This window comes from Lutra lutra, chromosome 8 (assembly GCF_902655055.1).
Source record: "Lutra lutra chromosome 8, mLutLut1.2, whole genome shotgun sequence".
In the NCBI taxonomy this organism is placed as follows: Eukaryota; Metazoa; Chordata; class Mammalia; order Carnivora; family Mustelidae; genus Lutra; species Lutra lutra.
This window is the reverse complement of record NC_062285.1, coordinates 64,694,289-64,766,377: the sequence shown is the minus strand read 5'-3', so window position 1 is coordinate 64,766,377 and position 72,089 is coordinate 64,694,289.

Here is a 72,089-nt window from a genome sequence, read left to right as displayed (position 1 = left end):
ACAGAAAGCTCACACCAGCATCGACTGTAGAGCTTTTAAAAAATGCAGTAATTATCCCCAACCCAGACCTTCTAATTTATCACTCCAAGATATCTTTCAGTAAGTCTTCAAAACTGATCCAGTGTTCACTGCTGTTGGAGAATGTACAGTCTGTTTCCTTAGAAAATCCTTCAGCATCCTTTTGTCACCCCATTACTGAAGGACATAGACAGAAATCCCCTCACACTCTATATTTAACTTGATGTGAGAGATGTTGATAGAAAACGAGGGGGAGTCACATTGATTGAGCACCCCTTCTGTGCCTGGCACTGTCCTGGTTGTTTACACAGGTGTTATCCTATCTGATCTTCACAGTGACCTGCAGAATTGGGGCTTTTATGCTGATTTTCTTCATTTAAAGATGGGAAACTTGGGCCTTCATATTTCAGGTTACATGTTAACGGCTCGTGTCATTCCACTGATGCCTACATCCATTCAATATTGAGTGCAAATATATTTCGTTTTTACTTTTGCTATCTTATGAAGGTTCTTAATTCAGCCACACCGTTGTCCTTTATTTAGTAAATATTCGGTTTCAGTCTACACAATGCTGGGTCTCATCCTTCCCCTTTGGATTAAAAGCTGTGCAGAGGTTGAGCTTCTCTCTTTCTTTCCTCCATTGTTCTCTCTCTCTCCCTTCTTCCCTCCCCTCTCTTTTTTCTTTCCCTCTCCTCATCCTTCTCCTTCATCTTTGTCATCTCATTCTTCTTTTCTTTCTCTGTTTTAAAGTATAGGTTTCTGGTGTGCGCGCCCAGCAGACTGGGGAGACAATTGTCCTTGAATAGACAGTTTGTTACAGTTTCCAGGGGCGTGAACATGTGGTTCAGAAGGCAGAAGGAGCAAGGGGAACACCCAGACAAAGCCTTTATTATGGTTTCTACAGGAACAGGAGAAGAAGAGTTAGCAAGTTTAGGACTGGCTGGTTTAAAAAATTTCAATGGACCCTGCACTCTAGGGGGTGGCCTTTTGTTGTCTAGTCCCTGGCTCTGAGGTGATTTAGGGCAAGGGGTTAGTGTTCCAGGTTGTAGGAACCCAGTAAAAGGAGGCAAGGTTAGGTCTGGATTTGAGATTGGTTGTTTTGCATATTAAAGATTTGCTCTAGGGGCACCCTGCCTTTGGCTCAGGTCATGATCCCAGGGTCCTGGGATGGAGCCCCACATTGGGCTCTCTGCTCAGTGGGGAGTCTGCTTCCCTTCCTCTCTCTCTGCCTGCCTCTCTGCCTACTCGTGGTCTCTGTCTGTCAAATAAATAAAAACAAACAAACAAATAAATAAATAAAATAAAGGTTTGCTCTAGGCAAGTAGTTTGTTATCTCTAGGAATTAGCTAACTTTGGGAGGGGCAGTCCCTTTCTGGGGCCACAAGATACCAAGATGTCAAAGTTTCATAAAATATAGGAAACCCTCCCCCCATGATTAATACACACTCTACTTTTCTTCATATTCATATATCAGAGTTATAGTCAGTGTAGAATAGGGCTCAAGGCATTTCTCATTTAAAACTTAAAACAACAAAAGAGAAATGAAGCTGTGACTGTAACTCTAGAACACACATAGTAGATTTCAAACTAAACACTTTCCCGAATTCCTTTTCTTTTTTAAAATAAAATTATAACATAGGCATTAATGATTAAGTTCCAAGAGATTTAAACTTGTATTTCATATGGCAAATGATGTGAAAATGAAGAGAAATGGAACTGAGCTAATGACCCAAAAGGAAGCAAAAAAGGTGCAGAACCCTCAACCTTTGTCCTTCAGGATTAAAGAGATTTCCAGTTCAGTCTCTGAGCGCAGAAAAAAATTTTTTTTGACAAAAAATAGGCATGCTGATGCAAGTGCCCAGGCCCAGTAACTACATTTTAGTTCTATTAATCATCTCCTCATGGGGATGGGGAGTGGGTTATTGGGGTGTTATTGACCCCAATAACAATTGTCTCAGGACAATTTATGACCCAGAAACACATTTTGGGGTAATAAGATAAGGATGTAATTAAACAAAGAAGGATATCCAGGCTTCAGTCTGTTGAAAACCCTTGAATAATGTTCAGACAATATGAGGCAGAATATATCTAAATGTCAGCTTTCTACTCACACACGAAGAAAGTAATAATGAGTAATAAGGAGAAGTTGGATCCACTGAGAACATAAAAATTATTCCATGTTTCTTCTAGCAGGGTAAATCATAAATATGATATACCGGTTGGAATTTCTTTTTCCTTAATACACATTTTCGTTCCAGGTCAGGAAGAATTCAGGAGGCAATATCCATAATTGGAATACCAGCTGCTTATAAAAGAGGATTAAAGATTTTAAAAGTACTCTAAATAAAATGAAGGATTACTGGAGAACAGTGTGGCTAACTTTAAAAAGTCTCCACGTAGCCCCTTTCTCTGAAATCATTAGGAAATCATGCTCATTTAAGCTGCATTCTCAATCAAGCTGTACCTTCCCAATTATGTTCAAGACTGCTCTTGGAGGGGGGAAACCAGTGACTGTAGCTAAAATGGTCATAACTGACATTCCTATGACCTTTTACACATATTCATCTCATTCAAGGCTCAGAACAATCCCATAATCCAGGTCACTGTTCTCATTTTACAGATAATGAAAGGGAGACTCAAAGGTTTACATGACAACCCAAATACTTAAGTAGCCAACAATTGGCTAACCTGGGAGTCAAGTTCAATTCTTGTTTATTATAAGTCTTATACCCTTTAAACCACAACATCCTGCCTTCTTGCCCACCGGAGGTGCCGGACAGACGTGTGTTGAAATATACTGAGCTGACTTCAGATTTTGAAGGAATTCCAAGATTATATAGATACTTCTTTTTGTTAGCACTCTTTTCCTTTTGAAATTTAAGATAGGTGTATGGGTGAAAAATGGATTTGGTTCCACCAAAAGCATGGGTAGTTTGTGACCTGCAATAGAAGAGTAGAGCTTAGATCGTAGGGATCCCACGTTCTAGGGTTTCTAAAAAAAAAAAAAAAAAATCATCCCCTACCTTCAGGTGTACAGTCTGCCTGCTGCTGATTTGGGGGATACATGAGAGCCATTGAATTTTTTCTCCCTTTCTTTCCAATCCAGAGGCTTACTCTAGTCTAGTCATCAGGGAAAGGGAGGTAGGGGAAGGAAAGGAGGGAAAAGAGAAGATCTGACCTGGGTTATGTGTTTTCAAGGATACAGATGCTTTTCACTGCTCTTGGTTTGGGACATGTGCACATCGGGAGCGAAGCCAGGCATGGCTCCTTCTCTGTCCTCACCTATCTCCTAGAGGAAGTTCCCTAAACAATTCAAACCTAATGATGATTCCATTGGTTTCTGCCAGGTAGTACGGACCTCATTCCAGTCTGGCAAAAGCCAATGTCCGATGGCTGCATCACTTTGGCTAAGAAATAACTATTGTGTAGGGGGATGAGAAGGTGTAACGGATATTGAAACTGGAAGACCAGAGAGATTTGTTTTTTTTGTTTTTTTTTTTTCCCAGAAAAAAAATCTCCCAGGCACAAATTATTTCCTTTGTTAGATTACTGCCTTGGTTGGAAGTGGATGTAGCTCAGAAGGCAGTGGTTTATATAATTTTTTCACTGATCCCCTATTGTAAGGGCCGAATCTGACATTGTTGACTTTTTGGTATAGGTTTAGTTTCCTCACAATAATGAGTTCTTGCATCTGCTGCTTTGGAGAGAGATTTATTTATTATTTATTTTTTCAGGAAGGAGTAGATCCTCTTGATGTTCCTTCCGGCTCTTAAATTTGACAGTTCTGTGACTGTAGTATCAGTCTTCTGTCAAAATCTCAGTTGTACAGCTGGGCTAAATGAACCCTATCCTTGATTACATGTGGACTCCCATCCATCTTGCATTTAAGAAAAATGCTTTCTAACATGCTTCAGAGCTACTTTAATAAACCTAATGGTAAATCACTTCTCCCAAAGGTCAAGGGCAGCAGCTTGATTCAAAGGTGGAGCACTATTGGGATTTAATTGGGGTAAATGCCACTAATGCTGCTTAGGGCAAAAATGCTTTGGCACTAAAATGGATGGCCTCTGGGTTTTACACCCTGGGGATGAGATACAGCTTGCTATCTCAAAAAAAAAAAAAAAAATTAAGTAAATTTGTACTGATTGGGCCAAAGGGATGTAGAACTAGTCATAGGAGACTAAAATAAAAAAACTAAATCTATTTTGATGCTATCTAAGTCAGGGGAGGAAAGTGAGTGGAGGGAAGGAGAGAAGGAGTTTCATTTAACATTTGCTGTCCTAGGTAGTAAAAACTAGGTCAAGTGGTAAAAACAGCTTTGTACATCTAATGTATAATTAAATCATACCAAGTAGTTTCAAAAGATGTAGTCTACTTATATAGGAGTCATTGTAATAAAAATTCCAACTTTTGGATTCATGGCCTACAGCACATGCATAATTTCTCACCTGATATCGCTGTTACTGTTGGGTGTTTTCATATTGCACCTGGCACATATAATTGGAAACCTTTTCCTTTAATTATACTAATTGCATAACTTCAGTTTTAAGACTAACACAGTAAAATATCCTAGTTTATCAACTGGAATTTGTAGTGGTTAGACATATGCTGAACTTCATAATTTAAAAAATCGGGACAAGAAAGATGGAGTAGTGGGGGATGGGTAGGAGTGATGTCATCAGATATATCCACATCTGATTGAATCTAGGAGGGCAATACATCAGCAATATTGCCGAACGCAGAACTCCTTGGGAGTCAGGCTGATTTGCTTAGAGCACTAAATGATGAGCAGCGTCTCCTAGGTGAAATGAGATAGCTTAAGATACATGCCCATCAAACTTGTTAAGGGCCATCAGAGGAAATTAATATTGCCGGATCCCACATTTGTAATCTGTCTTCCATGTGCCATCAGACAGACTCAAAAATTTGGAACTTAACATATGTAAGTTATGAAGGAAGGTTAGTCATTATAGGAAATAGTATGTGCAACTGACTTGCAGTTGTTCCTGTGCTATCAGGCAGGGTAAAAACAAAGGATGTGAACACAAACCATATATGGACATTTATATTCAAATCAGTTATGTTGAAATAAAATGTCATTATGCGTAGGGTATTCTTTTTTTTTAAATTTTAATTTTTTTTAATGATTTTTTTTTCTTGAAGATTTTATTTATTTATTTGACAGAGATCACAAGTAGGCAGAGAGAGAGAGAGAGAGGAGGAAGAAGGCTCTCCACTAAGCAGAGAGCCCGATGCGGGACCCTATCCCAGGACCCTGAGATCACGACCCCAGCTGAAGGCAGAGGCCCAACCACCAAGCCACCCAGGCGCCCATGCGTAGGGTATTCTTTATCTCATCGAGAACTTGATACACCTTGCCTAGTGATGTCAGTAGGTAGGAGAGTGGGCTTTCTAGGAGTCCAGTGCTCGGACTTAACCTTTTTGCTTTCCAGTATGGTAGTGATCTGGTATGAATCACACAAGCCAAGAATGGGGACCTTGGATTTCTTCAGGCTCTTGGCTTTTAGGCTAGGTGCCCATGTTTCCCTGAATTAGCAACCCAGGATGAAAGATGAAGGACAATAGCTTCAGTAAGCAAAAAGTCATGGCATATAAAGCAAACTATACTTAGCTAGAAAGGTGGGGCACAGAATACTTTTAAAAACCATAAAATTCTAAATGATTATAGCTCTTTATATCAAAATATTCAGGGCTGAAATTACTGAAACCCACAAGAGCAGGTGTTCTGAATGATAATTTAAGGTATAATTAGAGTTTCTGAAGAACACTATGTGGTGCAGTTAATTGAAAGAGACTATAGAGTTAATCATGGAATGGTTTATTAAAAAACTTTTAAAATAGGCTGGCAAGCTATAAAAAAACAAAGCAAAACAAAAACAACAGCTCCTATTTCCCAAATCTTTATTTTGGCTAAACATAAAGCTGAAATATGTTGCTACTTTGACTAAAAAATGTAAACAATTTAGTTATGTCTGAAAAATAGGATATAATTATCTCACTTTTTATGATATTACACCTCATTATTTACATAATATGTAGGTTGTTTGCAAGGTTCACAAAACCATGCTGAGCAGTCAGATTATAGGGATAAGTGGTAGGGCTGTGCTTCAAGTTCCACTCAGATTAAAGGATTTGAAACTATAGAGTGAAATAGAAGAGGTAATTCTCTCTTCTTGATATTTGTAACCACTCTGGGTACTCTTATTTAAATCACGGTAATCTCTGTGTGTCTATCAATAGTTTCTTAATCACCTCTTTGATTTTTTTTTTTCAGTTCCCCCAAAAAACTGATCTAGAGCTCTATAATTATTGTGAAAAGAATTTTAATGGATGATGGTGGGTGCTGTTGTCACAAGTTAGAACGAGAATCCTTCAGAGATAGGACTTCATTTGAATGCAGTTCTGTGGGGACAGGGATCACACAGTATTGATAAGGAAGGAGTCAAAAGAGTAGAGCTGGAAAGATTATCAGAGGCTTCAAGTTGCCCTCCTTTATAATGCAAATGATAAAACTGAGGCCCAGTGAAATTAAGAGACTTTCCCAAGGGTCCCATAGAGTACTGAATTTGCAGAAGGAAATAATTCGATCAGATGTCTTTAGCTTGGCATAATCTGTGAGAAAGTCACCGACAAAATAATGTGGGGTTCAAGAGAAAAGAGGCACTGCATTCAGTAGCATGAATGAAAAAGGGTAGCATGGAGAGAGTAATTTTTCATATGGCTTTTAAAAACAGGGATTTAGAATTTTCAGTGGTTTAGCTGGAGGTCAAGAGAAATGATAAGGAAGAAATATTCTAAATATTCTACTGTGAAAAATGACCTTGTGGCAGAAAATTTGGGATACCTCAGAGCAACGGTATTCACCTCAACACTATTGACATTTGGGGGCAGATAATGTCTTGTTGTCAGGGGCAACCCTGTGCATTATAGAATTTAGCATCATCCCCAGGCCCTGGCCACTATGCACCAGTACTTGTGCTGTGACAATCAAAACTATTTTCAGACTTTGGCAGATGTCCTTGGTGGGGGGGGGAGGTGGATTACTTCCTAAGCCCTTGTGAGAAACCACTGCATTAAAGCAACAAAGAGTCTTGGAAGAAGGGTGTTGGTCACTGTGTATATATTAAGTCACACCTAAATGTTTGCTAACAAAAAAAAAAAAAAAAAAAAAAAGGAAGGAAAGGATGAGAAGAAAGAAGGGAAAAAAGAAGATGAAAAGATAGAATACTTTTTCCTGAAAACTCGGTCACTAAGTTTAAAAACCATTAAACTGAGACTTAAAAAAGAAGTTTTAATGGGGAAATTATGATGCATTCCATCTCAAATTGAGATATCAAAGCAATTTTCACAGATAGGCAAATATATTACTTTAACTCCTTTTTTTTTTTTAACTCTGTGGCACAAAATTCAGTGTAAGGTAAGGAAGGTTTATTGTACACAACAAAGGTGGAAGATGGCTGTGATAGTGTCTTGATGGTGATGGGGTATGAGGGAGTCATTTGCTGGAAGGTGATAGAGAGTCAGATGGTCCACTCTTACAGGCAGCGTTTTTGTGCCTTGTATCTTGTACTTAAACCACATTTAAAAATGAAGTGATTGCACACACACACACACACACACACAAATTTTCAGGGAGAAATAAAGGTTAAAATTGAGAGTATTTTGGTATGTATGGGAGTAACCCAATGAACACAGGAGAGTGAGGGGGAGTGAGAGTTGCTACCTCTTTTTCTTTATCCCACTCACAGAGTGATATGTTTTGAGTTCATGCAAATATGGTGCATAATTCAAATTTGTTCCCCATGATAGTCTCAGGCCAGAAATCATGGCATCAAGTAAATTGGTAACAGTATTTTTTCCTATAGAATAATATCAAAGTGTCACATCTCAGAGTACAGTTTTGGGGGGTTAAAGTATCATCAAACAAAAATCATAGATATTTTTAAGAGTCTTTACAAAATAAAACAGTTAACTGGGTTAACTGGGGCATCTGTGTGGCTCAGTCAGTTAAGCGCCTGCCTTTGGCTCAGGTCATAATCCCAGAGATCTGGGATTGAGCCCCATGTTGGTGGGCTCCCTGCGCAGCAGGGGTCTGCTTCCCCCTCTCCCTCTGTGCTCTTTCAAGTAAATACATAAAATCTTTTTTAAAAAAATAAAATAGTTAACTGAACAAACACTATGTGATGTAGGTCTGTATATGTCAGGGCTAATGGGAGACAGAGCTCTGTAGGTAGAATGGAGATATAGGATCTAACAAATAGTACTATCAAGTATATGGGACATAGAGATGAAAAAGATGTGGAACCTATCATTTAGGAAAAATTTCTCTAGACATCAGAGAAGCATGAAATTAAGTGTGACTAGCAGACCTGTGAAAGCTTCACAGAAAAGGTCACCATAAGTGAATAAGACTGCAAAAGAAGTGGATGGGGAAAAAGCATGTTCTAGGCTGAGGGAAGGCTAGAGTCTACAAAGATGGATGGGGTCATAGAATAGAATGGAATCTGAGGTCTCCAAACACAGTGTAGATATCAGGTGACATGGATACAGGACCCTAAGCCATATCGTAGAGCTGCTTGCATGTGTTGTGAACAAGTTAAGTTTTGCTATGTAATAAACCACTCCTACACTTCCACCTCAAAGCAATAAACATCTATTTCTCATGATTCTGAGGGTTGGCTGAGTAGTTCATCTGGTTGGGGTAGGACCAACATATTTCTGCAATATACCTTTCAGCAGTGTGGCTGTGTAGGAGTTCTAGAATAGCCTTCTTCAGATGTCTGGTGGTTGGCAGGCTGACTGTTCCAGACTAGGGGTTGCCAAACTTTTATAATGGGTGAGGTACTAAATATTTTAGACCTTGTGGGCCAAAAGACAGAATTAGGGTATTACATAGGTACATTTATAAAAAGAGATTAAAAAAAAAAGAGAGAGTAAACAAATACAGATTTTTTTTTTATTGACAGAATTCAAAATAAAATAATAATTGAGTATAACATTTTTGTGATCTGGGTCTTCTGATGCAAATGGAACATTTGGGAAGGAAGGGATAATATATTTAACTGGGTTTCAAGTTGAAGTTCCTTATTATCAAATCAATTATTAATACTTTTCTATAAACATCATTTTTAAAAAGTTCAGGTTGTACCAAAACAGATGGCAAGCTGCCTCAGTTCTGCAAGCTGGAGTTTGATGATCTCTGTTCTAGGGGGTCTCAGCTGTAGAAGCTCATTCTCTAGAAGGTCTCATTCTCCAGGATGCAAGCTTGGGCTTCTTCACAGGGGCAACTCAGGATTCCAAAGATAAAAGAGAAGGCAAACCCCAATAAACACATACTTTGCAAGTCTCAGATGTGTCACATTTTCTAATGTTCCATTGGCCAAAGTGAGTCATATGGTCAAATCCAGATTCCAAGCAAGAGTAGAGAAATAGACTCTCTCTCTTGATGGGAGGAATGGTGCGGTCATGAGAAAGGGGTGTGTACAAGGATGGAAGGAGTCATAACCATTTTTGCAAACCCTCTAGTGCACATTGTTTAGAGTTTTAAATTTATTTTTGTAGGCAGGGAGACAGTAAAGGTTTTTTTTTTTTGTTTTGTTTTGTTTTTGTGTGTGTGTGTGCAGATGTTGCCATATCTGAAACTGAGCTAAGGAGAACTTACCAGGGAGCCACCTAAGAGAGATGACAACCAGGGGCATGGGGGAGACTAGAGGCAGCTACTATAAGTCAAGCAAGAGGTTTTCAGGGTTATGCTCAGAGGTGTAACAGAAGACATGGAAAGGAGCTCATAAATAGGAGCGCTACTGGACAGGCTTAGGGTGCAGTAGAAAGACTTTGAGTCAGACCTGCCTTTTAAGCCTGACTGTGTCACTTACTGTGTGAATGCCGATTGATGATGTCTCTCTACTTATTAAAACATTAAAAGGGTTTTAAAGTTGTAAAGATTGGGGACAATAAGTATCATTTTGCAATATTTTGAAAAAAAAAAAAAAAAACAAATGTGCCTATCCTTCTTGCCTTTTCTAGCACACGAAGTTCTCTTTAAACAGCTCTTACCATCCATCTCTTGTGTGCGTATCCACGTGTGTGTGTCTGCGTGTTTGCGTGTGCACGCTTGCTATGTGGTTTGTGTATATCCACATGCATAAGGAGGGGTGAACATATAGAAGGGATGAAAAGCAAAAGAAAGTATTACTCTTCAGGATATGGTATCCAAAATAAATTATTTGGTATGATTTTATTTATAGAAGACAAGCTTTAGTGGAGGGGGAAGTTAAAAATTCCATTATTTCCTGCTTTAACAAATGGAGGCAGGTATAGCTGAGCTGGAGTTTTATATAAAGGAGGTCCCATCTGACCAGGAAGAGGAGCAGGGAGAGGACTTGACTTCTTCAGCTCCAGGGCTTTGTGAGAAGAGAAGATGGCGGAGGGAGGAAGGCCAGGAATAGAGATCCTTGACTACCTCTTCCGTTCCCAGAGGGATGACTGACTCAGGGCTCTCCCTGCAGGAGTCTAAGAGCCATCCTCAGTAAAAGCAAGTCCAGGGTTTACATTTTCTGGGCTCTTTTTTCTTTCATTTTCTTATCTTATTTTAATTTGAGAGATTCACAAGCAGGGGGAGAAGGAGAAGGAGGCTCCTGCTGGGCAGGACCTGGGGTCATGTCCTGAGCCAGAGGCAGACGCTTAACCCACTGAGCCACCCGGGAGCCCGTTTTTGATTTCTGTACGCTGTGAACTGGAACATGAACTGGAACCAGCATACCCCGAAGGGGTCACAGAAACCATGGAGTAGAAAGCCCATGATCCTGACACTGGTATAGTTGCAGTAGGGGTGTAGTGACCCACAGAGGGGCTGCAGGGGGATGCTTTAAGCCAGCAGCCAAGGGGAGGAACCGCAAGTATTAGAGTCTTCAGCACCGGCAAGAACGAAGCAGCAGAGTAGGTGAAGGGGCCAGAGTTCTAAATGACAGACGTCAGAAGCAGATGTAACCAGAATTCCCAGAGATGAGACCAGCGCCGGTCCGTTGCCACAGTTCTGGGGACAGCCCGGTGAGCAGTGAGAATACATTGTTCTGTCTGCGGATCCCATCTAGCTCTCTCTCCACGTGGAAGTATCAGCAAGAAGCCATCCGGGAGAGGGGCAGAAGGAGAAAGGCGTATAAATGAGAGACTGAACATTTCTACCCCAAGAGGCTATGTATACTGAAACTGTTTAAATTGTTCCATTGCCTAGATAGGACTAATATTTAGGTTTGTTCCCCCGCGGCCCCCCGCTCCCTTTCTCATAGGGCTTTTGAGGGAAAGTCAGAGCAGTGTTAGAGAACAACAGCAAAAAAGCTTCATTTTTTTTGAAAAACCAGCCTGCAGGGTGAGTAAATGTGACCCAAGACACAGCTTGGTACAGAATAGGAATTCACGAAAATGGTCGCTATTATTGTAGGACTTGATAACTGATTGGATGTAGGAGATTGAGAGAAAAGGAAAAACTACAGAATTTGCCAAGATTTTTGACCTGAATAGTAAGGGAGAAGGAAGGCAAAAATATGGACATGAGCAAGCTGAATTCGTGTAGGGTAAAGACAGGGTGCTGTGAAAACAAGAGGGTTGATGAGCTCTGAAGTGTGGAATAGTTAAGAGTAATGACTACAAAAACATGAAGTGCTGCATATTTATAATGTTAAGCAGCAGGGGGTCCTCAGGATCAGGGAACAGATTATTTATAGGAACTGAATCTTTGCCGTGGAAGGAAGACTAACAAAAGTCTTGGTGGTGAGTCACAGATTTTACTCTTATAATTGTGGACTCCAAAAAGTGGCCTATACATGAATTGATGTCGGAATTTCTGCAAGTGAGCAAATGCAACAAATCTTGTATAGCATGGTTGGGGACTGAGAAAATAGTGAATGTTCAAGTAACGTTGAGAAGATTATTATTATTATTTTCAGTTTAGAAATGAACTAGTTTTCTCATCCTCTTTTGATACTTCTGTTTCAGGAGGAGCAGCTTGGGGAGGGCCCAGAATATTGGGAATGGTAACAAGGTTTCTCTCCTCACGCTGTTTGTTCCCCTTTTCCTCCACACTCACTCTCCCAGCCTTATTGTTTCTTAACACTCCTGGTGAAAGAAAATAGTCTTCTGGAAGTTCTTACCCTCTATTGTGAGAGGTTCAGAAAGTCTAAAATTGGGGCACCTGTGCGGCTCAGTTGGTTAAGCATCTGCCTTTAGCTCACGCCATGATCCCAGGGTCCTAGGATTGAGTCCCATAATAGGCTCCCTGCTCAGCGGGGAGTCTGCTTCTCCCTCTCCCCCTGACCCTGCCCCAGACCCCTGCTCATGCTCACTCTCTCTCAAATGAATACCTAAAATCTTAAAAAAAAAAAAAAAAAAAAGTCTAAACTTTGTAAGGATCTGGATTAACACAACTCAATTCCTCTGTGGGCACTTACTGCTCAAGAGGGCCTTCATAAGAATATGAAAGTATAAAAGATAAAACTTGTAATAGAATGTGGGAGGAAATAAGCTAATGTTATCTGTTGTTTGCAGACTGACTGATTTACCTGGAAGTATGAGCATGTGGGGTGGGGGGCGGCGGGGAGACTCAGGAGAAGTCCTTGCTAGTGAGCTTTTTGACACCAGTGTTATACTCTTTTCCTCCATAAGACATATGACTACTGTATGGCTTTGAGGGTGTAGGGAAAATGAGAATCATTCCTCCAACTGATACTAGGCAGTAGGAGGTGGTGAAAGGAGACTATTGAGAATTCTAGAGGACCACAGAGAAAAATGATATTGGAGGAACCTCAAGAGTAACAGAAAATCTGGTGGTCAAAAGCAGAATTAAGTCAGTGGAGGGGATGAAATGGGAGAAAGGTGAAGAGGAGCTAGAAGGCTTCATGGCATTTAGAGAATGGAGGGAGGGAGAAATTAGGGTGGACAAAATACCATTTTTTATACATGTAAGTATTTTCTTCTAAGTCATGTGTGCAATGAATATAAAAAAGTAGAATTCAATCCAAAAAGAACTTTTGCTAGGTGACTGTGAGTTTAGTATAATGTGTGCTAACTTAATGTAATAAAGCAAAATGATCCAGGAAGGCAAGTATATCTCCTAATTTAAACAGACCTTTTCTTCTTTTCTTCTATTGGCCATGCTGAGGAGAAAACTGAGGAGAAAAACCTTAGGACAGAGTATTTAACAAGCCGCGAAATGTTTCACTACATGAATTTGTGTCCGATAAGTGCCTGCTCCTCAAGGTCACACAATTCATGTGACCAGTGCTCCAGGTGAAAACCCGCCCCCAAGTCTTAAAAACTGAAGATAATGAATGTACCTTTAGATCACATGCCAGCATCTCTGAGATCGTCCTGTTTTGTAATTGAGCTGAATAATTAATTTAATGTATTTCCTCCCTTCCTTCTCACTCTCTCTCTTTTCTTTTCTCTCCTTGTTCTCTCTTTCATCTACAACAAACCTACAGTGTAACCAGGCAACAAAACATTATTAATAATCCCAACATCCTGTTAGACTATGAACATATATATGAAAGGCTCATAAAACAGCAAATTTTTGTTGAATAACACACTTCCTACACATTCCTCAACCCCCTTCCTCCAGCTTCCACCCCCATCATTCCTGAAATAGCTCCTGCTAAGGTCACCAGTCATCCAAATTTAAAAGATACTGTTCAGCCTTCACTTTACTTGACTTCTCAGCCGATTCCACAACAGCGAATCATTCTGTTCTTAAAACAGTCTTTTCCCTTGTCTTCTGGGACAAAGCCATCCTCCTGGGGCTTTATTCCCTCCTCCCCTTTGCAGACTCCTTTTGTCGGCTCATTTTATGCAACCCAATCTTTAAACATTGGAGTTCCTTAAGGCTTGTTTCTAGAATCTTCTCTATGCAGTTTCCCATTGTCAGTGACTCTCAAATGTATATCTCCAGTCTGAATGGGTCTCTTCCGAGACTCAGACTTGTATGCATGACCTACTTGATACCTTCCCCTGATGGTCTCATAAGCACTCCAGATACAACATGTCCCAAAGCCAATGCATGATTTCATCTGCAAACTCCTTCAGTGCTCCCGGCCACAGTGCGTGGTACCATGGCTCACAGAGATTTGAAAGCCAGAAATCGGGACATCATTCTTGACCAGATCTAATCCTGACTCCTCTCCTTTTTACTGTCATGGCTGTGGTCAAAGCTCTCATTATCTCATTATCCAGACATTCATTCTTTGATCTCTGTAATCTGGTGTTTTTATTGCCACCAAGTAATCTCTTCAAGATGGAAACTTTATCCCACTGATACCCCACTCAAGACCCTTGACTGACTTCCCATTTTCATTAGGATAAAGATCTCCTAACACTCCCACCACCTTGCAACCCTTCCTGTGATGTACATATTGACCTTGTTTATGTCTTTGGATGTAACATGTTCTCTTCTCCTAACACCTTTGTGTATATTTCTATCTCTACCTGGAGTGCTTCTAGCCATGCATTTCACTGAAAATTTCCACTCATCCATCAGATTTCATTTCTTCTGTCATGGTTTCATGGAAGCGTCACGCTATTACAGTATTACATGCTCTCACAAATCCCTGTTCTTTACTGTTGTAGAATTTACCAGAGTTTGCAACTCTCTATTTATGGGATCATATGTCTTCCTCACTAGACTTCAAGCTCTATAGGGGCAGAGACCATTTTTGTTCTGCTAATCATTGTATACCTAGTGCTAATCCTAGTGCCTGGCACATAATTGGCATTCAACATTACTTGTTCAATCAATGGAAAGGCTATTTTCTACTTTGGTTTCTGACTCATGCGAAAGAAATAAAGAGTTAATTTTAGTATACCACAAGTCTTTATATACACACACATTTGCAAAACATGAGCTTGTTAGTGAATGTACCAAAATAATTTTACCCCATGAAGAAAGAAGACATTAAACCTAGCTAGCAGTTAGCCTTGAATTTTTTTTTCAGAGACAAGAATACATTTTCCTGGGGTCTTTGGTGGGGAACTGACTGCTATTTAAAACTATTAATGTTTCTTTGCTGTGGTTCTCGAGATCAATGTATGATGCCAAATGGCAATGATACAGTGTGCGTGATAATGAGTTTGGGCAGAGGGGACAATATTCCGTTCCCAGCTCCACTGGCCATCTCAGAAAGGTAATGGTGGGCCCCACGTGTTGGCCATGAGAGACACCCATGCAGAGCCTTTAGTGGTAGGCTTTGGGAAGGAAAGCGTTGGTGCACACAGTCAGTGGGGAGTGCATTGTTGCTGCTAGGGGAAAAGAGCAGGTGGCCTTTTAAGAAAGCACTTCGCAATTATTCCTTCATCCAACCTGAAAAGAAACATATAGAGTGTCCAAACTCTAGTCTGTGGATTACATTGCTGGAAACGTCGAAGATTAAGGGTCAGAGTCTGCAGGTGTTTCCTTTCAGTTTTTTGCCTTCAGGAAAAACGAAAAGTAAATAAAAATTACGGCTATTTCGCTGGCACCAGAATAACATGTATGTATTTTTAGATGGCTGCCTTTTAGGTAAAGCTATAAAAGATGAAAGTAGGAGTGAATATGTTATTTGAGAGCTATCCTTTCTGTAGTTCCTGATTACTTTAATAGGTGTCACCAATGTGGATTTAATATTCAAAATTCTAATTCTTGTAACAGAAACTCAGTAAAGAGACAATGGATTCCAGTCTTTCTGATAGCTTTGGGATAGCTGATCTTGAAATAGTGTCTGTTTTTTTTCCCCCAAAGTAAGGGATCTGTTTTTGTTCTGTTTATTTTGTTTTAGTCATGCCATGAGGAAACGAGGTATATAAGTTAATTATTTTAATCCCAATAAAATGATAACAAACTGTAACTACATGATATCCTCCTCAACTGGTCAACTTATTTAAACAGTATGTAAACTAGATTTTTTTTTTTTTTTTTTTTTTTTTTTTTGTGATTTAGAAACAGGGGGCCTAAATGTTCCTCATGGAAATGGATTACTCTAAAATCACACTATCCTAGAGAAAAATCTGAAATTGAATAAGATACAAAATCTTTTTCTATTCTATCCCAGAAGTCTTGTCTACATTACCATAATTTCAAAAGATTTGAAACAGTTGTTGAGACACATGAGAAACTACGCTAAGTTATTACGGCATTACCATTTTACCCCGGAGGGACAGTTTTCTACATGAGTTGCAGATTTGGTATAAAATCTCGTGAAATTTTGCAAGAACCTCTTATGAAATAATTGTCATCTCCAGGGAACTCAAGTTTTTAAATTAGCATCATGCGTGTATCACAAAGAACTCATAATCATTTACTTTGCCAAGTGTAAAAGTAATCAATCAATCAGAGAAGCAAACAAGCAGTCACCTCCCCTATATATTTCTGTATTGGGTTGAACAGTATCCCCCCAAAATTCATGTCTACCAGAAACTCAGAAGGTGACCTTATTTGGAAAAAGGCTCCTTGCAGACAGACATAATTAGCTAGGTTAAGACGAGCTCATGCTGAATGTGATGGACTGAATATTTGTATCCTCCCCAAATTCATATTTGAAATCTAATGTTCAATGTGCTAAAATTTGGAGGTGGGGCCTTTGGGAGGAAATTAGGTCATGAGGGTAGAGGCCCCATGAATGGGATTAACCCTCGTAAGAAGAGGCCAGAGAGGTAGCTCCTTCTCTCTGCCATGTGAAGATTCAAGGAGATGTTAAGCCACTGCAACTGGGAAGAAGGCTCTCCCCAGAACCGGACCAGTTGGGTACCTGGTTTTAGACTTTCAGTCTTCAAAACTGTAAGAAATAAATTTCTGTTGTTTAAGCCCCCCAGTTTATGGTGTTTTGTTATATAGCAGCCTGAACTGACTAGGATATTGGATTAGGTTGGGCCCTCAACCCAATGACTGGTGTTTTTAGAAGAGAAAGGAGAGGAAGACACAGACAGAGGAACAGACAGGGAGGAGAGAAGGCCATGCAAAGTCAGAGGAGAGATTTCAGTGCTTCAGCTAGACACCAAGGAACGCCGATCCATCTTTGCCAGGAACCCCCTGAAGCTAGAGAGGAAAGAAAGAATTCTTCCCTAGGAGTTTCCGAGGGTCACTGGCCTCGTTGATGCCTTGAATTCCGACTGCTGGCCTCCAGAATTAGGAGAGAATAAATGTCTGTTGTTAGAAACCACGTAGCTGGTAGTAATTTGTTATGACAGTTGTACGAAACACAATTTTCCAAGCTTTTTTCCTATCTTCTCCACTTTGCAGTTGAATTTATTGAAAAAGTTGCCTATGATTGCTTTTTCACTTCATGGCATGACGTTCACGCCTCAGCCACTGCAGTCTGGGGTCGATCCTCATTATTCCACAGAAATTGCTTTGACCAGGTTTACCAATAGCCCCTTGAGGCTGTATTCAGCGTGTACGTCTCAGCCTTTGCCTTATTTCATCTCTTCAATGTTAGGTGCCCTTTACCATTTCCTCCCTGAGTTCTGTGACTGCACCCAGAACTTTTCTTCCCACCTTTCTGCCCACTCTGTCCCAGTGATTGTTCAGGATCCTCTTCCTGTGGTTGTCCCTTAAATGCTGGTATTGTCAGGATTCTGCCATGGATTATTGGATAAAATTGAGAGTGGCCAACAAGGCTCAGCATGACATGCCCTTCTATGCTCAGGCCAAACAGGAACCCCTCCTCTCAATGCTTCAAATATGTCGGGCAGATGTCACTCTTGGGAAACCTCTTTCACCTCCCATGACACTCATCCCACTGTCTTGTAATTCTGTTTTCCCCAGTGGGCCTCTGAATCACGAGAAGCTCATCCATCTTATGTACCACGTATCTCCAGTGCCAACCACAGAGTCTGGAACAGAGAGGTGCAATAAATATTGGCCGGATGAATTACCCTATGTCCGTAAACAAGAAACTGAGGGTCATAATAACTAACTCATTTAGCAAAGCAAGTGCAAACAGGGTCAGATTTTTCTAATGCTTCTCCATCCTATTTATTTCCTTGCAAAAGAAGAGAAGAGAAAAGAAAGAAAACAACTTGTATTATGTAACATTAAATTGCTTAAAAACCTCACTTCTAAAGGACAACATGCAAAATTGTGAACAAATGATAAAAACTCAGGAAGGATTATAAATGCTACACCTTGTTAACAATTAAAAACCAAACAAGTTCTTTCTTGAAACTACTGCTTGGTTTCCTTTGTCTTTTCATCTGTGAAAACAGCCACTTTTGCAGCTTTGAACTTTGCTCCTGCAGCTTGTACTCAGGGGCTGGCTAGTCCACAGGTGTCAAACGCCACATTCTTTCTTCTCTTGGCTCATTCTGAGCACTAGGAGTGCCCTCAAGATGTCTCCTGCACATTTTTAGCTTAATCCACCCATTCGGAAGCTCTGACTCTGCCCTGAACTCCCGCTCACCTTGCCTGCCTCTGAGCTGACTTTGAAGGGGCACGCGTGTCATGGCTCTGAATCTGTCCCAGCTGTTTCTAATTCTTCCATTCTCGAGGCTCTCCTGCCTCATAGGTGGTGCTTGCTTCTCCAAGGAGGGGTCTTACGGGGGCAGGGAGAGGGACTTGGGAGGCTGCAGCTCCGCTCAGCCCAGGAGCCTTCTCCTCTCCCTCTGGGTCTTTAAAACCGCAGACCTAGTCAATGATGCAAATTAATTGTCTTCGTTTGGCTTGTTTTGTTTTGTTTCACCAAAAATAAAATTTTTCCTGTTCATTAAAGAAAAATTTGGCAGTTGAGAATATTAGAAAATAATTCCGCTGAACATATAGTTCCACCAACGAATCACTACTGTCATTAAGATTTTGATGTATTTCCTTTCAGTCTTACTTATGCATAAAACTATGATTTTGACACAATTACTCTCTTATCGTGTGTATAATTTTTAGCTTATTTTCACTGAATGCTGTTGAAGTCTCTTTTGCATGATATTTCATTGGATGGATATGCCAGAAAATAATTATCCTCCTTGGTTACAGATATCAGTTGTTTTTACTTGTCACTGTGAAAAATAACAAAATGAATGTGATTTTAAGCATATAGGAGAACAAAACAGCTCTGAGAAGAATCTCTTCATCCCTAACACCTTGTCTCTATTTAGAATGCTTTCCTTAAGATTTACATTGAGAAGTGAAATTACCGAGTGAAAAGGAATGAATATTGCCAAAGATCCTATTTCATTGGCTCAAATGGCTTTCTAAACACATACCAATTTATAGTGACTCTGGGTGTGTATGAGAGCAGTCATTTCATTCATTCATTAGAGGCTGCAGTTATACATTTTTTTTCTCCCTAATTTCATATCATCAGTCATGGAACCGTTATCTTACTTTAGTTTCAGAGAAGCTAAACATTTTCACAACTGTTAGTTTGTATTAATTTTGTTTTTTTTTTTCTGTGAATTTCCTTTTGTGTCCTTTGATCATTACTATATTGGGGACTTTGTACTTTTCATCTTTCTTATAGGTCTTTATTTGATAAAGACATTACCTCTCATATTTGCTGCAAATGTTTTCTCTTGGTTGTTTATGTTTTGAATGTTTTACCTATAGATTTAAAATTTTTATGTAATCAAATCCATTTATCTTTTTAAGCTTTATTTTTATTAAATTTAAGTTCAAAAGGATACTTTTCATTCCCCGTGTGCTCCCCCACTCCGCCCAAACATTTAATAATATTCACTTTCATATTATATTCAAAGATTTCGTGTTTTAATATATTTTGTGTTTAAGTGTTTTTACATAAACACTTTAGTACATATGGGATTTTATTCCAGTGTATGGAGTAAGTGAGATCCTCTCTTTTTTTTTTTTTTTTGCCTAGAATTTTAACCAAATATCCCCCAGCCTTACCTGGAGCATTCTTTTTCTTGTCCATTGATTTTGGGTTTTTTGTTAATCATATTTTCAGTTCTCAAGTAGTCTGGGATTTGTTGTTAGACAGTCTGTTATGTCTCATTGATCTGTGGCCATTTTTGTGCCAGTAGTCAGTATTTAGTAAATTTCAATTTTATAATATGCTTAAGGTTTGGGGTAAAGTTTATAGTTATTTTACATGGTTTGCAAAAAGTTCTCCTATAGTGTGCCATTGAAATAAATTTATGCATCTACTGGGGATGGGGGAGTTGCCCTGTTTAAAAATATGCTGTCCTTTCTTCCAAAGCACAAAAGATCTTATGGGTTCCATTTCTATTAATGTTATTCTTGGATTTTAGAAACTTCTTTTTGTGGATATTGTTATTGTAGCCTCTTTTTTTTCCATTATATTTAAAATGGTTATTTCAGTTGTATAAAAAGACTATAAAATTTTATATGTTTATTTTGAATTGGCCCCATTTAACAAAATAAATTTTGGAAGTTTTTCCTATTAATTCTTTTTCCAGATATATAAGGACATCACCTGAAAGTAAGTTTGTCTCTCCCTATTAACATTTTAACTTTTCTTTACTTTGCATCTGATAGCATTTTCCAGACCTTTCATATTAAAAATGACGGTAGTTCTTAGTGTTGCTTTGTTTCCGATTTTAGTAAAATGACTGAATTTTTGCCACTAGTATTTTACTTGACTACTGGTTTGAAATAAAATTGCACATCAGTTGAAGGGAATATCCACTTATTCTGATATTTTTAAAATAATTTGTTGGGACGCCTGGGTGGCTCAGTCAGTCGCGCTTCTGTCTTCTGCTCAGGTCACGATCCCAGAGTTCTGGGATCGAGTCCCACATCGGGCTCCTTGCTCGGTGGGGAGCATGCTTCTCTCTCCACCTCTGCCTATTGCGGGTGCTCTCTCTCTGACAAATAAATAAAATCTTCAAAAAAAAAAATAGTTTGCTTCTACTGCCAGACTCCCTCTATACTTCTTAAAAAAAAAAAAACAAAAGTAAAATAATTTGTTTAAAGATTTCATTTATTTATTTGAGTGAGAGAGAGAGAGAAAGAGAGTGTGAGAGAGATCATGAGCAGGGAGAAGGGCAGAGGGAGAAGCAGGCTCCCCGCTGAACCAGGAGCCTGATGTGGGACTAGATTCCAGGACCCGGGGATCATGACTTAAACCTCAGGCAGATGCTTAACTGACTGAGCCACCTAGGTGCCCTAAAAATAATTTTTGATTAGGGATAGATTTGGAGTTTTATCAGATAATTTTTCTAATTCTCTTGTAAATCTTTTCTGTAAGGATGACCCTACAGAAAAATTCAACCTACTGATGTGAAATGACATATCATTTACCCTAATTTTCAACCACTCATGAATGTCTAAAATAAACATTTCTTGGTCACGACTGACTATATTTTTACACTGAACATTTTTTTGGGGGTCTTTCTCATCTCTCTTAATAAGTGCAATTGGTATATAGTTTTATTTGGTGTTTATTTTTGTTAGGTGTAATTTCAGAAGAATGTTTGCTTGTTAAAATTAAGTGGGAAGCATTTTATCTAACATTTTATTTAACATAATAATGTTTCTAGAAAATATTTATGTAGCATAGGATTCATCTCTTTCCTGGCAACTTGAATTAATTTTATCCTTAAACCCACCTAGATATGGAGCCATTTGTGGCAAGTATTTCTTTGATGGTGTTCCCAATTCCTCCCTCAGATACTGTTCATGTTTCTTTTCTGTTTTTGGTTTTCTTTGTGACTTCTATTTCCCTAAAAAAATAATAGTTTAAGTTTTAAAATTCACTTAGTAAAATTAGTGTTTAAGTGCTTTAGTCTGTATGTATTTAAAAATCTTATGTGTTTGTTTTTTTATTTTTCCCATTAGATTTATTAAATACTTTATTTGAAATAAAGCCATTCATTTATTTTGTTTACTTGTTACACATTTCCTCATTTCAATGTAGTTAGCTCTGTTTTATGACTGTCAATTATTTCCATCTGCTTACCTCAGGATTGTTAATCCCAACAGCTTGAGTTATATGCTTATTTCATTTATTTCTTCTTTATCTATTTTAAGAAAAAGCCTATATTTCTATTTTAATTGTGTAAGTTGTGTGTGCTATTCTATATTTCATTTTTTACTTGAATCAATAATTAATTTTTTTCTATAGTTTTGGCTGGCATTTTTGTTATCGTTGACTTGAATTTTTATGATAACATCTACTTTTTCTTATGGTCAGAAAATGTATAGTGCAAATTTTCCTTTTTTTAGAATTATTTTATAGTTTTTCATAAACATAAACTCAATTATAAATGTTGGAGATTAAAAAAGGTTGGAGATGATATATTTCTTTTTTCAATTTATAATATCTAATAGACATTTTATATCATTCTTAGATTAAATAGTTAAATATATTCTGTATCTTTAACTCATTTAGCTTGTCTCTTATTCTACCATAAACTGACTAATAAGACTGAGTTGAACTTTCTACAATTATGTTTTGTCAGTTTCTTCTTACCTTTCAAACTCATTTGAACTATTATCGGTGCTTTAAGGTTCTCCATTGTTATACTCTTTTTGTACATTTTATCTCTATAAAATGATCATACTTATCCTATTTAATGTTTTTCCCCTGTAAACTCTTCCCTGACTAGTATGCAAATATTTCAACATCAAAAGGCTTTCACGACTTCTGCCTACCTCAACCAACTCATCTTGTACCATAGTCCATTTTGTCTACACTAGTCTCCTTTTAGTTTCTTTAATGCTCTGATTCTTGCGTATTGTGCCCTCTGCCTGAAATGTTCTTTCTAGCTCTTTCATGAGGTTGATTCTTTCTTCTCCCTCAGGTCACAGGTCTTCAGAGAGGCCTTTCCCGATTATATAATGTAGAATATGCCTCACATGTCACATCTTTCTTTTCTCTCATACCAACAACTTGCAAATATATATATTTACTCATGTGTTTATTTGTTTAATGGTAGGTAACTTTTAAGATGGCCACCAATGTTTCTTCATCTCCTACTTTCATGCCCTTGTACAATCCCATCCTCGTATGTATGGTTTGGACTAGTGACTTACTTCTAACCAGCACAATATGGCGAAAACACTGAGGGGGTACTTTTGATATTAGATTACTTTGACTTCTGTACTGTTCTCTGGCTGGCTCACTCAGAGAAGCCATCTGCCATGTGAATTTCCCTTTGGAAGGTCCAATGGCAAGAAATTGAGGGAGGCCTCCAGCCAACAGTCAGCAAGGAACTGAGGCCCTCTGTCCAACTCTTCATAAGGAACTGAATCCTGCCAACAGCCACCTGAGCTACTCATCTCTCCCTCAACATGTCAGAAAACAGGCTTGGGAAAAGCTAGTCAGTCTTTGCCAGAATAAGGCTGGCTTACTTACTTCTCCATTCTCATTTTTTCATGACTACTGGCTCTCACAAAAACTATTTTCCAGCCAGTGTACTAGCAGTTCACATTTAATTAATTAATTGATTCCATAAGTACTTACAGAATGCCCACTATGTTCCAGTTATTGAGTTAGGCTTATCCAGTTACTGAGTCAGAATAAAACAATGTACAAAATATCCTAACCCTATCTTGGGGGAGTTTCTGTTGTAGAGAAGTAGAGACAGAACCCCCTCCTTTGAGGTTTCTGTTCATTGTTGACAAAATGTTATTAAATGATTGACTACATGGATATAAGAAATGAAACAACAAGTAATGTAAATAGTAAAACATTTCCAGACATGAACAATGAAACAACATGATGTATTTGGTGAGCTTGAAATGGTTAAAATTTGCCAGAACATGAGTGTACAGCTATGGTGAGTGGGGGAGGGGAGAGTGATGAGGAATCAGTCTGGTGAGCTGAAGGTGGAAAGTCAGGGTGGGGGGCTGTACTCCATGCTAAGTGCTGGGCAAACGGGCTGACCACTAACAGGTTGTAAGCAGAATGCTTCTTGTTCCTTGCACGGCATGTCCTCTACTTTCCCACCAAAACTAGAGCAGGCATTCTACTTGATTTTCTATTTCCTATGAAAATCTAATTTAGAGGAAAGCTTTACCAACTTGTGCTGAAGAATTTGTTTGTTTGCATCATCTTCTTACCTTTCAAACTCATTTGAACTATTATTGGTCTTTTAAGGGCCTTCATTGTTATACTTTTTTTGGTACATTTTATCTCTATAAAATGAGATAAAATGTTTGTTCATTCTTGAATAACGAAGAAGAGTTAGGCTGTGTAGCTGTCTCATGTTTTCTAAGCATCTGCTAGATTGCTGGTGAGATTCAAAAGTCTTTCAACATATTTATTAGTCATTTTTAATTTTTTGTTAACTTTCTAATTCTGTTCAGTTTTTTATTTCCATGCCTTATTGACTATCTAGAGCTCTTTATATATTAAAAAATTAACATTTCAAAAAATTGTTATTAAATATAACTGAATTATTTCTAGAATTTAGCATCCCTGTTAAATTTGCTGTTTCTCATTTCGATCATTATCTACTATCCCCACGAAATCTGTTTCAAGGACAAACATCTCATTTAGGACAATGAGATTTACATTTTATTCTGGTAATACTAGCATTGCAGTTTTTTCTAAAAAGCCAGTGTGTATGCAAATGTAATCATAAGAGCTGAATAATAAAGCCATCCGTGTAGTTCTCTTATTACTTGATTCTATACAGCATTATAACTTATTTAAAGAGAAGTATTAAGCTTGGAAGTTAAAATTTAGACCATGAAATTCTTACCAACAGCTCCATTCTTTAGAATTGCAAGGTCTAGAAAATAACATTCAATGAATAATTACAAAATAAAGGTTTTAAAATTTTGTTTCTACTTTTCTTTTAAAATTATCTCCCCTTGATGGCATACCTCCATTTGTTAGAATAACCAAGAAACTAATCCCATAAAATGAGCAGGTTAAATCAAAATCAAATAGAAATAAACTATTTTGTCTGTCTGTCTCTGTCTCTCTCTCTCACACACACACACACACACACACACACACACGCACACATTCTTTTTGTTGTTGTTTTTTCCAAGTGTGTAATGAGCACAAATTGTGTAGACTGCAATTTGGACTCCTTTTATCTTTAATTTTGTTTTCTTAGAGGCAATCTTAGTGACTACAATATCTTTTATTTCAGTGTCATTGAACTTGTTATGAAATCCCAATGAATAGCATAGAGGAAGTCGAGACGGGGCAGGGGTGGGGAAGATGTCAGGGAAAGCAGAAAGGTTAAGTTGAAAGAATCCTAAAGATAAGACAGGTAAAGGTAAGACAGGTGAAATCTAGGCTTCAGTTGCAAATTTGCATGCACTGTCCTGTAAAAGGAACCATTTACATACTGTGTTGCCAATTTCCTACCTATAGAGGTAGTAGCTACCTCAGGGCTTGATGTAAGATCAAATATACAAACCTCTAGAAAAGAGTAAAGTCAGTTGAAAGCAAACTTTATCACTTTCATTATTTAAAAATTTAATTTATAGGGATACATTTAAGATCTGTGCCAAGTAATTAAGCAATTCAGAAAAAAATGAGTGACATAAATCAAAGTAGAACTGTTCCCCAATCATCCCATTTCCCAGTAGGAAACCAGAGTGAGATTTTTATACTATGGATTAGGCACCAGCTCCTTTTTGATTCTTTATGAAAAAGTCTGGTCAGGGGATCACTTAAAAAAACATTGTCGGCGGGTCAGCTTTTCATTTATATTCTATCCTCTTCCCAGCTTTATAAAGTACTATGAACAAAAGAATATATAAGCAATAGATAATTAGGTAACTATATTCTGCTTTTAAAATGCTGCATCCTGGAAGGGGATGGGAAAATGACCAGGGACATGTAGTTTCTGTGTGAGGCTGAGAACATATCCTGGAGCACTTTTCTGGCCCACAGATCCCTGACTGGGAAAGCCCAATTTTCTGCTTGAAGAAAGTGCCTGCTTACATGGGTCGGGCTGGAGTAGTTAGTAGGACTTTGTCATAATAATAAATTAACTTTTTTTTTTTAAAGATTTTATTTATTTGACAGAGAGAGATTACAAGTAGGCAGAGAGGCAGGCAGAGAGAGAGGGAGGGAAGCAGGCTCCCCGCAGAGCAGAGAGCCCGATGTGGGGCTCGATCCCAGGACCCTGAGATCATGACCTGAGCCGAAGGCAGCGGGCTTAACCCACTGAGCCACCCAGGCGCCCCAATAATAAATTAACTTTTTAAAATTATTGATATATAGTGTATTATTTGCTTCAGAATCTGATTATGTGAGAAAGTAGAAGAAGAGAATCTCTCACATTGGGTTCGTACTCAATCAAAGCCCAGATTCCTTGCATGAGATAACTATCAGTGTAGGCACATAAGGAAAAAAAAATCACGGCAGTCATAGGTTGAGATGCATTTGAGTTAAAATAAAAAACTCAGTGATATTGGTTGGGCATCAGTGGGTTTAGATGTAGGTGGACAGATGGCAAGAACTGAGGTTTATATTAAAAAAAAGAATGAGGGGCGCCTGGGTGGCTCAGTGGGTTAAGCAGCTGCCTTCGGCTCAGGTCATGATCCCAGCGTCCTGGGATCGAGTCCCGCATCGGGCTCCTTGCTTGGCGGGGAGCCTGCTTCTGCCTCTGCCTCTGCCTGCCACTCTGTCTGCCTGTGCTCGCTCGCTCTCCTCTCTCTCTGACAAATAAATAAAATCTTAAAAAAAAAAAAAAAAAAAAAAGAATGGTCAATAATGAATTGATTTTCTTCGTGTTTCACCTGACCTGAAAAATTGACATTGTTTTTCTGGAAACATACAAAGCCAAAAAGCTATTTGCAAGGGAAATGAATTTTCCAGAAAAATTTGTCTAGAAATGTCTAGATAATTTTCAAATAAAAACAAAGTCTATCAAATTAAAAGATGATTAAGACATGTTTTCTTATGTTCTTTTTGTTTATTTTTACAATTTAGGGGTAAATGTGCCAGTCCAAGAAGTAGGTTTGTTGCAGTATGAAGCATGGTGCTGAGCATGGTAGAGAATACAAAGAGGAACACCCACTGAGTTGAGTTGAGTTGAGTTGCATTTATGGAGTTATGGTATACTGTGTCCTTTAGTACTTATTATTCATTTGGATCTTTTTTTTTTTAAGATTTTATTTATTTATTTATTTATTTATTTATTTATTTATTTATTCGACAGAGAGAGAGAGACAGAGAGAGAGGGAACACAAGCAGGGGGAGTGGGAGAGGGAGAACCAGGCTTCCCGCCGAGCAGGGAGCCCGATGCGGGACTCGGTCCCAGGACCCCAAGACCAGGAACTGAGCCAAAGGCAGATACTTAAGGACTGAGCCATCTAGGCACCCCTCATTTTGATCTTTCAATCACCTTGGAAGGCACAGCTCTCAGATATCATTATCATCTTTTTTTGGACACAGGAAGAAACAGGACCAGATACGAAAATTGCCTTGGCTAAGGTCAAATAGCCAGTTTGACAAGGCAGTATCTCAAATGCATTAATAAAGCTGTAAAGGGGACCCTGACAAAAGAAAGACCAGTTTGAGCTGGGAGAAATGAAGATGCTCACTGTGGGCCTTGAAAATGGCTTAAATTACAGAGACTTGGCATTTCAGGTGGTGAAAATGGTGTGAGATAAAAGCATGGATTTGTGAAAATCAGGGTGTTGGATGACAGCTCTAGATTTATAAGAGGATAGGGAGCTACTGAGTATTTTTGAGGTAGCTTCCTGTTTATACAATGAGACTGAATCTGCCATCGTTCAACTCTCAGTTCTAACACTTACAAAGTATTTGATCTTGGGCTGTATCTAAACCTCAGTTTCCTCAACTGTAAAATGGGTATCAAAGAATTAGTTATTGTGAGGTTTTAAGTGAGTAAAGTGCATATGGCTGAATCAGAGCCCCTGAAGATAATTATTAGTCCTCGATACGACCTGATTTGGGCTCCACTTTAGGGCTGATAAGAACAGGTGACAGTCAGGAGTGGTGGGGGAACAGTGGGAGGAGGCAGGCAAGCTGAAGTTCAAACAGCAAGTTGGAGCCTACACCAGAAGTCCAAGGGAGGTGCAGCGAGGGCTTAACTTGGAACATCAGCTCCGTGAATGTCAAGTGTCACACATTTTAATACCTTCCATAGGTGAGAAATAACATGTGAAGTGTGTGTTTTTAAACCGTCCTCAAATTAAAGCTTCTCTCTGTTGACTGGCTAGGTTTAAAAAGTTTGATGGCCAAATTTATAATGGTTAATGGTTTGTTCCAGTCCCCAGATCCTATAAATACACCAGATAATTCCAGCCTTCACACCTGTTCAAACAACAACAGAGATAAAACGAACTAGCGGAAAAGACCAGCCCTTTCCTCTCCTTAATGAAGTTCCATTGATTTTTGCAAACAAATGAAAGACAATAAATTGCCCCAAATGCCCTTTTTTCCACAGCCCAGTTATAGGACTGATTCGGGTGTTCCCAGCCTACTCAAGGCGATCAGACCTCACAGCTGGACCATAAAATGCTTTTGCAGCTCTGAGGATATTCCCCTATATCCTTTTGTTCCCAACAGAGCTTTGGGCATTTGCGAGTTTATCCTGTTGGTCCCAAGGCTAATATTTCTTTTGTTTGTTTCATAGTCCCATAACCAGAAATCTCTAACAAGTCCCAGAGAAGCTCCCAAGGAGGTCAGAGGTTGCCCAAAAGGCATGTGATTTCTGTCCCAGGAACTCAGTGCAGACCTGAGATCTGCGCTGCAGTAAAATCTTTAGCAACTTGTCATCTCCTTTAAGAGTAGTGACTTTACTTCCTTTCAGTAGCTTATGTTTCCTAAGCTCCCTTCTGCCCTGAAGACTGAGGATTAGTGCGGAGCTGTTCAGTGTGGAGCCATGAGCAATGTTGTAGCTGGTAAGGCCCCTGAAATGTGGCAAGAGTTGAAATGTGCTGTGAGTGTAAAATACACACTAGGTTTCAGAGGCTTAGTATGAAAAAAAAGAAAAAACCCCCAATATTTTTATACTGATTACATTTTGAAATAATATTATAAAATTATTTTCACTAGTCTTTTTTACTTTTACTAATGTGGCTGCTGGAAAACAAAATTACATATGTGGCTAACATGGTATTTCTATTGAAAAGTGCTGTTCTGAGAATAAGATGCCATTAGTGCCCCCAGATTCTCCTGATGAATTCAAAGCATTTGGTAATTCCTCATTATCCTGTTGAAAACCCTTTGGTTGGACATATAACCTCACCATTCATAGGAGCTGATTTTAAAAACCTCTATATACATTTGCCTTGCAATTTGTCAGGTGAATTTGACTCTAGTGCAAGATGACTTCCGTTTTGTCTTAATAAAAGGAGGCAAATTAGGTAGAGGATGAACAAATAAAGGCAGAGGGAGAAAAAGGAAGGAAAGATGTACTTTATTGGGAAATTTCTACTCAAAACACAGGATGTGTTATTTTTGTCATTTTTACAGAGGAAGAAATAGTGGCTCAGAGAGATTAAGTAACTTTTCCATAGTAATACACTTTGTTATCCATCAGAGGTTTCAAAAGGTCTAATGAACTCCAAGGCACAAACTCTTTCTCTACATCATAATGCCTCTCTTCTACCGACAACTTCTGAGAAAATTTAACAGAAATAATTGATTTTATTAATCACAAATGTCCTTGTTTGTGACTTAAGCTTGTGCTGGTGTTAACAGCCAAATTATTTTAAGACTGATTAGAGTGTGTAGAACAAACTTTATTCATGGAAGCTTCTATTCATGAGAGGTCAGTAAGTATTCTGTGGGCCCTCTTCTTTCTCTTCTGGCTCTGTAACCTTAAATAGCCATGTTTGCAACATGGAGTTAATGACACAGATCTCATGGGGCTCTTGAGGGGTAAGAGGAGGCCATGTGGGAGAAAGTAGAACACACCCTTGCCAGAGTCAGCCTCTTCAAACCTCCCTCCCACCCCTGGAATGGACATAATGATGTCACTTTGTCTTACTACATTTATGTCATATTGTCAGACATTTGGGGCCACTTTTCCTCTCTGTAAATGAGACACAAAACGAAAAAGCTAGAAATTATGAGGACCTTATGGGTCGCCTACTTTATCGCTCTCTTAATACAGGACTGTTTTTCAGGAACCACAGACAAGTCTCATAAAGTTTCCTTTCAATAATCTAGTCTAGCTTCTTTGATCTTTTTACTCAAGGACATTTTTTTCCCCTCTGCTAACCTAAATTTTTCCTCATTAGTTATTTTGGATGAAAATGAGAAAGATATTGGAAGATTACTATCACCTCATAACTTTTTCTTCTCTAGGCTAAGTTATCCCGTGACCATTAACAGTCTCCTTTTCTCCACATTCACTGCTGTCTCCTGAAACCCATTTGCATGAATTTTCATTCAACTGGTTCTTATTTACTAAGTCGGAATTTTGATTATAGAGGGATGCATTCCTGCCATTATTTTAGAAAGATTTCCTCTAAAGTCAGTCAGTATGTGTTTTGTTTTTTTCCTTGCTTTAAACTGGACTCTATGAGAATGATTTAAGGAATTTGAGGATCAGAATCAATACTGTGTTGCTTGCTGCTGTTGACTCAGTTTCTCAATGTAATAGTTGAGACTAAAAGTAACAAAAAACGATAGTGGAGCAGGAGGAGGGTCAATAGAAAAGGTACATTTGTTCGTCAGGACTTGACATGGAGTCAGTGTGGCGTATAGGTAGCAGTGGTACCAGACTGTAACCATCAGTGTTGCACTGGGTCCCTTAGGCTATGAGGAGCCTGCCCCTACAAATTTACTCTCACGACAGGGGGTAAAGACATTGCCAAGATGAATGTGTTAATACCAAAAAGAACAACATGTAGTGAAAGTAAGAGTGACTGCTCTCAATATTTAATTATTGATCTACTATCAAGACACTTTTCCTGTTCTTTAATCTCCATATGTTTAGAGATTTTAGTTTACAGGGACACAGCAATAGTTGCATGGAACTGGAAGTTGACATTGCCACCTGGCCACTTTGGCACCTCATACCACTGAAGTGGATACATTTTGGCTAGGAGGTTGAAGCTGATTATCAGGGAAAATTGACTCGGTCTGAAACAAGTGTACCAACGATGAACAGGATTGCAACTTGGAAGATTCTCAGAATGTGTTAACTCAGTTGTCCTGTGTTCTGTAGCAAAATAATATAGGTATAACTCGTAAAGAGACAAACCCTTGAGGAATAAAGATGTGGGTTCATCAGACAAAGAACCAAGACAAATTTAAGTATTTGATAAGGTTCAAGAGAATTTAAATAGTAATGGAAGAAGGGTGTTATAAATACCAACTACAGCCTTGTGAGTGGTTTCACAAACAAGGGTCACAGAAATCATAATGTAGTTTTTCCTTGCTTTGATATGCATATATTTGTTTTTATTAACCAGTTTTTTCCTCTGCTCAATTCTCATATAATTAAGGTATATTAGCAATGACTAATCCCATATCTCAGTGTTAAACTACATATGTCAAAGGCAGAGCATGAATTGTTAGCCCAGAAGTAACTATCATCCAGAGACACATAAAATAATATAGGGCTTTGTTTTTCATCTTTTGTGGAGGTCAGCATGTTAAGTTGACCTAAACGCCAGCTCTTCTAAGGCCGGTAACCATATTTCTAAGAATTCACTTCCCTGTATGGTTCAGCATAAAAGTTTGCCAATGAGAAGAACTGCTGGGAGATTTGGAAATTGGAAAGAGAGCAGAAGCCACCATTCTTGGGAGGATTGGTAGGAGAATGTTGACAGATGTTGACAGTTGTGGAAGCCCTGTGGACCTCTCCAGGTGTCTCACTTCATAGCTGTGACTGTCAGACAGATGTCTCCATGATCCCCTTCTCCACAGTCACAGCAGCCAGGTGTGGTAGCTTCTGGACCTTTTCAGTAACTCTGACTTGGCCTCCTTCTCCAGGGCTATGGGCCAAAGTCATGAGTAATGACTTCTCCAATGTTCTAGCTGTTGCTTTTTCTGGTGTTTGCTGCTTAGTTCTTCCCACTCCCCCAAACCTCTAATTCCTGTATCATTAATACCATTTTATTTTTAAAACATGTAACTGCTCTGTTTCGCTAACTGAACCCAGAAAAAGATAGTATATGATCAAGTGATTATTGCCCTGTGTAACTCATTATTTCCTTATTTTGAGTCCTTCAAATTTAGGTGTCATATTCCTGGGACCTAATGTTTTTATTATAATCATTATGCATATAACATGCTGAGGTCATATTTGTAAATAAGTGGACAAATCTAATTTTTGGTTGTTAGACATTGACCTGGGAACATTGTGAAACTGATTGGTTAAAGTGATATGAACATTTAACTCTTTATGACTCTGAATGAGTTACAGAAATTGACAGTGGAACACATACTAATATTTTATACTCATAGTTTACTGCCAGGTAAGATATTCAGTAGGCAGTAGTCCAGTTGATGGTGACACCAAAGCATTGAGATGAATACTAAAGAAATAAAGCATCATTTGGTGTTTGATAAATATTTTGATGCTTTCAGTATTTTCGAGTTTTGACATTTTGTGGATAAAATGCAAAAATGATTCATTAAGCTTTTAACTTTTTATTCAGATGCTCGTCAGAGTGTTCTTAGGATAGAATAGGAACAACGTAACTGCCATTTGTTTTAATTTCCACATTAATGCAGAAGAAACATAATTAAACAGGCTAAGTGCTGGGCCACTGAATTAAGCACTGGTTCTGTAATTCAGACAATTTCATCAAATGCTCTTGCTGTTTCTGGACTTACATCAAATCACTTTGGTTTAATGCCAGTTTCATGGATTTCATGGCACGAGAATGATTAGTTAAAATGTAATTAAACATGATTTTTTTCCCATTGCAGTTTCATAAGCTAAAGCATATTTAGGTGTGAGTTGGCAGTAAACTATAAATAAATATGTTCTCGAACACCCCGCCCCCCCCCCCCCCCCCGAAAATACTGGCTTTGCTAAATATGTCTATCCTCCCAGCTAGGGTAATTTCAGCTTCAAATGACTACACGTCTAATTGAACCTGGCTGAAACAATGAAGATAATTTAGTATTTCACAAAATATACATTCTGAAGTTCCCAAGAACCAAATTAAGCTAAGTTTTAGACTTGTTTAAAACGTGTATGGTCAAGGGGTGGTTGGGTGGCTCGTTTGGATAAACATCTGACTCTTGATTTTGGCTCAGGTTTTTGTCTCAGGGTCATGGGATTGAGCCCCACATCGGGCTCCATGCCCAGTAGGGAGTCTGCTTAAATCCTCTCGTCCTCCCCCACTGCCCTTCCTGCTTATGCTCTCTCTCTCAAATAAATGAATCAATCTTTTTAAAAAAATGTATGGGCAAAGCCTCACTGACAGACACTTCAAGCTACATTGGAGGAATAATTTGACAATGAATTGATCTGTCTGAGGGATCTGAACTTTTTAAAAACAAACTCTTCTAATATTCTGTAAATTACTGTTATTTCTGCATGTTTGCTCACATGTATGTTCAATTAAAAATAGATTTGTACAAAAAACATCTCTGTTTCAGTTGTTCTGAATATTGGGTGAAAGATTTGTCATATGTCAAAGTTGCAATCATGGAATCTCATGACTGGAGTGAATCTTAACATTCATCTACTGAGTGAAATATATATATACATATATATGTATATATATATATATAAAATCAAAGTGTCAATATGATATCTGACATAAATTATATCAGGCATTGTTTAACTTTTGTTGTTGTCAATAGCTTAAACGTCTTTCTTCAGGGTCTTATTGTGATTACCAGTCATCATACTCCAAAAAGGCAAGTGTTTCAGTTAATAGTGTGTAGGTAGTAGAATGTTTTGTTAAAGCAGTCCTCCAGAGGCACCTGGGTGGCTCAGTGGGTTAAAGCCTCTGCCTTCGGCTTGGGTCGTGATCTTAGGGTCCTGGGATCGAGCCCCACATTGGGCTCTCTGCTCAGCGGGGAGCCTGCTTCCCTCTCTCTCTCTGCCTGCCTCTCTGCCTACTTGTGATCTCTGTCAAATAAATAAATGAAATCTTAAAAAAAAAAAAAAAAGCAGTCCTCCAGCTGGTCTTCAGGGTTAACTCACTTCAGGTTTATCACTCCCTGCTTGCTGACCTAACCCCCATGGTTTGTAGCAGAGCTATCCTACTTCCCTGGAGACCCTGCAGACCACTAGCCTTAAGGAGCAAAGGTCTAGACTTTTTGGAAGATAAGGCCTGACTGCATTCAAAAACAGCCTCTTCTGACCCTGGTATCTTCGATAAGAGACACCTGGGAGTCTTGATTACTGGCAGAGCAGAGGAATCTGGAAGCCTTGCAAGGCAAATGATTGACTGCAGAGCAAGCTTCTCCCGCGCATTGCCCCCTCATAATTTCCTATGCCTTCCCCTTTAAATACCTCCTGCTCCACGGGGACTCCAAAAAATGGTCTTTGAGATGTGAATCTGCCATCTTCCCAGGTTGCTGGCTCCCTGAATAAAGCAACCTTTCTTTTGCCACCAACGCTCGTCTCTGGAGTGTTGGCTTTCGAGAAGCAAGCAGCTGAACCTGAGTTTGGAACCAGTCCTCCGTCGGGTAATAATGTAAACCATCTCCTTCCATAAATCCAAATTATCGTTATATAAGTGTTCGAGGGAAACTGTAACCTTAGGCCTTTGTTGGCAGATGCTAAATTACCAGAGAAATTTGCTGACTTGCTAATCTGGCCCTAAAGATGCCCTAATGTGTATAGTGTTAAGAAAACCTCACTGAATAGCTAGTAAATATCAGAACAAGCTGAGTGAGGGTATTAAACTCTGTTTATGCCAAATCTTGGACCAAGAAAATTAGCCTTTTCAGTGGTGAGATGTACAGCATCCTAAGTAGTATCAGTGTCTGGTAAACTGTAGGAAAATGCTTTGAAAGACAAGTTATCTGACCTTAATAACCATAGCAATGCTACATTTCTGTTTATAGAAGCAAGACATGCTTATCTAAAATTTAGAAAATGTGAAGAGCATAAGTATGAACAAAAAATAAGACTCACAACTTTACAAGCCATAGGTAATCACTGTTTTTATTTTTAAAATATTTATGGATATAAATTTGGGTAAAAATTTAAATCAAAAGATACATAAAACTTTGTGTATTACATTCTAACATTTTCCATTACATATTAAGAATATGATTTTTAACTTCCCCAGTGTTAACTATTTGGATGTATCATAATGAGCTGAATTCCTGTAGCTGGGGAATTAATTAGCTCACATTTTTGTTACTATGAGTAATTTGAAAATCTCTATACATAATTTTTGACACTACAACAGGTTATTTTCCTAGATTAATCCTTCAGGCAAGACATTAAGTCAAATGATATAAACATTTTTAAGGTTCTGGATCTATATATACTTATTGTCCTTACTCAGATTCTAGTATAAGATTGTGTCTGTGGGGTGCATCGATGGCTCAGTGGGTTAAGCCTCTGCCTTCAGCTTGGGTCATGGTCCCAGGGTCCTGGGATCGAGCCCGGAATTGGGCTCTCTGCTCAGCGGGGAGTCTGCTTCCCCCCCACCCTCTGTCTCTCTGCCTACTTGTGATCTCTCTCCCTGTCAAATAAATAAATAAAATCTTAAAAAAAAAAAAAGATTGTGTCCATGGGTGGCTGGCTCTCAGCCCCTTGATATTTCTTGATTACTGCTGCTGGCTCAGGCTTGAGTCTCTTTGGGGGAGACCCTCTAGATGGACCTTCTGGGGCTAGCTCGTAGTCCTTCTTGAATCCTTGAGGCTCTCCTCACCCTGAATATCTGTTTCTTCTTCTTCCCCTGTTTGGAGTACTTGCTTCAAAAATCTACTTCTCCTATGTTTTGTTCAGGCTGTTGTCTTGACTAAATCTAATGGACCTTATGTCACTATATGCCCACTTGCCAAGCACTAGAAGTCTGGCTTTTGGATTCCAGGCTATTGGCCAAGGGCCTATTACTGATAACTTCCCTGATACAGACAGTGTTAAGAGTGACAACCAACATAATAGGAATACATTTGAGAGTGGTAGGGGGCACTATTAATAATTACTCCATAATAAGAGGCATAAACTGGGACTGTCTCAGGCAACCCAGGATGTCTGGTGGCTTGGTTACCTTATTGCCACGTACGCCCAGCAGGTGGGGGCATTTTGTGCTACATTCGTGCTCCGTGACTGATGGACTGCTTGCATCTGTGGTTACGCTTCAGGTTCTTGCCATTAACTAGAACCTTAAAGTTTCTGCTGCATAAACCTCATTATAATGCTAGTTGAGAGAAATGCTATTTAATAATATTTATGAATGAATACTTGCAGAGCAAGCAATTTTTCCATTCCTATAAGAGATTCTAAAATTAGGCCATCAAACCAGATGTTAGTGTTCTGCATTCTTGGAACCCAAATTAATTGCCATCTGGTATCATTTTTTTTAAAGGATATATTGGAGCGCATTTTAAGAAACAGGTGTTTGAAATTTGCTGCTTTATCAGTTGTTGACCTGTTGTAAGGAAGGCATTTGTTTTTTCACTGTGTTGTCTTGTGAGAACAATGAGACAAGTTCTTCTCTGGTCTTGATTTAAGGAGAAGCAGCTCTGTCTCTTCTGAGCCACTGGTTTGTCTCTTATTGTATAGACCCTGACCATGTAATATAGCCTGTTTCTCTCTTTGCTTTGGTCACTAGTAAGCTCAGGGTAAAATTTGGCCACGTTTCTAGCAACTGTACAGGGCTTTGTATGTATGTCTTATACGTGGCTTATTATTATTTTTTTTAATCCCTATTCCTCTTAGCCAAAATCCCCACATCTAGTTTGCAACTTTGTAATATAGTTTCAGTTTTGTTATTGTTGTGATTAGTTACCCCAGGTCTTTTGTGGAAGGAGGCAGTGCTTAAGAATATTAGTAAATATTGGACTAGGGAAGTGTTCCACAGAGAGACAGTAATATAGATTTAGCAAAACTTTATTTTTTTATTTATAACTAGGTCTCATCCATGTTATTGCTGGAAGTAGTTCTTTTTTATGTGCGGTCAGTAATACTGTCTCTTTCATGCTTTTATCTCTTTTTCTTTTCTACAGGTTCCTTTCCAAGAACATCTAAATGGTTTCAAGTCTCACCTTTCTTTCAAAACTAAAATCCTTTCTCTAGGGTTTTAAAACTAAAACTCCAGATTCCCCCTTATTCTCTGCCCTCTCTTTCTCTCCATGTTGAAAGATGTGCTGGCAGTTGCTATCTCCCTTACTTCCCCTTCACTTCCCTAACCCCTGAGGCTGATCCCTTCTTGAAAGTCTGCCTGATTTTCCAAGTGTTCAAGAGATGCTTCTCAGCCCTGGACTTTTTAGCTTTTAGTTCTTTGTCAGAATGCGTTGTTCCCATGGAGTCTCTGACACCATATGCTGCTGGAATTTTTTTCTTACACTCTCTTTCTGGCCACCGCTTCTCAGCTTCCTTTTCAGTCTCCTACCTCCATCTTTCCCTTAAAAGTTAGTATTTCACAGGGTTTGGTCCTACTCCCTCTTTTCATTCTACCCACACATCCTGTGCAGTCTCCATTGTCTCCTAAATTATCTCTCTAGCCTGATAACCATCCTGATCTCAGTTGCCTGTTACATGTGGGGCATCTAGATATCTTGCAAGCACATCACACTCAACTCTCTATCTTGGTCCTTCTCCCCTGGACTTGTTCCTTCTTTTGTCTTCCTGCCTTTGAGAATGGCATGACCAGAGGCCTTCCTTTCAACTCTATAAACCTAGGAGTCTTCTTCAGCTTCTCTTTTTCTCCACCTCCATCCAGACAGTCATCAAGTCCTGGTGATACGTTGCCTAAATATCTCTGCAGTCACTGCCATGGCAGGCTGACCCCACCACAGGGACTCTTTATTCACTCCCCTTAATGTCTCCTGTGCTTGTACAATGCCCTGGATGTAATAAGGACTCAAAATATTTCTTGAACAAATAATGTTAGAAAACTGAAAAACATTAAGAGATAACAACAGTGGAATATGGATTTTAAAAAATCCTCATGTTTTGCACACAATTTATTTTAACAGGCCAAAAGAGTCCAATATTTTTTACACTAAATTGTTTTAGAGAACATCTATATCAAAAACATGTACTTAGAAGTGTATCTTTAATAACTTCCAGGAGGCTGTTTCTTCACATTTTATATGGGAAAAATGCTATATAGTGAGTAATTTAGTCACATACGTCTTTGGCTGAGATTTGACATATAAACATTTAACATAACACCAAAATAAAGAAGTAGTATATAAATCGAAGGGCACCACAGTGAAATTTCATGTATTATTTGCTTTTAGGGAAGTAAAAACCACATTTCTAAGTGTTTCTGAAAATAATAATCTGGATGTCTAACCAAGAAGGTCTTTAGTGTATTGTAATTTTTAAAAGTAAGTTCTTAGATAAAATTCTAATTGTTCAACATACATGTGTTTGTAATGAGGCAGCAAAGAGTGTGGATAATTGGGTAGGTCTTTCGAAAATTGAATCCTGGTAATTTCTTTATCTGGTAATTAGTAACTGATGCTTCTCTTTCCCAGGGCACAAGTTTTACAGATTTTGCTAAAAGCTTCTGCAAAGCAGTATTCCCTTCCAATACTTAGTCTTTCTGGCCACCAAACACTATCAGTTTTTAAGGAATGAGAAGAGGAGAGGATTACGTATGAGGGCTATACAGGGAAGAGTGGAATTGCTTCTTGAGGTTATGCTCACACTACAGATCTGTGTAGGGTTTCCCTGGCTGGCATGAGAGTCTTGCAGGTTGAGTATCTGGATGTTCTAGAGGCACATGATTATGTTGAGATGATCTATAGTGAGGAGAGGATAGAGTGTGTCAGGAGGTGAATTAGAGTCTCATTAGCCTGGATTCTGTTTAGAAATTAATGTTCAGAGATCGCTCACCTCGTGGAGATTACTCCTGTGGATATTCCTAGATATGGAACAAAAAAGAGTGATTTTAGCTGAAGTCATCATAGTTAGTATCTTTAAGAAATCATGGATTGGGGGGGCACCTGGGTGGCTCAGGTGTTAAGTGTCCACCTTTGGCTTAGGTGTTGACCCTGGGGTCCTGGGACTGAGTCCTGCATCAGGGCCTATGCTCAGCAGGGAGCCTCTTTCTTCCTCTGCCTGCTTCTCTCCCTGCTTGTGCACGCGCTCTCTCTCTCTTTCTCCCCTGTCAAATAAATAAATAAATAAATAAATAAAATCGTTTTTTAAAAAACGATTATTTATTTATTTATTTGACAGACAGAGATCACAAGCAGGCAGAGAGGCAGGCAGAGAGAGAGAGAGGAGGAAGCAGACTCCCTGCCAAGCAGAAAGCCCAATGCGGGGCTTGATCCCAGGACCCTGGGACCACGACCCGAGCCAAAGGCAGAGGCTCTAACCCACTGAGCCACCCAGGCACCCCCATAAATAAAATCTTTTAAAAAAATCATGGATTGACCTTGATCATTAGAATCATGATGTCGAGTTGGTAGTATACTAATTGCACATTTAAAGTGAGGGTTGTGTAGACACTCATTGGGCAGATTTCTGCTACGTGACTGGACGTTTGCCCTTTATAGTTGCTGGAGATCCCTTTGACCTGGTGAAGGCCGATAGAGAGGAAATAGAATTCAAGGAGGCAGAACTTAAAATGAAACACATGAGATCGGGAGTTTTCTGTGGACCTGAAGCATGGAACACTGACTGGGAACGTAGTGGGTGGTGGTATTCACCCTGGCACACTTTGGCCTGATCACTCAGTGGAATGCCTGATGTTAAATAGTCTATGTGCAGTAGACACAATGAAAAAGAGGTAATTATGTGGCAGTGGAAATTCTTATATAATTTTCCCAAAATAGAAACATTTCTGATCACATACGTGTATCTGAAGTGTTCTGTGAATTTGTTAATAGCTGTGAGGTTAGTATGTGTCTTTCATTTTGTTCATTTACAGACATCAAAGTTAAAGATCATTAATTTCTAATGATCCTTCCATATTAGATAATCAGGGGCTTACATAACAAAAGACCTGTATGTATAATTAGATATGGGAGATTTGTTACAGTGGCTCTAACTACTTGGTAGCAGATGCTATTCTCTATTAAAATTACTTATATTACTTATTGGGGCACCTGGGTGGCTCAGTGGGTTAAGCCTCTGCCTTTGGCTCAGGTCATGATCCCAGGGTGCTGAGATGGAGCCCCACATCGGGCTCTCTGCTCAGCGGGGAGCCTACTTCTCTCTCTCTGTCTGCCTGCCTCTCTGCCTACTTGTGATCTCTTTCTCATCACCCTCTCTCTCTCAAAAAAAAAAAATTATATTACTTATTATATTGTCAACTAACAATATTCTATTGTTAACTAACATTTATTGTCTCCTATAATGATGACATGGATATTTAAAAAGGAAAACAAGTCAGTTACCCATATGAAAATTACACTGCTGAATTCAGATTTTTAAAAAATAAATACCAAAATCATTTTCTGCCTGTCTGCAGGTAGAATAGGAACGGCTATGAACTTAGCATATATATTTAAAATTTCATTATATAATAAAGATTTTCTCTCAGCAAAACTGTATTATGATCTCTTCCACCAATATTTTTGGCCTGAAATTTTTGAGTAAAAATATGATTTTTACAATAATGTGAGTAAATTTTATTCATTGCCCATTATGAAGTATATGCAACTGAAAAAATGAACTACTGGGTGCTCATTAAAGAACAAGTCAGCCCTGTATATAAAAGGAAATGCTAGTTCTTTCATTTTTGCCTCTTCTTCCAGTCAGGGAGGTCAGGGATGATGGTGAGATTATTTTTAAAAGATTTTGTCTATATTTTTGAGAGAGAACACGAGTGGGGTGAGAGGTAGAGGGAGAAGCAGGCTCTCTGCTGAGCAGGGAACCCAACAGTGAGGCTTGATCCCAGGACCCCGGGATCATGACCAGAGCTGAAGGCATGGTCTTGGTGGCTTACCCAAGTGAGGCACCCAGGTACCCCTGATGAGATTTTAAAAACTACTTCACATGCCCTTATTTGTCCTGTTTTCAATGTTGGTTGCTCTTACACTCTCTTCTGTGTTTGGTGAGACCCTGCCAATCTTTCAAAGGCCAGTACAAATGTCATCTTCTCTGGAAGGACTCTTCATGGAAGGACTCAACTTGCCTTCCTGGGAGTTGGTTCCTTTTGCCCTGGGTCATAGTGCCCGCAGCACCTAGGACAAAGATCCACTGTCTGCTGTGGTTTCTAATGAATGCATGGCTAGCTCTTCACCATTTTTGTGGCCCATTGGGTGATATGATTCCCATCACAAAATATTTGACTTAAATAATGAAGCATAAAACAAGTCCCTGTTCTTTTAGATGTGTTTCAAATGAAAATACCATTATTTTCCTTCTAACTCAAGGAAATAATAAATTTTACATCAAAGAAATAAGTATTTATTGTTTTCATTTCCTAACTGATGGGATCCAGGCTTAGAAGCTTATATTTTATTTAGTTTCTCTTGCTATACTGGCTTTGGGAATAGATAAAAGACCAAATGGCTACCTATCAGCAAGTTATGGGAATATTGCCTATTTAATTTGCCTAAAATGGGCTTTACTGTCTCCAATTTTGCTCCAGAGTCAGCTCTTGTAACATGGCTCCTGATATACTGCTGCTCAAAGCAATTATGACAGTCAAGAGTAAAATATCTATTACCTGTAGTGTGATACAATTTAGCTTTTGAGATCAGCTTTATAAAAGTTTTAGGAACAATGTTTATTGTGCAGTTCATTCTTCTTTTATTTACATGCAAAAGATATAAAACATGAATAAAATTTTGAAGATATAATAAGTATAATATAATAAACCCTAATGCAACTATTTTTATTTTTACCAGTGACTTTATTTACATGTGTGTATACATCTTATATACCTGTAATTGTATTGAAACTACCATTGTGCATTATACTTTTTAATTGGACACCATATCCTAATATTTCCTCATGTTTCAGTGTACTCTGCATTATTGCGATTTTAAGAAAAGTATTTTTCTATTTTGTTGTGGCATAATGTATACATATGTGTATAAATGTAATATAAATGTAAATTAAGTTTATTATTTATATACTTTGGAATAAATATATGCATTTGCCTATCTATCATCTAGCTAGTTAGCTAAACCCCTATTTAAAACTAAAACAGGGTCCTTGGGTGGCTCAGTTGGTTAAGTATCTGCCTTCGGCCCAGGTCATGATCCTGGGGTCTTGGGATTGGGTCCCACGTCATTGGGCTCCCTGCTCAGTGGAGAGCCTGCTTCTCCTTCTCCCTTTGCTGCTGCTGCTGCTGCTACTCTCTCTATGTCAAATAAATAAATAAAATCTTAAAAAATAAAATCCAAAATGAATCTTTCAGATTACCTAAATGAAATATAAAATTCTCTCTATTTTCTTGTATTGATTTTGGTTAATTTTCCTGAAGACCTATCTGTATCAAAAATGAAAATGTTTTTGTTAGGGAAATGGTCTAGTGACATGGGGAATAGGATAAGAATTTTCAGCTAATTGTTTTTGTTTTTTTGTTTTTTCTACCAGACAAATGGAATATTTTATTTCATAAAACACATTTTTCAATGCTTGCTATGTTTCAGGAATTGGGATTTGGCTGAGATCACAAACATAATATGGTAGACTTGAACTCCTCACAATCCAGTGAAGGTAAGAAACTAAAAATAGATAAATGAACAAATATTTGTGAATTGTAACATCAAAGAAGGAAGGTGTTGTTGTGGTTGTTGTTTTGTTTTGTTTTTAAAGCATCTCAGGTAGAAAATGTCTGTTTAGAGTGAGTGGTCAGGGAACTATTGATTCTCTGACTAGATGACAGTAGAGGGATCAGGTAGATGCAGGTGGGCTTGGAGGTGGGGGATTACAGGTAGTGGAACAGCATGAGATAAAGCTTTGTGGTGGGGAAGGGTTTATTTGAAGAACTGGGAGTGGGGTGGGGGAAGTGTGCACTAGATAATAAGCAGAGGGTAAATGGCATGAGATGTGATTGAAGTGATAGCATCAGATTGAGGGACCAGATAATGCTGGACTTGTCAGCCAGGATTAGGAATGTGCACTTTGTTCTGTGTGTAATGTGAAGCCTTTTCATGATTAATCAATGTAGTCATGTTGTCCAACTTCCATATTAAATTCACACAATGTAGAGAATGGATATGGGGGCAGGGGAGCAAGGATGACAACGGAAATCACTTTGGGAGTAGTTGCACCTGTCCAGGTTAGATTTATTGGCATGGGGGAGTGGAGTGATAACAGGAAATGGAGAACGGTGTGCAAAACGAATTGTGTCTTTGAGGTGAAAGAATGGTATAAGGTGATATTTAGATACAGGGAGTAAAAGAAAAGAGAAATCAAAAATGATTTAAATATCTGACTTAAGCCACCACATTGCTGGTGGTGTTTACTGAGATGTGGGAGACATGCGGGTTGGAGAGGAGGGTAGCTGTGGTGGTGTTAAGTAGTTGCATATAGTGAATCTGGGGCTCAGAGGAGGAGCCTGGCTGGAGAGGCTGGTTGATCCCTTTGGTGGTGGTGAGGGGAAAGCTCCGTGGTGAAGGTTCTGACAATGTGTGTGTCTTCATTTTAGCTATGCCTTTAGGCCTGAGGAAATACTTACAATTATTTAGGGAGAGAGATTAGAGGAAGAGAAAAGTCATCTTGAGACCACATCTGGGAATCCCCAACATTTAAAGGGTGCAGGGACTTGGAGAAGCTGGCATTGGAGATTTGACAGGTGGAAGTCTGGCCTTATGTATAATGTTTTATTTCTAAAGTCCTGGGAAAACATTACAAAATGCATTGATAAACTTGGATGACAGGTATCATGGATGTCTGTTCTATTATGCTGTGCCAAAAATATTTAATGTACTACTTAATTTCAAGCATTTAAAGTTAAATTATGAAATGCTTTGCAGAAGTCACTCAAAGTGGTGACATTAGGTAATACAAACCTCACAAACTCATTTCTTTATTATTTAGTGACTTCAGTAAAACATCACTATCAGTGTTGGTATGGACTAGAACACTGAGGTTCTTGTAATGCTAAATGATGTAGATAACAACAGATAGTATAGGATCACCTACTAGAGAAGTTTTTAAGTGACCTTAAAAGGCAAATCTCTGAACTGCAACGGTCTTCAGTTTATGGTGACTGTCTGCTAGCTTCCAAAGCAGGCGGTGATGGTAAAGCTGTCTAACCTGTCACTTCATTTTCTGAAGAAGAAACGGACTCTGAGATGCCGACGGGCTTTCTCAGTCTCTCCCGAGATGTACCTGGTTCCATGTAAAGACCCGTTTAGGTGACATGCGTCCTGGGACGGCTTTATGCTATATTAGAAATGCACATGTTACACAATAGGTTTAACTTACGTGAAGTTTGGAAAAGCTCAGTTTGTTTTATAATACAAGCTTTGATTTTTAACACACCTTTGTGCTTTTTGTGATTACCGTTAGGCTGTGAGAAACATTTCTACAAAACAAATAGTAAAAAGCTGTGGGATATGTTTTGCTTTAAGCAAGCTGATTAAATAACAAAGTATACCAAAAAGACAAGGGTGATTAAACACATTACAAAGGAATTTTTACTTTTAGATAAGTATTCCTTACACTATTTTCTTAAATAGAAGATCTCTTAATATAGAAATGGCAGACAGATTTAATTAGGTGTGTCCTCTCTAACTGACTGGCAGTGGCTACCAGGACTAAGTGTTGAGTTAAGACCATGCCTGGACACATTGGGTATATTAGAGGTCTCCAGAGCCAATAAGATGTTGTATATAACATATATAGGAATTCATTTTAAGGAATTAACTACTGTGATTGTGGGGGCTGGCTAAGTGAGGACGCTGCAGGGCAGGCCAGCAGGTTGGAAATTCAGGTAAGAGTTGATGTCACAGTCTTGGGGTGGAATTGCTTCTTCCAGAAACCTCAGTCTTTGCTCTTATGGTCTTCAACTCATTGGATGGCCCACCCGACTTGTGCAGGCTAACCTGCTTCACTCAAAGTCTGTTGATTGTAAATGTTAATCACACCTAACGACCATCTTCACAGCAACAGGTAGACTGTTGTTTGACCAAACACCTGGGTATCCCAGCTTAGACGCATAAAAGTACTCATCCCATGAGGGAAAGGTGCGATGAACATGAATGCCTACAGTTTGTCAAGGAGGGACATGAGGCCCCGTTCCAGCCATGTGTTTGCCATCCTTCTCCTGGTTGTAGTCAGATGTTCCTCTAATGTAAGAAAATCCATTTTATTGACAAAACTTCAAGAATATTATTGCATGAGATGAAATAACTTGAGTCCTAAAGGTTTTTAAATTTGAAAAACAGGAAGAAAAGATTTTCAATCTCATGAAGAGAGTTTTCAATAAATGTACATTTTCTTTTATTGTTGCATTATTTCTTTTTTTTTTAAAAAGATTTTATTTATTTATTTGACAGACAGAGATCACAAGCAGGCAGAGAGGCAGGGAGAGAGAGAGGAGAAACGAGGCTCCCTGCTGAGCAGAGAGCCCGACGCGGGGCTCGATCCCAGGACCCTGGGATCACGACCCGAGCTGAAGGCAGAGGCCCCAACACACTGAGTCACCCAGGCGCCCCCCCCTATTGTTGCATTATTTCTAAAGCTGTTTTAAATCCTTCCCATCTCATTCCATCTCATTATATAATCCAGAGTTTCGTCCCACCTATAATGGATCTCTCACTTACCCACCTATGCTGTAAAGAAGTCTCCAGCAGTTACACTTTTAGAGAAATTACTGTCTGGAACTTTCAGACGAACCACAACTTACAGTCCCAGGATTAAAATGCAAACTGTCAAAAAATGCTTAATAATCACTTGATGGATTCAGTCTACTATGTTGGCTTTAATCTTTTAAGTGATATGACACATCGTAAACTTCTGGTAACTTCATCAGTGTCTCATCTAATCTAATGTGATGCACTGTAGCCCAAACAATTGTACTATTATATCCAATAATGCCTACATTTTCAGAAAATGGTACGGGAAAGTCTCATTTGATGAGTAGCTTCAGCTATACATTTCTGTTAGAGAAGATTTGAAACAGGACTTAAAATGGTAACCTTTGTTATCAAAACATCTTATTAGAGCATTCAAAAAAAATCTTGGGAAAAATAAACCCTTGTAAGTAAAACTGAGAGTTACCAAAGGAATGATACTTGAATACTGAGTTAAGAACAAATCCAGTAAGTATTTTTATTAGAGTGTTCCTTTTGTTCCCTTTGAAAATGTGTTACATTATTGAATATCACATGTCTCTCTGAATTTCTGTTTTTAGGCACGTTTCCTGCTAGGAACATATGGAAAGGGTAAATGTCTGGAGTAAAACTTAAATGATATTATAAACTATGAGAGAGGATCTTGAAGGATTAATGTAGTTGAAAGAGCTAAAACTAGGTCTGCAGTTAGATTTAGACAACCATTTTGCTTATCCTATACTTTTTCTTTTATGGAATATGGAAAAGAAAATGTAAAAAGCAGACCTTATAAAATCCCATTACTTTATGTGTTTACATTTTGATGTTGGTATCAATTTACTTTCCCACAGATGGTTAGTAGTCTTATGTTTTGAACCCAGAAACTTCATGTGCATAAAACTCTAGAAAATTCTGGTGGTGGACATTTATGAATAGAAATATGATTTCCATGGAGAACTTTCACTCAAATTCGGTGCTGATTTTTGACATCCCCTATACCTGGGACTTATATCTCCTGGACAAACTGAAGCATGTGGTTCTTAGAAGTTAGAGGTAAAGTTAGGAGTCACTGCCCAAAGTCAGGGTAGATGTGAGCAATTACCTCAGTAAATCAGGCGTAAAATGTGCTGTTAGTATTTGGCTCATTGAGTCTTCAATGCTCTACTTTGCTGCAGTTGTAAAGGCATGGCCTTTCTTTACCTTCTTGATTTAAAATTTTGACCTCCAGAGAACAAAAGGCACTAATCCATTGCTTCCTGCGATGACTCTTTGCCCCGGAGTCCTTGCTGAGGCACAAGGAATTGACCAGTGCAGGACTCAGAAGCCAGGGCAGGGTGTGGAGGCCAACCTGGCGGGGCGAGGGGGTGCTGATACTGACTGTGTAGTTTGTCCCATGCCAGACTGTAGGATGCACAGGCTTTCACCAGACCTCCCTACAAACCTAGAAGATAGGGTCATTAATCCTATTTTACAAATAATAGAGCTAGTTTGAGTTACTTGCTGATGACTTTGGGAGTTTAGACCTAGGATTGGAATGCAGCCCTGTTTCCAAGGTCTACTTTGTTTTTGTTGTGCTTTTGTTAACATTTTCATTACTGAACCCAGTCTTAGACATTTGGAGCTTATTTACTCAACTCGATAGTGACTCGCTCACTTAAAACACACACACACACACACACACACACACACACACACACACACAGAACATGGCAAATTTTATCAATCAATGCTAGCAGACATTTAATAATTCATTGGCTTTCAAAACCGGTCCTCAAAGCATTTGAATCGTTGTCTTAGCATTGGCTCGCGAAGCTGAAAAAATGGGGTATGTCTGACAGTGGAGATGAGGGTCCTTTAAGTAAGAACCTGGAACGTTCTGAATTGATTTGGTTGTACTGCAGGCCTGAAATTGGTCGTCATTCCAAATTCAGGGCATATGGTCTGCACTGCTTTTGCATACTCCTGGGTATTTACCAATTAGGATTCAGCAGCATTTTGCCTGTTCTCATTATGTAATTACATTAAAAATATTCCTTATCACAGGAAAGAAAAACCTAATTACTAAATCTTGATTAAACCTTGTGCTAGAGGCTAACCTTTTGACCAGTGACATATGACCATAACAAAAGAAAGGCAAACCAGAAAATTCGTCAAGGAGAGGCTGACAGTGACCAACAAACACCCAGGAACTGATCTGGGAGATGTGTTTGCTCTCTGTTTTATTGTTTTCTAGTAAAAATGATTATAAATTATATTAGTAACAGTGAAACCACATGTTCTGTTGACAATCACAACAAATTTTCCTACATGTATTTCTTTTTTTTCTTTTTTTTTATAAACCCTCTTTATTGGTTAGCCAGTTTTATTTATTTTATTTTTTAAGATTTTACTTATTTATTTGAAAGAGAGAGAGAGAGCGCACGAGCATGCACAAGTAGACAGACTGGCAGTCAGAGAGAGAAGCAGGCTTCCCGCGGAGCAAGGAGCCTGATGTGGGACTCGATCCCAGGACCCTGGGATCATGACCTGAGCCAAAGGCAACAGCTTAACCAACTGAGCCACCCAGGTGTCCCCCTACATGTATTTCTTGATTTTGCTTAAATCCAAAGCTCTATAAAATATATTCTTGAAGAAAAGCTTTGGTGGCCAAGAAATGTGTACCAACACATTTCCTTCCTTCTGCTTTCTCTTTATAGGGAGAGAGCGTAAGATTGCATTGGTATCCAATTAATGTGTAAGTCACATTTCCATTTTTATTGAACCATATGTAACGATAAACTAAAACTTTTTCTTTAATACTTTTTAATTAAGCTAATATCACTAGACTAGATACCTCAAAAATGTTTTAAAAGTTTATTAGACATTTTTACTGGTATGCCATGGTTACATTTATAATGAGAACTTCAGGACTTGATGTGGTAGATATTTTTATTGTCTTTATTATTTTTAGAAGGATTTGAGGTCCAGAAAGGTAAAGGGAATTTTCCAGTTTTTTTTTAACCAACTAATAACAAAACTTTGTCCCTTTTAGCCATTTATAGTGTACACTTCGGGCAACCAAGTTTGCTAAACCATATAATTTCCTTAACCATTTCTGTTATATTTTCTGCCTACTCAGAGAAATTCAGAAACAAGTTGATTACAATTAAGTGTGATCCCCATGCTCTAACATGTTTTATTTCTACATGAAAATGTGCAGTCTCCCTTCCCGTGGGTGTACCGAAGTTGAAAGTTTCTTTCTTTCTTTTTTTTTTTTTAAAGATTTTATTTATTCATTTGACAGAGAGAGATGACAAGTAGGCAGAGAGGCAGGCAGAGAGAGAGGAAGAAGCAGGCTTCTGAGCAGAGAGCCCGATGTGGGGCTCGATCCCAGGACCCTGAGATCATGACCTGAGCCGAAGGCAGCGGCTTAACCCGCTGAGCCACCCAGGCGCCCCTGAAAGTTTCTTTATAGTTTCCATTCTCCTGAAGGTATGTAGTATTAAGACTCTCCTCCTGAAAGAGTCTTTTCTGAACCACCTTAGGAAAATGAGACTTTCCCCTCTCTGCTCTGGCAATTACTTTGTTTATTTTGACTTGTGGTTTAGTCTGCAAGAATGATAGCTCTACAAGGGTAGGGGATCATGTTTGTCTGTCTGTCTTACCATTGTTTGTGTAGTGATTGAAGTACAATGCCTGGCACAGAGTGGGTGCTTAAGAAATACCTGGAGGGGTGCCTGGGTGGCTCAGTGGGTTAAGCCTCTGCCTTTGGCCCGGGTCATGGTTTCAGGGTCCTGGGATCGAGCCCCGCGTCGGGCTCTCTGCTAAGAAGGGATCCTGCTTCCCCCTCTCTCTCTGCCTGCCTCCCTGCCTGCTTGTCATCTCTCTCTCTCTGTCAAATAAATTAAAAAAAAGAAAAGAAAAGAAATACCTGGAGATGGAATGAATGCATGAGTGAGTGGATGTATACAGGGATCCCAGCATATTGAATGTAGAATTTGTACCTATTGGGAGCTATAGGCTGAGTGACCCACAAATAACAACAGGAATCCAACAGGTCGATTTCCTATATAGACACTTTCATTTATTAAACTTGTACTATATGCTAGACCTTGGGCTACAGGTTTTAATTTTCACTATTTTTTTCAGTCAGCTCTACAGCACTAAGGAGGTGATGTCTGAGTAGCAAAAAAGGCAGAGAGGAGGGAGAGGAGCAGAGATTAGTGCTATCATGTAGGTAATTCAGGCATAAATTATGCTAGTAGCATTGGGCAGATTCAGACTTTCACTGGTTGTGTTTCTTTGATGGTGGAGAAAAGTTTTATCTTTTTACTATTTTAAATTTGTGTCCTAAGAGAAGGAAGGTCACGGATTCATTGACCTATGGAATATCTTTCCACAGAGCTGACCTGGGGCCATTGCCCATGTTAGTAGTACTAGGCACTGTAGTAACAGTAGTAGTGATGGCACCCTAGCTCAGTTTCTTTGGCAGAGGGAAGAGGCAGGTGTATGACATCCTTCCATGTCTATCAAGTGGGCCATACAAATTGTGACTTATGCCAATGAGCTAGCAACCCTATGTTCAGAGAGGTCATGCAAGAGGGTGAAATGTATGCAACTTATGACCAAAAGCCATTCCAGAGTCATGTCAAAAGAGCTTTGCAACTTCCTTTTTCCTTTCTGTCACCGGACCCCCACTCCAGTGTATAAGGGCAGGAGAACGTTCAGAGACAAGTTGCTTGTGATGTGAATAGACTACACATAGATGGAATTTGAATGCCAGATAGGGGGACTCTATCATTTTGATCATATAAGGAACCATAGAACCAGTTGGGTCTCAGGATGCAATTCAGACACTCACAATACATTAATACTTTTTTTTTTCAATCAAGAAATATAAAGATCAGAGACATATATAGACCTTACTGGGTGTCCTGGCTAGTCCCTTTTGTTTCAAATTAGAAGATAAACTGTTACTTTCTATATCCTGAACTAACTTACCTATAATTCTCTGCACTTGTTAGTCTGAAAAAAGGTGGATAATAAGGTCAAGGCTAAAAGATACATAATATTTCATCTTGCTGTCAAAACCTATTATTTAAATAATCAGAAACTTCTGAGACATTGAAATAAAAGTAGTTCTCAAGGGTATAGAAAGGATTTTTTTTTTTTTTTTTAAGGAGGAAGAGGGACAGGAAAAGGAGGAAATTGGGTTTTGTTTGATCATGATGTGTCAATGTATGTTCCTCTTGTGTAACAAATTTAACACCTGTGGTGGGGAGTGGAGGTAGCAGGGGCTATGAGTATATGGGACAGGGGGCATATGGGTGTACGGTCTCTTTACTTTTACTGTAAACTTAAAACTGTTTCTTTTAAAAGATATAGCCTATTTAAAAATATAAATGGGTAAGGTTTAAAAAATCTTCACATGCAACTAGCATATTGCTGCATTTAGGACTTAGGGATTTATATTGATTACCACAACTATATTAATGACCACACACAGAGTGGGGAAGGCTGATCATTTAGGTTATATCTGCTTCCTCCATGGGAGCCCCTTCCTCATAAGGTACCTACCTTATCACGTCTTCTCTGAGCATACTCGTATATCATCAATGTATCATTTTGCTCATATATGAAAATATACTTTTGAGAAGTTTGACAAGATTATGCTTGAGGGTTCTAAAAGAATTTCTTACAGTTGGAAGAAATTTCACTCTGGAGATCCAAAGGTCTAAAGAAAACAGTGAATCCAAAACTAATCAAGTGGGGTTTCTGCAGATTTTCCCATTAATTATGGTGGTTCTGTCTTCATAATCTAGAGGAGACTTTCAAGGCCTGATTAACTTGGTTCAATGGGATTTATAGATTAGGGCTATGCTTGTTGTGTTAACTTGTGAAGTTCTTGCTTTTCTGAGGTTTCTCTGAATAAGACCGAGTTTAGTAAGTTGAGAAAATTCATTGTCTCCTTTTCAACTGATTTTAATGCTTGTTTTCAAAGAGATATCTTTCAAATAGTGCTTTCCTTTCTCTATAAATTCTTTGTTCCAAATTGATTGTTACCATTAGAAACACTATGTTCACTAGGTAGAGTTTGGGATGAGTTTCATGAGATGTTGAAGTTGTAAATCAGGAAGTACAATTTTTTACCCTTTTAAATTGTCTAGGGTTCTGGGGAAAAGATATAGCAAATGGCTAGAACATATTACAACTAAAATGTGAGATTTGGAATACATGCAGACCTCATTTTATTGCACTTGCTTTATTTTGCTTCACAAATGTGTGTGTGTGTGTGTGTGTGTGTTGTTGTTCTGATAAATCATGGCAACCTGCATTGAGCACATTTATCAGGGCACTTGCCTACTTTGTGTGTCTATCATATTTTGATAATTATAGCAATATTTCAAACTTTTTCATTACTGCATTTGTTACAGTGATCTGTGATCAGTGTCTTTGTTGTTACTTTTATAACTGTTTTGGGGTACCATAAATTGTGTCCATATAAGATGGTAACAACCACCTTGATCAGTCAATAGTCATCAATACGGAGGCAAGACCCTCCACCGGCAAAAAGATTATGACTTGCTGAAAGCTCAGATGATGGTTAGCATTTTACAAACTTAGCTATAAAGTATTTTTAAATAGGTATGGACATTTTTTTTTAGACAATACACACTTAGTTGACTATAGTTTAGTGTTAGTGTAACTTTTGTGCGCACTGGGAATCAAAAAAATCCATTCACCTTTTTGTGATATTTGCTTTATTGTGGTGATCTGGAACTGAACTCACAGTATCTCCCAGGTATGCCTATATGAGGAAGAGATAAGATGAAGGCTACCCTGTGGAAACTATGTTCAGTTCTTTGGGGATTGTGATATGCAGCTCTTGAAGTGAATTCAGAAATCTAGTCACTGTACGTATTGTTAAATAATTTCATTCCTTGTGTTTTAAGAACTCTAAACATTTATCAGTGAATAGTTTCTAATATATTAGGATGCTTTTCTCAATAATCTATTCTAAAATGTCTACTTTTCCTCTGAGAATTTCAAAGTCACACTTTACTCTATTGAATATATATATCTACTTGTAAGATATATTAAAATTGCCTTGGGAACGGTTTCTTGGCCCCTGAAACATCAGTGTCATAATAAAAACCCAACTCTGTGTAAAAGGCACTGATTAATATAGCTTTTTCCCCCCTTAGCTACTGAATGATTTATCAGCTATTTATTGGGCTTCAGAAAGAAGTTCATAAAAATGGAAAATAATAATTAAAACCCCCGAGGGTTATTAGTTACCAGCTGGCTTTCTTGAACCCATTACCTTACGAAATAAAAATTATTCCTGTACTGTATGTCCCTCTATAATCTGTTTGAATGCTTCTACTTACACAGTTATCTTTTTCTAAGTAATGGTTTCATGTTATGCTTTTATTCTGCTATCCTCAAAAACAGAGCAAAAAGCAGGACACTTCCAATTCTTAATCTATTATTACATAAAGCCATTTATAAACCTCTTTCAGTTGATGCTGTTTATATTTCATTATTACTAGAAAGTATTTCCTCTAAGATCACGAGTAAGACAAGGATGCCTCCTCTCACCACTCCTATTCAATATAGTACTGGAAGTCCTACCTAGAGAAATTAGGCAAGACAAAGAAATAAAAGGCATCCAAACTGGAAAAGAAAAATTATTGCTATTTGCTGATGATATGATCTTACATAGAGAAAATCCCAAGGAGTCATAAAAAAAACTGTTGGGATTAATTGATGATTTCAGTAAAGTGGCAGGTTACAAGATCAACAGAGAAATCACTTGCATTCCTTTTCACTAATGATGAAGATTTGGAAAAATAAATATACTATCCCATTCACAATAACCTCAAAAACAATAAAAATACTTAGGAATAAATTTAACCGAGGAAATAAAAAAAATCTGTGCAATGAAAAGTACAAGATTTTGCTGAGTGAAATCAAAGAAGATACGAATGAATGGAAAGACATTCTGTGCTCATGAATCAAAAGAATAAATATGGTTAAAATGGCCATACTACCAAAGCTGTCAACAGAGTCAATGTAATCTCCATCAAAATACCAAAGGCATTCTTCACAGAAAAAACAACAAACAAAAAAACCACAATCCTAAAATTTGTGTGGTACCACAGAAGACCTTAAATAGAGAAATCCTGCGGAAAAAAATTTAAAAGCCAGATGTATCATACTTTGTGGGTTCAAGCTATACTGTAAAATCATAGTAATAAAGATAACATGGTCCTGGCACAAAAATAGACACATAGACCAATGGAATGGAACAGAGAGCCCAGAATTAAATCCTGGCACATGTGGTCAACTAATATTTGACAAAGAAGATAAGGACCGCCAATGGGGAAAAGGATAGTCTCTTCGACAAATGGTTCAGGGAAAATTTTAACAAATAGTGCTACAGAACAATGAAATTGGACCCCTCTCTCACACCACTCATGAAAATTAACTCTGAATAGATCAAAGACTTAAACACCTGATACCATATAAAACTTCTAGAAGAAAATATGAGGAGGAAGGTCATTGATCTTGGTCTTGGCAGTGATTTTTTTGGGGGTGTGATGCCAAAAGCACAACAACTCCAACTAAAAAGCTCCTTCCTATGCAGAAAAAGAAATAGTTAACAAAATGAAAAGATAGCCCACAGAATGGGAGAAAATTTTTGCAAAACATATATTAGACAAAGAATTAATATGAAAATACCAAAGAAATCATACAACTTAATAACAAAACAATCAATTAAAAAATGTGTGGAAGAACTAAATGAACTGTTTTCTGAAGAGGGCATCAAAATGGCTGATGGCCACATGAGAAGTTGCTCAACATCACTAATCATCAGGAAAACTCAAAATCACACTGAGGTATCATTTCATACCTGTTAGAATGGCAATCAACAGAAGTCAAGAGACAATAGGTGGTAGTAAGGATGTGATGAAAAGGGGGCCCTTATATACCACTGGGAATATGAATAAGCCCAACCACTATGGAAATGTGGAGATTCCTCAAAAAATTAAAGAGCGATTGACCATCCGATCTATTCAGCATGATTTCTAGTGGGAAATAAGGAAAAGATGGATCTTTGTAAATTTCTTGGAGAAGGTAGGAATTGAGTTAGGCATTGATAGATGGGCCATATTTTAATGAGGGGAGCTATAAATCTAGTTTCTGTTTTACAGCTAGGGAGTTATAATGGCAATTTTTTTTTTATAATGGCAAATTCAATTTCAGGTCTTGGATTTAGTCTAGAAGTCAATGCTGTATTATATTTTAATTTATAACTATTAGGTAAGGAGGCAAGATTAGATTTAGAGAGTATAGTGAATTTAGGAACTTAGATGTAAATGGCTTTTCAAAGGGATTCCTGTTCATAAGTAAAATTTATATAAAGTTATCAACTTAAGAGAGTAAATAAAAATTTCTAAAGAAACTGAAAAAAACCATCAAGGAAAAAGCAAGTGGCAAACCATTAGGGAAGTCATTAACAATTTAATGAAAGGGAATAGGGATTTCACCCACCAAAGAGAATTAAGTATTATGGATATGACTGACATGATATGCAGCTATCATAGCCAAAGAGGCTGGATGGCTCCATAAGGCTGTTTCTGGTTCTTTAATCTTAACACATTAATCACAAATAATGTGTTTTTATAAAGTAGCTCATGTTGGCTTTTATTATACCTATTATGGCCATGTCTATTGTCTAGTACAAGGGAGAAAACTAAAAATACAAAAAAGGGGGAGAAAATTATGGAGCACAAAAATGTTTGGTTGGCTTGAAAAACCATCATACATCTTTTTAGGAAAGAATCACTTCAGTAAAAAATCTTGGGCTTGGAAGATTTCTTACAACATTTATGCAGAAAAACATTTCTCACCATCACTTCAGCATTCCTAAGACACTTTGTAGATGCAAATATAAATCAGACCCAGCCTCTGCCTCAGGAATCTTACAGTGTAGTAGGGGAAATCTGTCAAGAATATGGGTGCTTATGCCATAATCATGGTCCAGTTAAATACCATGGGTGTTCAGAGGAGAGAAGTTATATTCTTAATATTGCTGGTTTTATATTGGCAGGAAATGGTGTTCTTTCAATCATGGTTAAGTCTCTTCCATCTCAAAATATAATGTTATTTTGCAACAAAAAACTTAAGTCTTTTTGTTATAAAACTTTTTTACAACAGAACTAAAAATAAACCCCTTCCTTTAACCCTGTGTTCGCTCTAGGTATTTTTCTAGATTGCTTCTCTTCTGCTGGTAAAGTTCTTAAAAGGAAGAGTCTTTACTTCCTTTTCCCACAGTCTTATCTAGAACTAATCCCCTCCACATCAGCTATAAACTAATGAACTTCCATATCCACCACTTTATCTGCAATCAGCACCAAATGCAACAAATTATTCTGAGTTCCTTTATTACCTTCTATGTCTTTTGTTGAAACTGTTTACTCCCCTAGTATCTTAGATTTTGCCTTCTGGTAAATGATTCCTTGTAAGTCTTCTTCCCAAGTTTGTTTGTTTGCTTGTTTGTTTGTTAGTTTCCTTTTTTTCCAATTACATATTTTGTTTAATTACTTTTTATTAATATATAATTTTGTTTCAGGGATACAGATCTGTGATTCATCAGTCTTATATAATTCACAGCACCCAACATAACACATACCCTGCCCAATGTCCATCACCCAGCCACCCCATCCCATCCATACCTTGCCCCTCCAGCAGCCCTCAGTTTGTTTCCTGAGATTAAGAGTCTCTTATGGTTTGTCTCCCTCTCTGGTTTCATCTTGTTTCATTTTTCCCTCCCTTCCCCTATGATCCTGTGTCTTGTTTCTCAAATTCCTCATATCAATGAGATCATACGATAATTGTCTTTCTCTGATTGACTTATTTTGCTTAGCATAATACCTTCTAGTTCCATCCACGTCATTGCAAATGGCAAGATTTTGGTGGTTTTTTTGGATGACTGTATAGTATCCCATTGTGTGTCTGTGTGTCTGTGTGTGTAATCACATCTTCTTTATCCATTCATCTGTTGATGGACATCTAGGCTCTTTCCATAATTTGGCTATTGTGGAATTGTGGATATTACTGCTATAAACATTGGGGTGCATGTGCCCCTTCAGATCACTATCATTTGTAGCTTTAGGGTTAATACCCAGCAGTTCAATTGCTGGGTTGTAGGGTAGCTCTATTTTCAGCTTTTTTGAGGAACCTCCATACTGTTTTCCAGAGTGGCTGCACCAACTTGCATTCCCACCAACAGTGTAGGAGGGTTCCACTTTCTCTACATCCTCGCCAACATCTGTCATTTCCTGACTTGTTAATTTTAGCTGTTCTGACTGGTGTGAGGTGGTATCTCACTGTGGTTTTGATTTGTATTTCCCTGATGCCAAGTGATGTTGAGCAATTTTTCATGTGTCTGTCGGCCATTTGGATGTCTTCTTTGCCGAAATGTCTGTTCATGTCTTCTGCCCAATCAAGAAATGGGCCAACATTTCTTTTCCTCAACCAGTCCCTTGAATGCTACAGATTCACCCTTGGATTTTCATTTCTTTCTCTCATCACATTTCTCCCTCTTGAAATCCTCTATTCTTACAGCTTTTTTTCCCTACAAATAATTTGTTTCCTCCAAAGGATCCATTTTCTCTCTTATATAATGTATACTTTCTGAGTAGGGGCTGCATTTTTCAGAACAAGCCCCCTTGAATCCAAGAGAGAACATAAGACCAGTTCATGACAATGGAATATGAGGAAAAAGGACAAATCATTTCTGGGCCATGGAATTAAAAAACAAACAATTTTTCTGACTTTTGCCATCTGTTTGCCCTGGGAGAAAGTGGACCTACACATTGAAAGGAACCTGGGACCCATAATCAGCATGTGACTAACTACCAGCCAGAAATATTTACAATTAATATTTATGTGAATCAAAAGAAAATTCTATTATATTAAACCACTGAGAATTGGAGATTAATTTATTGCAGTAGCTGACATTAATATAGAAATTGGTAATTTGAAGTGGTGCTAAGATTTGAAAACTTGAGATATGTGAAATTAGATGAGTGTTTGGGTAGCAAGTAATAAGGAAACTAATATCAGAGTATGGAAAGATGATGACAAAGTCACACAATGGTAAAATATTTGGTAAAACTATTGCCCATAATAATTCGAGGCCATCAAAGACTTCTGTTTGTAGCTGTAGACTGGAAATAAGATTGTTAGTACTGGAAGTCAGAGGGAAGATGGCGGAGAAGTAGCAGGCTGAGACTACTTCAGGTAGTGGGAGATCAGCTAGATAGCTTATCTAAAGATTGCAAACACCTACAAATCAACGGGAGATCGAAGAGAAGAACAGCAACTCTAGAAACAGAAAATCAACCACTTTCTGAAAGGTAAGACTGGCGGAGAAGTGAATCCAAAGCGACGGGAAGATAGACCGTGGGGGGAGGGGCCGGCTCCCGGCAAGCTGCGGAGCAACAGAGCACAAAATCGGGACTTTTAAAAGTCTGTTCTGCTGAGGGACATCGCTCCAGAGGCTTAACCGGGGTGAAGCACACGCAGGGTCAGAATGGCCTCAGGTCCCGCAGGGTGACAGAAGGATCGGGGTGTCTGAGTGTCGCAGAGCTTACAGGTATTAGAACGGGGAAGCCGGCTACAGAGACAGAGCCAAGGAGTAAGCTCTAAGCTCGGGGTTACCTTGAACCCGTCGCAGGCTCGGTCAGCTCAGAGCGCGGCCAGAGGCCAGGGTGACGGGAGTAATTGGGGGCTGTTCTCTGAGGGCACACTGAGGAGTGGGACCCCGGGCTCTCGGCTCCTCCGGGCCGGAGACCAGGAGCCCGCCATCTTCATTCCTGTACTCCGGAAATCTATGGAAAGTGCTCAGGGAACAAAAGCTCCCAAAAGTAAACCTGAGCGGATTACTCAGACCGGCCCCGGGTAAGGGCGGTGCAACTCCGCCTGGGGCAAAGACGCTTGAGAATCACTACAACAAACCCCTCCCCCAGAAGTTCAACAAGAAACCCAGCCAGGACCAAGTTCACCTACCAAGGAGTGCAGTTTCAATAACAAGGAGAGCAGCGGAATTCCAGAGAAGGAGAAAGCAAAGCACGGAACTCATGACTTTCTCCCCATGAATCTTTAGCCTTGCAGTTAATTTATTTTTTTTTCTTTTCTTTTTCAATTTTTTTTTCTTCTGCTAAATTTTAACTTTTACCCTTTTCTTTTTTAACATTTTTAACTAGTTTATCTAATATATATATATATATTTTTTTTTTCCTTTTTATATTTTTTCTTTATTGGTTTTCTTTTTTTAATTGTTTCTTTTTTTTTCTTTTTTTTCTTTCTTTTTTTTTTTCTTTCTGAAACTCTTTTTATCCCCTTTCTTCCCCCTCACGATTTGGGATCTCTTCTGATTTGGCTAAAGCATATTTTCCTGGGGTTGTTACCACCCTTTTAGTATTTTACTTGCTCCTTCATATACTGTTATCTGGACAAAATGACAAGGCGGAAAAATTCACCACAAAAAAAAGAACAAGAGGCAGTACCGAAGGCTAGGGACCTAATCAATACAGACATTGGTAATATGTCAGATCTAGAGTTCAGAATGATGATTCTCAAGGTTCTAGCCAGGCTCGAAAAAGGCATGGAAGATAGTAGAGAAACCCTCTCGGGAGATATAAAAGCCCTTTCTGGAGAAATAAAAGAACTAAAATCTAACCAAGTTGAAATCAAAAAAGCTATTAATGAGGTGCAATCAAAAATGGAGGCTCTCGCTGCTAGGATAAATGAGGCAGAAGAAAGAATTAGCGATATAGAAGACCAAATGACAGAGAATAAAGAAGCTGAGCAAAAGAGGGACAAACAGCTACTGGACCATGAGGGGAGAATTCAAGAGATAAGTGACACCATAAGACAAAACAACATTAGAATAATTGGGATTCCAGAAGAAGAGGAAACAGAGTGGAGCAGAAGGTATATTGGAGAGAATTATTGGAGAGAATTTCCCCAATATGGCAAAGGGAACAAGCATCAAAATCCAGGAGGTTGAGAGAACCCCCCTCAAGATCAATAAGAATAGGTCCACACCCCGTCACCTAATAGTAAAATTTACAAGTCTTAGTGACAAAGAGAAGATCCTGAAAGCAGCCCGGGAAAAGAAGTCTGTAACATACAATGTTAAAAATATTAGATTGGCAGCAGACTTATCCACAGAGACCTTGCAGACCAGAAAGAGCTGGCATGATATATTCAGATCACTAAACGAGAAAAACATGCAGCAAAGAATACTATATCCAGCTATATCATTGAAAATGGAGAGATTAAAAGCTTCCAGGACAAACAAAAACTGAAAGAATTTGCAAACAACAAACCAGCTCTCCAGGAAATATTGAAAGGGGTCCTCTAAGCAAAGAGAGTCCCTAAAAGTAGTAGATCAGAAAGAAACAGAGACAATATACAACAACAGTCACCTTACAGGCAATACAATGGAACTAAATTCATATCTCTCAATACTTACCCTGAATGTTAATGGGCTACATGCCCCAATCAAAAGACACAGGGTATCAGAATGGATAAAAAAACAAAACCCATCTATATGTTGCCTACAAGAAACTCATCTTAAACCCGAAGACACCTCCAGATTTAAAGTGAGGGGGTGGAAAAGAATTTACCATGCTAATGGACATCAGAAGAAAGCAGGAGTGGCAATCCTTATATCAGATCAATTAGATTTTAAGCCAAAGACTATAATAAGAGATGAGGAAGGACACTATATTATACTCAAAGGAACTGTCCAACAAGAAGATCTAACAATTTTAAATATCTATGCCCCTAACGTGGGAGCAGCCAACTATATAAACCAATTAATATTTTCTTTTTTTAATTTTTTTATTTTTTTCAGCATAACAGTATTCATTATTTTTGCACCACACCCAGTGCTCCATGCAATCCGTGCCCTCTACAATACCCACCACCTGGTGCCCCCAACCTCCCACCCCCCACCCCTTCAAAATTCTCAGATCGTTTTTCAGAGTCCATAGTCTCTCATGGTTCACCTCCCCTTCCAATTTCCCTCAACTCCCTTCTCCTCTCCATCTCCCCTTGTCCTCCATGCTATTTGTTATGCTCCACAAATAAGTGAAACCATATGATAATTGACTCACTCTGCTTGACTTATTTCACTCAGCATAATCTCTTCCAGTCCCGTCCATGTTGCTACAAAACTTGGGGATTCATCCTTTCTTTCTTTCTTTCTTTCTTTCTTTCTTTCTTTCTTTCTTTCTTTCTTTCTTTCTTTCTTTATTTTTTTACAGCTTTATAAACATATATTTTTATCCCCAGGGGTACAGGTCTGCGAATCGCCAGGTTTACACACTTCACAGCACTCACCATAGCACATACCCTCCCCGATATCCATAACCCCACCCCCTCTCCCAACCCCCTCCCCCCATCAACCCTCAGTTTGTTTTGTGAGATTAAGAGTCACTTATGGTTTGTCTCCCTCCCAATCCCATCTTGTTTCATTTACTCTTCTCCTACCCCCTCAACCCCCCATGTTGCATCTCCTCTCCCTCATATCAGGGAGATCATATGATAGTTGTCTTTCTCCGATTGACTGATTTCGCTAAGCATGATACCCTCTAGTTCCATCCACGTCGTCGCAAATGGCAAGATTTCATTTCTTTTGATGGCTGCATAGTATTCCATTGTGTATATATACCACATCTTCTTTATCCATTCATCTGTAGATGGACATCTAGGTCCTTTCCATAGTTTGGCTATTGTAGACATTGCTGCTATAAACATTCGGGTGCACGTGCCCCTTCGGATCACTACGTTTGTATCTTTAGGGTAAATACCCAGCAGTGCAATTGCAGGGTCATAGGGTAGTTCTATTTTCAACATTTTGAGGAACCTCCATGCTGTTTTCCAGAGTGGTTGCACCAGCTTGCATTCCCACCAACAGTGTAGGAGTGTTCCCCTTTCTCCGCATCCTCGCCAGCATCTGTCATTTCGTGACTTGTTAATTTTAGCCATTCTGACTGGTGTGAGGTGATATCTCATGGTGGTTTTGATTTGTATTTCCCTGATGCCGAGTGATATGGAGCACTTTTTCATGTGTCTGTTGGCCATCTGGATGTCTTCTTTGCAGAAATGTCTGTTCATGTCCTCTGCCCATTTCTTGATTGGATTATTTGTTCTTTGGGTGTTGAGTTTGCTAAGTTCTTTATAGATTTTGGACACTAGCCCTTTATCTGATATGTCATTTGCAAATATCTTCTCCCATTCTGTCAGTTGTCTTTTGGTTTTGTTCACTGTTTCCTTTGCTGTGCAAAAGCTTTTGATCTTGATAAAATCCCAAAAGTTCATTTTTGCCCTTGCTTCCCTTGCCTTTGGTGATGTTCCTAGGAAGATGTTGCTGCGGCTGACGTCGAAGAGGTTGCTGCCTGTGTTCTCCTCGAGGATTTTGATGGATTCCTTTCTCACATTGAGATCCTTCATCCATTTTGAGTCTGTTTTCATGTGTGGTGTAAGGAAATGATCCAATTTCATTTTTCTGCATGTGGCTGTCCAATTTTCCCAACACCATTTATTGAAGAGTCTGTCTTTGTTCCATTGGACATCCTTTCCTGCTTTGTCGAAGATGAGTTGACCATAGAGTTGAGGGTCCATTTCTGGGCTCTCTATTCTGTTCCATTGATCTATGTGTCCGTTTTTGTGCCAGTACCATGCTGTCTTGATGATGACAGCTTTGTAATAGAGCTTGAAGTCCGGAATTGTGATGCCACCAACTTTGGGCTTTCTTTTTCAATATTCCTTTGGCTATTCGAGGTCTTTTCTGGTTCCATATAAATTTTAGGATTATTTGTTCCATTTCTTTGAAAAAAATGGATGGTACTTTGATAGGAATTGCATTAAATGTGTAGATTGCTTTAGGTAGCATAGACATTTTCACAATATTTATTCTTCCAATCCAGGAGCATGGAACATTTTTCCATTTCTTTGTGTCTTCCTCAATTTCTTTCATGAGTACTTTATAGTTTTCTGTGTATAGATTCTTAGTCTCTTTGGTTAGGTTTATTCCTAGGTATCTTATAGTTTTGGGTGCAATTGTAGATGGGATGGACTCCTTAATTTCTCTTTCTTCTGTCTTGTTGTTGGTGTAGAGAAATGCAACTGATTTCTGTGCATTGATTTTATATCCTGACACTTTACTGAATTCCTGTACAAGTTCTAGCAGTTTTGGAGTGGAGTCTTTTGGGTTTTCCACATATAGTATCATATCATCTGCAAAGAGTGATAGTTTGACTTCTTCTTTGCCGATTTGGATGCCTTTAATTTCCTTTTGTTGTCTGATTGCTGAGGCTAGGACTTGTAGTACTATGTTGAATAGCAGTGGTGATAACGGACATCCCTGCCGTGTTCCTGACCTTAGCGGAAAAGCTTTCAGTTTTTCTCCATTGAGAATGATATTTGCGATGGGTTTTTCATAGATGGCTTTGATAATATTGAGGTATGTGCCGTCTATCCCTACACTTTGAAGAGTTTTGATCAGGAAGGGATGCTGTACTTTGTCAAATGCTTTTTCAGCATCTATGGAGAGTATCATATGGTTCTTGTTCTTTCTTTTATTAATGTGTTGTATCACATTGATTGATTTGCAGATGTTGAACCAACCTTGCAGCCCTGGAATAAATCCCACTAGGTCGTGGTGAATAATCCTTTTAATGTACTGTTGAATCCTATTGGCTAGTATTTTGGCGAGAATTTTTGCATCTGTGTTCATCAAGGATATTGGTCTGTAGTTCTCGTTTTTGTTGGGATCCTTGTCTGGTTTTGGGATCAAGGTGATGCTGGCCTCATAAAATGAGTTTGGAAGTTTTCCTTCTATTGCTATTTTTTGGAACAGTTTCAGGAGAATAGGAATTAGTTCTTCTTTAAATGTTTGGTAGAATTCCCCTGGGAAGCCGTCTGGCCCTGGGCTTTTGTTTGTTTGGAGATTTTTGATGACTGTTTCAATCTCCTTACTGGTTATGGGTCTGTTCAGGCTTTCTATTTCTTCCTGGTTCAGTTGTGGTAGTTTATATGTCTCTAGGAATGCATCCATTTCTTCCAGATTGTCAAATTTGTTGGCGTAGAGTTGCTCATAGTATGTTCTTATAATTGTCTGTATTTCTTTGGTGTTCGTTGTGATCTCTCCTCTTTCATTCATGATTTTATTTATTTGGGTCCTCTGTCTTTTCTTTTTGAGAAGTCTGCCCAGGGGTTTATCAATCTTATTATTTCTTTCAAAGAACCAGCTCCTAGTTTCATTGATTTGTTCTATTGTTTTTTTGGTTTCTCTATCATTGATTTCTGCTCTGATCTTTATGATTTCTCTTCTCCTGCTGGGTTTAGGCTTTCTTTCTTGTTCTTTCTCCAGCTCCTTTAGGTGTAGGGTTAGGTTGTGTACCTGAGACCTTTCTTGTTTCTTGAGAAAGGCTTGTACCGCTCTATATTTTCCTCTCAGGACTGCCTTTGTTGTGTCCCACAGATTCTGAACCGTTGTGTTTTCATTATCATTTGTTTCCATAAATTTTTTCAATTCTTCTTTGATTTCCTGGTTGACCCATTCATTCTTTAGAAGGATGCTGTTTAGTCTCCATGTATTTGGGTTCTTTCCAAATTTCCTCTTGTTATTGAGTTCTAGCTTTAGAGCATTGTGGTCTGAAAATATGCAGGGAATGATCCCAATCTTTTGATACCGGTTGAGACTTGATTTAGGACCAAGAATGTGATCTATTCTGGAGAATGTTTCATGTGCACTAGAGAAGAATGTGTATTCTGTTGCTTTGGGATGAAATGTTCTGAATATATCTGTGATGTCCATCTGGTCCAGTGTGTCATTTAAGGCCTTGATTTCCTTGTTGATCTTTTGCTTGGATGATCTGTCCATTTCAGTGAGGGGAGTGTTAAAATCCCCTACTATTATTGTATTCTTGTCAATGTGTTTCTTTGATTTTGTTATTAATTGGTTTATATAGTTGGCTGCTCCCACGTTAGGGGCATAGATATTTAAAATTGTTAGTTCTTCTTGTTGGACAGTTCCTTTGAGTATGATATAGTGTCCTTCCTCATCTCTTATTATAATCTTTGGCTTAAAATCTAATTGATCTGATATAAGGATTGCCACTCCTGCTTTCTTCTGATGTCCATTAGCATGGTAAATTCTTTTCCACCCCCTCACTTTAAACCTGGAGGTGTCTTCAGGTGTAAGATGAGTTTCTTGTAGGCAACATATAGATGGTTTTTGTTTTTTTATCCATTCTGATACCCTGTGTCTTTTGATTGGGGCATTTAGCCCATTAACATTCAGGGTATGGTTGTTGATTTTTACTGGTTGAGTTTAACAAGGTCTGAGCAGAAAAAAATGAGGTCAGACAAGTAAGAATCATTACATAATCAATAAATGAAGTACAGAGAATTCTGAAAAATGGAACTTCTCAAGGTGATAAAACATTACTGCTTGTAAACCCCAAAAGAAATAAGACTTAAAAAGGCTTTGGAAAGATAGAAGATAGAAGATGCAATCCATGAAGGAAATAATTGATAATCTGGACTTCATTAAAGTTAAAAACTTATGCTCTTTGGAAAACAGGGTCAAGAAAATGAGAAGACAGGCTGGAAGAAAATATTTGCAAAAGATGTATCTGATAAAGGACTATAGTCTAAAATATACAAAGATCTCCTAAACATTCAACAATAAGAAAGTGAACAACCCAGTTAAAAAGTGGGCAAAATACTGTTGTGCTGCAAAGAAATAAAAAATTTTTTAAAAAGTGCACAAATTATTTGAATGGACACCTCACCACAGAAAATATACAGATGGAAAATAAGCATATGAAAGATGCTCATAATACATCATTTAGGGAATTGTAAATTAAAATGTTGATATACCATCACAAACCTATAAAATTGGTGATAAATCCGAAGTACTACAAAACCAAATGCATGTTAGGGTGTAAAGCAACAGGAACTCTCAGTAATTGCTGGTGGAATGAAAAATGGTACAGACACTTTGGAAGAAGTTTTGTTTGGCAGTCTCTTACAAAACTAAACATACTCTTACCGTACTATCCAGTAATTGTGCTTCCTGGTACTTACTCAAGTGAATTGAAATTTTATGTCCATAAGAGTTCTTGCACATGGGTGTTTTTAGCAACTTTAGTTATAATTAGCAGAAACTGAAAGCAACCGAGACATCTTTCAACAGGTGAATGGGCAAATAAATGGTGGTGCAGATGGTGGAGTATTATTCAGTGCTAAAAAGGAATGAGCTGCCCAGCCATGAAGAGACATGGAGGTGACAGTGGAGACCTTACAACTGATATCACAGACATGCAAGGAGTTCTAAGGGACTACTATCAACAGTTATATGCCAACAAATTGGATAATCTAGAACAAATCGGTATGTTCCTAGAAACCTACAACCTACCAAACTGAACAGAGACAGAGGAAACCTTGAACAGACTATTAAGAAGTAAGGAAACTAAAGCAATAACAACAACAACAACAAAAATCTCTCAAAAAAGAAATGCCCAAGGCCAGATGACTTCATTGGTCAATTCTGTCAAACTTAAGAATTAACACTACTCCTTTTCAAACCCTTTCAAACAATTGAAGAGGGCACATTCTCAAAGTCATTTTAATAAACCAGCATTATCTTTGTACCAAAGCCAGATAAGGACACCACAAGAAAAGAAAATTGCAAGCTATATCTCTAATGAACATAGATGCCAAAATCTTCAACAAAATATTAGCAAACTGAAATCAACAGCATGTTAAAAGGGTCTTATACTCTTGTGGTGAGCATGGCATAATGTATAGAATGGTCAAATCACTATGTTGTACAGCTGAAACTAGTATAATATTGTGTGTCAGCTATACCTCAATAATAATAAAAAAGGATCATACACCATGGTCAAGTGGGATTTATTCCTACAATTTGTTGTGGATTACAAAATTAATTTACAAAAATCAACTGTTTCTATACACTGAAAACAAACTATCTGAGAATGAAACTAAAGAGAACAGTCCCATTTACAACATCAAAAGAATAAAATATTTAGAATTCAGTCTAACCAAGGTAAGACCTGTACACTGAAATTTTAAGACCTTGATGAAAGAAATTGAAGACACAAAGATACGTCATGTTCATGACTGGAAGAATTAATATAGCTAAAAATGCCCATACCACCAAAAGTCATATACAAATTCAATGCATTCTCTCTATCAGTATTTCAGTGGCATTTTTCACAGGAATAAAAAAAAAAGTCCTAAAATTCATAAGGAACCACCAACCCCCCCCCCCCCCGCCCCCAAATATCCAAAGCAATCTTGAGAAGGAAGAACAAAGCCAGTGGTATCACAGTTGCTAATTTTGGGTAATATTACACAGCTATAGTAATCAAAACAGAATGGTACAGGCATAAAAAGAGACACATAGACTGGTGGAACAGGATTAAGAGCTCAGAAATATACTAATGCATAAATGATCAACTAATCTTTGGCAAAGGTGCCAAGAACACATAATGGGGGAGAGGACAGTTTCTTCAATAAATGGTGTTGGGAAAACTAGATATTCACATACAAAAAAAAAAAAAAAAAAAGGAAGGAAGGAAAGAAAGCCAGAAATTGGACCCTTATACCATACATAAAAATTAACTCAAAATGGATTAAAAACTTAATGCAAGTCCGAAACAATAAAAGTCTTAGAAGAAAACAGGGAAAAATCTACTTGACATTTTTCTTGGATATGACACCAGAAGCACAGGCAACAAAAGAAAAATTAACAAGTGGGAATATATCAAAAAAGCTTCCATACAACATGAAAATGACAACCTCCAGAATGGGAGAAAATATTTGCAAGTCATATTCTGATAAGGGGTTAATATCCAAAATATATAAGAACCTCATACAATTCAATAGCAACAAACAAAAAACCCCCCAAAATAATCCAATTTAAAAATCAGCAAGTTACCTGAATAGACATTTTCCAAAGAAGACAAACAAATGGCCAACAGGTAAATGAAAGGTGCTCAATATCACTAATCAGAGAAATGCAAATCAAAACCACTGTGAAATATTACCTCACACCTGTCAGAATGGCTGTTATTAAAGGACAAGAGATGACAAGTATGGAGAAAAGGGAGCCCTTGTGCACTGTTGGTGGGAATGTAAAATGGTACATATTATGGAAAACAGAATGAAGGCTCCTCAAAAATTAAAAAATAATCCTCTGATCCAGCAATAGTATTTCTGGATATATATCTAAGGGAAATAAAATCAGTCTCTCCAAGATATCTGCATTTCTGTTCATTGCAGTATAATTCACATTAGCCATGATTGGAAACAACCTATTTGTCCATTGACAAAAGAATAAATAAAATGTGATATATATGTTGCAATATTACTCAACATTCTGCAATATTATTCAGTATACTTTAATATTATTCTGTCACAAAAAGGAAGGAAATTTTGCCACTTATGATAACAAGGAGGATATTATGTTAAGCAAAATAAACACAGACAAAATACAATGTGATCTTACTTATGTGTTGGAGTCTGAAAAAGTCAAATTCTTTTTTTTTTTTTTAAAGATTTTATTTATTTACCTGACAGAGGTCACAAGTAGGCAGAGAGGCAGGCAGGAGGAAGCAGGCTCCCTGCTGAGCAGAGAGCCCGATGTGGGGCTTGATCCCAGGACCCTGGGATCATGACCTGAGCTGAAGGCAGAGGCTTTATTTAACCCACTGAGCCACCCAGGTGCCCCTACATCTTAAGTTCTTACCACACACACACAAAAGGGTAATTATGTGAGGTGATGATTGTGCTAATTAACTTGATTGTGGTATCATTTCACAATATATACATATATTAAGTCATTTTATTATACATCTTAGAAATCATGTTGTCCAATCTAAATATATAGTTTTTTTTTACTTATCATCACACCTCAGTAAAGCTGAGGAAAGAAAGAAAAGATATGGAAGATTTATGTGTATATTTCTAGGTGAAAGAAGCCAATCTGAAAAAGTACGTATTGTATGATTCCAATTATAAGGCATTCTTCAAAAGGCAAAACTATGGAAACAGTAAAAAGATCAGTGGTTCCCAGGGATTGGGGATAGGGGAGGGATGAATAAATAGAGTACAGAGGATTTTTAGGGCAATGAAAATATTCTGTATGATAATACGATGGTGGATCCACGTCCTTATACCTTTGTCAAAACTCATGGAATGCACGACACCAAGAATGAACTATAGACTTTTAGTGATAATAATGTGTCAATGTAGTTTATCCATTATTACAGTGGTGCCACTCTAGTGGGGGATATTGATAGTGGGTGAGGTTATGTGAGTGTGGGACAGGGATATATGGGAACTCTCTGTAGTCTCTGCTCAATTTCGCTACAAGCGTAACACTGCTGTAAAAGAATAAAGTCTATTAAGAACGATAATAAATCAAAATATCTAGTCATAATTTGTTAAAAAGAGGCTATGAGGACAATAGTGCCATTAAAATTTCTTGTAAAACAAAAGATCTCATCTTGGTAGTCATTGCCCCATCCATGAAAATTGCTTTAAATGGCCTCAAAGTACCCATGTTTAAGCTGAGAGAGGTTGGTGTAAGGGTAAGAAAGCATAGCAATAAAGGAGGTTGAGACAATATACTGAAGAAAAATCTTTAGGTATATTTGCTTTCATGATTAAACTGACTAAATATGGGGAGTCTTGGCATAATGACAAATATCTATGACTTTTAAATTAATGGTACCTGCTGGATCCATACTAACATCTTTGCTAATATTTCACTGTTTCTTCTAACTTACTCTTCCACTACATCCTACTTCCTCTCTCTAGCCTTTTACTAGAATATGCAACCTAAAATAAAAATGTTGGTATTTCCAAAAAGAAATGACTTGAAACAATTAGATAAGATGCATGTTTAGTTTTGGCAGGCATATTTAGTTTGGCCAAAATAACCAAATCCAGTGACTCTAAAACCACCACTGGATTCCCAAACAGACCCCAGCAGGAAGGAGCTGTAAAAGTTGTGCAGGCTCTAAGAAGCCCTAAAACCCATTTCAAATGTGGTGATGGGGACAAAGGGCAAGAAAACAATGTCCCAGAGGTGGAGCCAGGAAATCATTGCTGTAGAGTGATGGATGCTCTCTGACTCCGGTCCTTTGTTTGTTTGTTTTCTGAGTGGAATTTTTTATTATAGTCTTTCTGTCCCTGCGCCAACCTTATCTATTGGCTAGGGCAAAAGAGAGGGGAGGTAACTTGTCTTCCAGTATGTTAATGACTGGATAATAAAGAATAATATTTAAACTTGCTTGAGAACACTCTATGTCAGAGATCCTGAAACTTGAGCTGGGTGAAGTGACCATATGGATGATGTGGTGTCTTCTTTGGAGAGGGAAAATGTGTATGTAGTACACTCATGAATTCGGTGGCTGGAAATATGGGTTTTGGCTCTCTGTCAAAGATTCATGCTCCACTTCCATGCTTGTATTAGTCAGGGCTTTTCAGAGAAACAGAACCAATAGGAGTGTGTGTGTGTGTGTGTGTGTGTGTGTGTGTGTGTGTGTGTGTTTATGTTTATGAAATAAAGAGATTTATTGTGAAAAAAATGGCTCATGCAACTATGGAGACTGTCAAGACCAAATCTGCAGTGTTGGCTGGCAGGCTGGAGGCTGAGGAGAACTGATGGTACAGGATGAAGTCCGAAGGTACTGGAGAATTCTCTTTTACTTACTTTCAGTTGTGTGAGCTAGAATTTATATTTCCCCTTACCACTAATTCTTCCTCATTCCACATAACCAATTAGTGACTAAATCCTGGTAATTTGACCTCCTCATCTGTCCTCTTTATCTCAGATACTATGACCTAATCGGATGGATCATCTCCTCCTGACTGTCCTCGTTGTCTTCTAACTGGTATGCTTGCCCCTATTCTAGTTTTGGTTAAATACTTCCTCCACAGATTTGCTGTAATGATCTATTGAAAACATGGGTCAGACCACGGCCCTCTACTGCCTGAAAACTTACAATGTTCATCAACCATTTTCATGATTAAATCCAAACTCCTTAGCTTGTGTACAGTGCTCCCTTTAAAATAATAATTCAGCTTATAAATACAATTCAATAAATACAAAAAAATAAATAATTCAGCTTTTCCTATCTAGATAGAAGGTCACTAGAAGGACATGGGGGAGAAAGACTCAAAGCCTGTTTCCCCAGGATGTCCTTAGAGCCTTGCCCCTTCCTTGCTCCTATGCTCTATTTTTTCTCTCTTGGGCCTTGCCCAGCTTGCTTTTATCTGAGTCCTGCTGGAGACTGCTGTTGCTATTGAGGTCTACTCCTCTTTTCTTTCCCAAGTGTACAGCTGCGTCACGTTTTCTAGTGTCCTTGCATTAGGTCTGATAGTGGTATTCAAGCTAGTGGGATGTGGGCAGAGTGTTATTCTTGGCTTGGCCATAAACTAGGTCCCTTTCTTCTTCCAACTTCATGGATAGAAAAGAAAGTCAAAGAGATACTGCCTTAGAGAGATCCTGACTGGGGACAACTGCCTTAGATTTTATGTAAATAATAAGCTTTTGTGTTAAGTTCAGATACCTTGTTTTTGTTTTTACAGTAGCTCGTTTCTCTGACTTGATTTAACAGCTAGTGCTAACTCCCTCCCCCTCCCTCTCCTGCTTCTTCATTTTCCATCTGGTCAAAATAACTTTCTTACTTAGGATATGCCTTCCATTTGGCTCATGTGACATTTGGGGGATGAAGAAGGGGACAGGAAAGGGGGCTGGATTTAGAGAATGGCTGTATGTTGTAGAAGAGAAAAGAATTCAGTGAAAGCTGGAAGAGGCAGCTGGAAGTTACCATGAGACTCCCCAGTCTCTCTCACACTTGATAAATTTGATTCCATGCTATCCCTGCTATAACCACTCATTACCTTTGAACTATGTGCAAAGTTGTATCGTCCTCGTTACAGGGCTTGAAGATTTGGAAGATTTGATTTTAAGCTAATTGAGGACAGGGATTACATATCCTAGCAGCTTTGTATTTAATTAAAAGTTTTTTGTTTTTTTTTTTAAAAGGAGATATAACTTGACAGGCTTAATGAAATTTAGGAAAGCATTAGATCTGCCTCCAAGATACTGATAAAAAATACTAAATTTGAATCATTGAATAAAACCTAATAAATTTTTATCTTATTATGAGCACATTATTAAAATATGCTTATACTTTCCGAGGTCAAAACCACCCATTTTGTGCAAAGGTTCTGATGTCAATAGTTCCTGTCAAGACCAGATGCGTTGCCTCAAAG